Here is a 65,926-nt window from a genome sequence, read left to right as displayed (position 1 = left end):
CAATACTCGCTGCTTTTTAGAAGACCAAGAAATAGGATTTTCGCCGATGAAGACAACATAGCCAGTAGTGGACACATAATCAGAGGAGTCACCTCCCAAATCCGCGTCACAAAAAACATGAAAATTAAGCGGGGCACGTTTGAGGAGATGAATTCCTTGATGAATAGTTCCTCTCAAATATCGTAGCAACCGTTTGAGAGAGGACCAATGACCTGCAGTCGGATGAGTAACAAATTGTACGAGTTTATTTACAGGAAATGCAATGTCGGGTCTCGTCAATGAGAGATATTGTAAGCTTCCAACAATAGCACGATACTTAGACTCATTTTCAGTCGGTAGATGATCTTGTCGAATGAGTGGCGGATGTGATAGCATGGGTGTCGTAGAGGGATTGCAGTCCATCATATTGTAGCGAGTGAGAATGTCGGAGATGTACTTGGACTGGTTGAGGTGTAAACCCGAGGTCGTGGGAGTAACTTCCATCCCGAGAAAATAAGACAAGCAACCGAGATCCTTTAGGGAAAATCGAGAAGAGATAGCTGCAATAAAATTATTAAATTCGGTAGAATTTGAACCTGTAATAATTATATCATCAACATATACGAGGGCATATAATCGTGTTGTAGGACGATCAAAAATAAAGAGTGACAGATCAGAAATTGAATGTCGAAAACCAGAGGAAATAAAATAATTTTTGAGCTCAGTATACCAAGCCCGAGGGGCTTATTTAAGACCATAAATAGCTTTGCGTAATGACCAGCCATGGATAACAACGAGTGAAAGAATAAGGCGAATAGTGGTAGGTTTAATAACGGGACTGTTTCAGCATAATCGAGGCCAGGGCGTTGATGAAAACCCTTGGCTACGAGACGGGCTTTGTGTTGCTTGAGGCTACCGTCGGGGTTATACTTAATGCGGAAAAACCATTTGCAACCAATGGTATTTGGGGCAGATTCGAGTGGGACTAAAGACCAGGTTTGATTTCGGGTTAAGGCATCATATTCGTCTTGCATCGCAGCACGCCACAATGGTTCAACAAGAGCCTGTTTAACAGTGGATGGGGTGATATATTTGGGGGGTACGGTGGAAACAAGGGTTGTGGTGGAGTTTGGTTTAATGTATTTGGGGTTGGGCTTTCGGATATTGTTGGACAGGCGGGTGATGGGGTGAGATGTAATAGGCGGTGGAGGTGGAGGAGGAGGGGGAGTAGAGGTAGGGGAGTTGGAAGGAGCGGTGGTAGAGGTGACAGGAGGTGAAGAGGGAGTTTCGTTTGTAGAGGGGTCATTAGGGGGTGTGTCGATTTGAGGGGAGGCAGAGGGATTCTCTGACGAGGGTGGGGCAGCTGGTGGGAGAACAGGGACGGTAAGAGAGCACCAATCAGATGAGTTAATTGTAGGCGGAGATGATGACAATTGGAGGTGCGAGGAATAGGGAAACTGATAATCAAAGAAGCGAACATGTCTCGATGTGTAGACACGGGATGTGAGGGGATCAAGGCAGAGATAAGCACTTTGAGTCAATGAGTAGCCAACGAAAACACATTGGATTGAGCGAGGTTGTAGTTTATGAGTGGTGTACGGTCGTAACCAAGGAAAACAGAGACAACCAAAATTATGAAGTTTATAATAGTTCGGGAATTGATTGAATAATTTAATGTGTGGAGAGTCGTTTTGGAGGGATGGCGTGGGAAGTCTATTTATGAGATAAACAGTTGTGGAAAACACATATGGCCAAAGTGACGCTGGGAGTTGTGCGTGAGTTAAAAGGGATAGTCCGGTTTCAACAATATGTCGATGTCGTCGTTCGGCAAAACCATTGTGTTCGGGAGTGTGAGGCGGGGACGTTAAATGTGTAATACCATTAATATTCAAATGAGAAGTAAATTTGACGAATTCACCTCCGTTATCTGAATAAAAACGTTTAATTGGCTTATTGAAAAATTTCTCCACAATGGCTTGAAATTTTCGAAAAATAAGCTCAGTTTCGGATTTTCTTTTGAGGGGATAAATCCAAATATAGTGCGTAAAATGGTCGACAAATATTACGTAATATTTGTAAGACTCGTGAGAGATAACGGGAGATGTCCATAAATTAGAAAATATTAAGTCGTGAGGAGCAGTAGAAGAAAGTGTTGAGTGACCAAAAGATAACTTATGACTCTTATTGATTTGGCACGCAATACATGGATCGGAATTTGAAATGTGGAAATTAAACCTAGAATTTAAAACTTGAGTAACTTTATTTGAGGGATGGCCAAGTCGATGATGCCACGAGGCTTGACCATGAGCGACGGCTATGTGTGCTTGAGGCAGAGTGGGCGTCCAAACATACGTCCCATCAATAAGACGCCCTTGAAGAAGGACCGCTCCCGTCGGATTTGCCTTAAAACAAAAGGAAGTTGGTGAGAAAACGGCATACGCATTATTGTCACTACAAAATTGAGAGACGGATAATAATTTGCGAGTAATAGACGGAACGATTAAAACATTTGTAAAATTAAGAGAGGAATTAGATGAGGGAATTTGAAAAGAACCAGTATGAGTTATATTGAGAGCACTGCCATCGCCAATGACGAGGTCATCCGGACCCTCATACGGATGGTGAAGAGATAGGGTGTTGAGGTCATCAGAAATATGATATGAAGCACCGCTATCAACGGTCCAAGAGTTGGGTGGCTGGGTCGAGGGGTGTGTAGCAGTGTGGGATTGCGGGGTAGGACCACGACGCTGTCGAGTGGGAAAGACCACATTGGGATATTTGGTGAGAAAATCTCGACAGTCAGAGACAACGTGGCCAACTTCGTCACAATAGTGACAACGGCCTTTGTATGGTTTGGGGTAGCCGGTTTGGTTGGAGGCGGAATTGGATGATTTAGGTGAGTAGGAATTGCGAGGTTGATAGGCGGAGCGATTGGTGTTGTTGTTGCGGTAATTGGCAGCATTAGCAGAAGGGGCGAAATTGTTGGAGGCAGAGGAGGCGGGTGCATTCTTAAGGCGAAGCTCTTGTTGGATCAATTTCTCATGAAGGGCTTCAAAAGAAATTGATGTATCGCGAGCTGTAACTGCCTCGATGACGGATCGATACTTGTCATAATTGAGACCGTTTAATATGCGAGCAGTAATGTCATCGACATCCATAGAATGTTCGAGTTGGGCTAAATCATCGGTGCAAGCTTTGATAGCGGTCATGTATTCGGTGATGGACATATCATCGGTGTGGGAAATATTCTCGAGGCGATCTTTAATTTGGAGACGATGACCTCGAGAGGAATTAGCAAAGGCTCGGACAAGGTGGACCAGGCAGCGTGAGAGGTTCTATCGTTAACGATGAGGGCAGCGATCGGAGGTGCGAGAGTGCCAGTGACTGCACCAAGGATGAGTTGGTCTTGCCTATACCAAGTAGAATAGGCCGGGTTGGGGGCGATTTTGGTGGCAGTTTCGGGGGGAGTGGGTTCAACAGTGATCGTTTTGGGTGGAGGGGTAGAGGTGCCATCAAGGTAGGAAAAAAGCTCGAGCCCATTCATGATGGCACGAACCTGAAACCTCCATTGACGGAAGGTGATGGTGTCCTTAAGTTGAATACAGTTGGTGAAGTTGACGAGGGTGAGAGGATGGGTCGGGTCAGCCGCGTTAATAAGTTGAAGCTGATTGTTGGCCATGGTAGTCGGATTCGAAAGGTCAAAGAAGAGACACACGAATGAGGCAAGTGATTTTTGATCGTGAGGATCGTATTAGACTCGTGATACCATGAAGAGAATGAGACGATTAATATAATTGTTATTGATAAATAAAAGAGGTTACAAGCTATCATATATATACTAAATATGGAGAACTAATTAGCTACACAAACTCCTAGTTACATGTTTAACAGAAGCTATAAACAAACAAGGGAGAATAAGATAATACAATTGACTTCGAGCTATCATTGACGGAATTGGTGTTTATATCCTTAATAGCTATAATAACACAACTACCCCATCATCGTAAAACGGTAAGTCAGTTACGATCATCATCACACTCATCATGGTCGTGACACAGTCGGACCACCATTGTTGTAACACAAATATATAATTATCGTAGCACATAGCCTATTTTTTATGTTCCAATTTTTCTTTTCCTTCAGATTCCAACTATATCAGGTATCACATTTAATTGTGTTAGAATTAAATATCAAAACGAAATTGCAGTAAGGCGTTAATTATACTTTCCTTAAGGAAATTATCCCCCACTATTAGGGTTATTCCTCTAGGATACAATACTGCTTCTTATAGCCTTTTCTTATTCTGATTTGATGAGATTTTATTTTCTGGTTGTTTGTTATTGAATGAAGGCCTTATATTTATAAGATTGAAGAGGCACAAAATATGAAACAAGAGGTTCTATTCCATGAACCAGTGTCTTGTTTCACGTATGGGACATATTCAATTCATCCGGATTTTCCGTCTTTGTATAATTCCGTATTAATAAACTGCCCAAGTGCCGGTCTTGATTAATTAAGTTTTAGGCCCATACTAATGGATCCATACTAGCCAATCTTACAAACAAACAAACTCTTAACTTGTTCCAACAATCCCCCACTAGTTTGTGAGTTTTGTCGGTAATCACTCATCACTTGTGAAGCATTATGCGTTATGAAAGTATCTCTCGATTTGAACTTCCACTTAGCAACTATGTCAAAGTTTCTAACGAAGTTTTCGGTGTCCGAAGATTGAACCAAGACTTGCAAAGTCAGAATGAGACATAGTGCACATAATACTTTAATAGTTATAGGCTTAAATGTATCAGCGCGTATATGGCCATGCGCACAGTATCCATTTCGTGAACATTTACAACAAAATTCCCGTCATCTTGTTGCTAAAGCGGCACCACTTCTATGTTCATATAGGTGAAGTTATATCAGATGCTGTTACTTTCATCATAACTTCATTAAGAGCATTCTCTCATCCTACTATCGTAACAGTCGTCACCTTTCCACTTTCTTATTATTTTCCGAGGCTTTGTAGGTGACACCTAGAAACATTACAACAACTTGTTATTACCCATTGAACCTGAATTTGTCATTCTAATTCATAGTTGGGTTCCCATTGTTGGTTTCATTAAACGGGTATAAGCCCCATTTCTATAGCGGTTGAACTTACTAAATCTCTTGGTAATGGCTTAGTAAGTGGATCTGCTATATTACTGTTAGTTTTTACGTATACAATTGTGATCACTCCACTAGTAATTAATTCTCATATATAGGCATGCCTTAGACCAATATGTCTAGATTTACCATTGTATACGTTATTATAAGCTTTACACATTGTAGATTGGTATCGCAAAGATAAGGAAATGGTGGCATTGGTTGTGGCCACAACTCTATATCAAGCAATAAATTTCTTAGCCATTCTGCTTCCTTACCAGCTGCCGTCAAGGCTATAAATTTAGCTTCCATGGTTGAATGCGCAATAATTGTTTGCTTCTTGGATGCCCAACTTATGGCACCACCTCCAAGACTAAAAATCCAACCCGTTGTAGATTTATTGTCATTCATACTAGTTATCCAACTAGCATCACAATATCCTTCTAGAGTAGAAGGATGCTTACTATATACTAGACCATAATTCATAGTGCTTTTAAGGTATCCAAGAACTCTAGTAATAGCTTTCCAATGTTCTTTGTCGGGTCTGCAAGTATATCTAGACAATTTTCCAACTGAATATGCTATATCCGGCCTAGTGCAATGCATGGCGTACATCAAGCTGCCAATTGCACTAGCATATTCTAATTGTCCAATTATTCTATCACATTGATCCGGTAGTTTTACACTTGAATCAAACGGAGAGTTTGCTTCCTTTATTCCAAGGTGTCGGAATTTCTCCAACAATTTCTTAATATAATGAGTTTGATTCAAAATATAACCCGTATCATGTCTGATCACCTTTATACCCAATATGGTATCAACTTCATTCAGATCTTTCATTTGGAAAACAGAAGTTAGGTAATTCTTTGTTTCTTGTATACCAATCATATTAGTACCAAATATCAGTAAATCATCAACATAAAGACTAATAATTACTGTATATTTTTTAGTACACTTAGTGTATATACATTTATCGGTATTGTTATGTTTGAACCCATTACTTAAAATGGCCTTATCAAATTTCTCATGCCCACGCTTTGGTGCTTGCTTTAAGCCGTAAGCGATTTTACCAACTTACACACTTTATGTGAATTTCCTTCAAGTACAAACCCTTCTGGTTGTTCCATGTATATCTCTTCATTTAGATCACCATTCAAGAAGGCCATTTTTACATCCATTTGATGTATATGTAAATCGTATATAGATGCGAGAGATACTAAAGTACGTATTGAGGAAAGTCTTGCCACTGGGCGTACGTATCAAAATAATCAATACCTTCTTTTTGCGTAAATCCTTTAGCAACTAATCTTGCTTTAAATGTTTGGATCGTTCCATCTGTATTGTATTTATTTCTAAACACCCATTTGTTCTTGATGGCTTTTGAGCCATGAGGTAAGTCGGATCATTCTCAATATTTAAAACAATTGGAACTAGGTTCAAGACTTTGTCCCTGTTACCCTCAACAAGGTAGGCGACGGAGGTCATTTGAATAAAGTCACTTCCAAATGTTTTTGGCTTCTTCGGACGTTGACTTCTCCGTTGTTCAACTTGTACTTCTACAAGTTTTCTTTTATTGATACGGTCATTTTCTATACCATCATTGTTTTGATTATTATGGACTCCACTAGTTAGACCACTATTGTGATCATTAGAGACATGCTGCTCATTTGAAATTGGATCCTTGACAAATTTATTTTCAAAGAAATCAACGTGAATTGAGTCAATGATAACATTTGTCTCCAAGTCTAAAATCCTATATGCTTTAGAATTTTCTGCATAGCCTACAAAAACACCCCTTTTCCCTCTCGGTCCAAGCTTTTGCAAATTTCGGTCGATAACTTTGTAGTAAGCTATGCATCCCCAAACCCGAAAATAATTTAAGTTGGGTTTTCGACCATACCAAAACTCATAAGGGGCTTTATGAGTCTTTTTAGTTGGAATCCGATTTCCTACATGACAAGCTGTTTTCAGTGCTTCTCCCCATAAGGACGGAGGCAAACTCGCATTTAATAACATAGAATTAACCATATCGATATAAGTTCGATTTTTTCCTTTCGCCACTCCGTTCATTTGAGGGCTATAAGGCGCGGTCCTTTGATGTATCAAACCATTGTCTTCACAATATTTATCAAAGGATGTAGGGAAGTACTCACCTCCTCTATCACTACGAAGAATTTTAATCTTCTTTTCCTTTTGATTCTCAACCAAAGCTTTAAATTCTTTGAATTTTTCGGGTGCTTCATCTTTAGTTCTTAAAAGATACACATAAGTGAAACGAGAAGAATCATCGATGAATGTAATAAAGTAACGTTTTCCTCCTCTAGATAATACACCATTAAATTCACAAATATCACTGTGTATTAAGTCCAAAATTTCAGAATTTCTTTCAACTTTAGTGAAAGGTTTCTTAGTCATTTTTGCTTGAACACAAATTTCACATTTTTGAGGAAAATTTCCATGACAAGCAATATAACCATGTTTTGACATGTACTTTAACATTCTGAAATTTATGTGTGCTAATCTAGAATGCCAAATGGAAGGAGAGTACTCAACAACATAAGCAATCACATTATTTATTTCATTAATAGATAGTTTGAACATGCCATCACAACTATATCCCTTACCTATATACATACCGTTCTTAGTAATAATAACTTTATCAGACTCTAAGACTATCTTAAAGCCTTTCTTGCATAATAGATTGGCAGACAACAAATTTTTTCTTAATTCAGGAACATGAAAAACATTAACTAAAGTTAACTTCTTTCCGGAAGTGAAATTCATTTCAACTGTTCCTTTGCCTTGAACCTTTTCTTTGTAACATGATTTCCCATCAATACTTCTTCATTTCGTTTTGCTCGGCTCATATGTCTTGAACATAGCCTTATTGTTACATACATGAATTGTAGCGCCGGAGTCGAGCCACCAACGGTGTTGTTGTAACGTGACCATGTGCAATTCAGTTATCATGCCAATATGCATTTCCGACACCATTGCAATCAATTCTTGACTTGTAGATTCAACATTATAAGCATTGTTGGTGCCTGAACCAGACGATTTCTTGGAACCATTGTTCCTGTACTTGCAATCTTGATTAATTAAGTCTTGATTAATTAAGTTTTAGGCCCATACTAATGGATCCATACTAGCCAATCTTACAAACAAACAAACTCTTAACTTGTTCCAACAAATTGCCCACCATATTAACAGCAATTCAGTATTGGGCACCTACATTATCATCACAAAACCACGCAATTGCCTAGTTCGTTCAACCAAAGGCAAGTAATGTCCTTACCTAATCACATCAAAATCCATCACTATCCCCAAATTACAAATTAGCCATAAAAGAATGAACATAAGAAACATGGCAATTAATAAAAGAAGCAGACTAATTAAAAAGGCGAGAAAGCATGAACATAAAATCATAGTATATACTGCAACTTTTAAAAAAAATCGAAATAAATTCCATCACCGGGATTATTGATTTTGGAAATAAGGAGATCAGATGAGAGCTAAGCTTACAAGTTTTACAACACCTTAAGGGAATTTATGAGCTGTAGCTCTATTTTAAGGGGGAAGAATGAATTGAAGAGGGTTTGGGGAGATGAAGGGATAGCATCCAAGTCCTTAGGAAGATAAATATTCTTAATTGTACTATTTTCCCGGCTTAATCTCCAATTAATGATTAGTGATGATGATGATATAATCCATATAATAATGGAGTTGGTAATCAAGAAGCAATAATGGATTAATTGAGGCATTTATTTTGAGATTACTGCTTTTTTTTTCCTATGTGAAGCTATACGAAAGATACGCAGGGGTGGGAAGATCATGGGATGGGGAGTTCAACAGTATGGACTGGCTGTTTTGTTTGATTTTTACGGTTGGGCAATTGACAACCTTAGGTGGCAGATAAGTTAAATTTGTGATGTGGCATCAAGAAGTCTTTTTATGTTATTATATAGAGATAGATTTACCATATACAAATAAAAAAAGAGAATAGATATATATGGGTCCGTTGACCGGTACATAAAGACAAATGAAAATTGTTACTTACCAGTTACCACCTAGTATTTACCGTATTTTACAAACTACCACCTTGTATTTCGTTTATTATAAATAACAACGTACATTACACCGTATATACCCGAACTCCCACCATGTTTCATTTCCGACCATCATTTAGCGTAATTCCCGACTCGTTAAGTGAATAAACTATCGGGTGACCATAACGCCTTTACTTTTATCCACTCCAAACCCTCATTACCATCGAATTAAAAGACAAACAAAATCAAACTCCTCAAACCCAAAAATACAATGACAATCAAATTATCTTTGAACAATCAAAATCAACAATCAAAATTGTGAGGACCTTATCTAGCAAAGGATAAACAATCAATAATCCAGAATCTAGCACAATCTCAAAGATTAAATAATTTACCCTGAAATGCAACATTATACAACACGACCATCCTCTTCCTCACCAGTCACCACTAGTCAATCTCCAGCTTGTTGCTACTATCACCCCGAACCCACGAAATCCCACCCCCGCCCACGAAATACCTAGATCTAGGGTTTTTGTGGGTGGTGAAGACGGTTTCATAGGTTGGGTGGGATTTTCGAGAGATTTAATAGAGGTTTTGAAGATAAGGGTGGGGTTTTGATGAGATGGTGGAGTGTTGACTGATGAAATTGGGTGGTTGACGGGCAAGAGAACATAGCTCGTGCTGGTGGTGGTCGATAGTGGGGAAAGGATTGACGTGGCGGTGTTTGTTAGAGTATCCGCAAAGGTGAGGCTCCCCATATTTTCTCTTTCCTTTTCTTATTCGTCCACTTCATTTTCCACTAACTTTTTCCTTTACCCTCCTCATTTCGTAACTACATCTATGCAACAATGGAGTTCTCAAATTCACACACAAAAATTTGGGAACCTCCCCAAAAGTAACACAAATTGCTTTACTTTTTTTGTTGGGGACCTCCCCTAAAAACAGTGGAGCCCCAAATGTTGGGGAGCTTGGTGCAACAATGAGAAGCTCCATATGAGGAAAGAGAGTGTATATGGGGAGGTCAATTTTCAACTTTGCGGATGCTCTTAGGTGGCGGTGTTGAGTGAAGTTTTCGATGAATAGTGAGGTGGTGGCCAGGTAGGGGTGGTGAGTAGATAGTGGGACATGTGGTGAGGTGGCGGTGGCAAGCGATTCTTTGAGTTTGTTGGTGGTAGCAGGGCATAACAATCTGGCAATTTGATGATGATAATTTTTCTGGTGATTAGCACTTTGATGATGATGATGATAAAGGAATTATTGGGGATGTTGGTGTCGAATGGTGTTATTTACTCTTCTAGTTTTAGGTGATTGAATAAGGGTATTTTGATTTTTCTATAGTATATTAACTTAACGAGTCGGGAATTATGCTAAATGACGATCAGAAATGAAATATGGTGGGAGTTCGGATATATACAGCATAATTTAGGTGGTTATTGGTAATAAACGAAATATAAGGTGGTAGTTTGTAAAATACGGTAAATACTAGGTGGTAAGTAACAATTTTCACTAAAGACAACGAAATGCGAATGAAAAAAATCTCTCTTAAAATTGGTATAGTGAACCAAAAAAAATATTAAAATTGGTACGATTTGAAAATATTGTGTGCCCTATACGGTATATGCCTTTTTTTTTCTAAGGTGTACTCTTTAAACCAAAAAGTTTTGATTGACCATAATTTTTAGCCACGAATTTTGAAAACGACGAGTTATTTTTTCAGTCCAAAGATCTCGTAAAGGCTATAAGCACAAAAAGTGTTAATTTTGAACTTTTGAACTTGAGGCCAAGAGATATAGTCAATCAAAGTTTATTAGTTAATTAACACATTTTTTTTTTTGAAAAGGAAAGCTCGAAGGCTTTACTGCATAGATAACGAATCAAAAACATTAACACATTTGACCAACCATGACTCTTACTACGAGTTCAGATAATGGAAATAATATTTTTCAAGTTAAACATCTCGAAAAGACCGTCAATTTGGAAAACAAGATCGTTGCTTTTGGAACTGGTGACCATGTGTTATAAACCATCAATTAACATCATATGGGGGCAAAGGTTCTTTTTTTTTTGGCAACGATAAAGAAAGGTTCCTTACATAGTGCGTAGCCGACTCTCGGAGCCAGACTTTATTATTACATAATTTGAAACAGAAATTAAACTAAGAATGGGGTTAGAAAAAAGAAAAGGCTTCTTGAGGGGACGATCTGAGTTTGCCAAATGAGCGAAATCTTCTTTTCTCTTCTTTGTCAATTGGGCTTCAGGAGAGTACCTGCAACATGACACACTTACGCCTCAAGGACGTGGAGATTTACGGGAGAAAGACCTACTTGTAGAGCAAGTAGATACATTGTGTCTCGGAGATTAATCCCCCTGGCTATGATTCTTTTTGAAATTAATAATTTTCTTAGTCTCATTCACTTGGCGATTAGAAGGATACCTGCAAAATATACCTGAGGGGTACCTGCAAAGCCTACGTGTAGGCGAGGCACGTGACAGTTTACCAAACAAATGAAACTTGCACTTCTTAGGTCTAGCTGAAAAAAGGAAGAATGACTGATGTTCATTTGGATCTTTATGGGCTTGGAAGCTAATAGAGGTGTTGGCCGTGTCATTCGTCAAAGAAACGGATAAGCAGAAATTAGGGGCGACAACTGCAGGGTCTCCTTGGCGGATATGAGTACCCGAAAGAGATAAGATGTCACAAATAGATAATGAACTCGAGTTTACACCACCAATAGAGGACCCCCTCGAATTAATACCATGAATCCCATTGATGGCTCCTGAACAAGAACCCGTGTCTTCATTTCCCACCACCATCTTCGGTTTCCGCTTTTTAGAACGTCTCCTCCTCTTCTTTCTCTTATAATGATCTCTTGTAATTCCTCCCTCCTTTGTGACCTTGGTATTAAGAATCCGAATTGTCATAGTAGACAAGTCTCTTTTATTGTAAAAGCTCACCTTACTACCTTGAAGCATTTTTTGATAAGCTTGTCCGGAGATCCTTAGCCTTGAATTTCCTCCACCCTTTCTTGAGAACTCAAGAACCGAGTTTTTAGGAGTATGCTCATTATCACCCATTTGAGAGTATTTGTGATTGTGTTCCAAATCAAAATTAGGAGAAGAATTTTCTTCGAGATTTATAAGAAGGCCATCATCCGAAATACAAGTATGCATGATAGTGGAGTTAGAAAGTGGAGTAACGCAAGAGCCACAAGAAGACCCCTCCTTATCGTTAACTGTGGTGTCCTCGGTATTATCATTAGGGATAGGTCTTTTACATTCCCTAACCACCTCACATAACAACTGGTCCTCAATACTTCTCTTCCCGTTATGATTAATAGCCAGTAGATTCTTGACAACATTCAGTTCTCTAAGGATATCTTTATTCTTAGGCTCAAGCATTGACGCAGTTTCAAGATCAGTTTGCGCTTCCATGAGCATATTAGTCTTCATACAAGCTACAACTCTACGAAATAGAGCCTTAGCATTTTTAGGGTAGGACGACAAAACCAAAGAGCAGAAGTTTATGGCCGCCTCATACTCATGGAGCTTATTAGCGCAAGCCGCTAAATTCAAATTTAAAGAAATTGCTAATTGCGAGACAGATTCAACGTCATAGTCTTCCATAGATTCCAAAACCAAACATAAGAGTCGACATGCCATTTCATAGCAGCCACCAGCCGAGTCAAACAAATTTTGCTTAAAGAAGTCATTGCCCCTCTCCTTAAGGAATTTAACCTTAATCAAATGGGTTTCTTCCATCGGTAAGAAAGAACTAAACAGTGACCAGTCATCCTCCTTGAACTCCCCATTTCCATGAGCAACAACGAAATGCTTTAGGAAAATTTTATCTTTAGAAATGGTAGCCATAACTTTTCACAAAGGAACCCCAACTCAAAAAGCTAAGATAGAACACCTTTAAGAGGTAATAACTAATTCAAATACTCTTCTAAGAGTATATTATTTTGAGAAATCCAAAAAACAGAGAAAAAACTTAAACAGCAAGAGCACCGGACAAATGTTCTCAGAATACCACAAAAACCACCACACCTGACCCGAACTCTCACCACCGTATAAACCCATCCTGAGTCCACCCAAAAACCTCTCTTCTAAAAAATAACTAGACTACCAATACCCAATCAACCAACAACATCACCCGAAACTCTTCAACACCAACCTCGGACGAGAACAACACCGAAAAAAGACCAAGTTCACCATCAAAACCAGACAGCCACCTCCGTCGAAAAAAGAGTACCCGGACTACTCAAAATCAACACAAAAAGGATCCAAAAAACAATGAAGAACGCGGCAAATTACTCCGATTTTCTTATAGGGTAAGCTCACAGAACATCGCCTAAATAAAACTAGATAGACGAGCAAGAGAACCTTTAGCACCGAGAAAAGAAAATACCTGGGTAATTATAAAAAGATTAAATTGAAGCCATTGACGACTCAACGATGATTTCAAGAAACTTCATTGAAATGAGTCAATCAATGCACCCAAAAATCAAACTCTATCGTCAATTAAAACAATGCCATATTGACGTGTGAAACGTGAGATTGTGATAAAAATTTAGAAATAACAATTTCTGACAGCAACTCGACCTGGATGCAACCAAGACCAACCACAGCCCAAGCTGAGAAGAGGATGGACGAAGAAGAGAATGGTGAGCTGCACCAGCCAACGACCACAATCAAGCGTGAAGACCGATTGAACCACGAAGGGACCAATGGAAGGCATAAAAAAGATAATGGGTGTATGAAAAACCGGGTAATCTAGTTAATTAGAGAAGAGTGAACGATCGCCGGAGATTGGCCTTTGAAAGACGGCCCCATCTCCGGCGATAGGGTGATCCTCAAGATGGACGGTGGGCGGACGGGCGTTGTGGTAGTGTCAAAAACGGATTTTTAGGGTTGTGGATTTGGGGTTTTTTTTCTTTCTCTCTCTTTGCGTTTTGTTTATATGGTGGCAAAGGTGGTGTCGAGCAAGGGCGATGAATTCATGAAGATTGATTTCATGAATCCCCACTCATAAAGAATTTGTATAGTGGAAAAAAAATAAGTAAAAAGCCTTGGTTTAGCGATAAACAAGCACCTGATAAGCTATTTATATCTTTTTACGACTGCCAAAAAAAGAAGAAGAGGGGTTTATCTCGTACTCTCAATTTTTATCTCGTTTTCCTATTTGTATATGTTATTTGTTTTTGGTGGAACCCCATTCTAAAATCCTAAAAATGCCCCTGGCGCCGACTTTAGTAACACGTACTCATATTAGAATACTAGATTTCATGCTCGTGCGTTGCACGGGTAACTAAATAATGTCTTACTTTTAGGTGAGATTATGAGAAAAGTACAAAAATATTCAAGGAATTCTTACATAAGGTTCTAACTTATGGCATAGATGTAAATTAAATTCTTAGTCTAGGTTGGTGGTATTTGTGTGAGATATAAGCCCTATAATTAGGATTTTATCATACATATTCAACAAATTCAAATTATCGAAGAGTTAATTAGTACTCATTAATTAATAGTTTTAAAAGAACTATAAATTTTCCAACTTCTCACTGATTATGAATCGACAGATTTCTACATACACCTGAGCTTCAATTTTGGTGCGGTATAAATCGAGAAGGTCTTTCAATAAGTTATTGAGAGAGCAGTCTTCCGTATCTTTTTTTTTTTTTTTTTTGTATTACGTGACCTTTTGTTGTTGATTGTGAGAATGGTAATTTCGTACCTATTTATATAGTGAAGGTACCCATTTTATCGTGAACCATGATTTGTACCTATTATATTACCTTTAATACCACCTTTTCATTTGTACCTATTTTATTATCTTTAGTACCACTTTTTCTTAAAATTGCAAATTAGTTTCTCAATAAACTTATTGAAAGACCGTCTCTCAGGAGACCTACTGGTGGCTTAATGCTTATAAGAACTCAAAATATGATTTTTATTTCAAAAACCAGTGTTCAAATACACTATTACATTCGATTAAATAATACTTCGTATACTACAATGTTTTTGGTACATTCGTCTACTACATTGTGTATAAGCAAATTTCGTCACGTGTCTTCGTACAATCCGAGTTTATGTCTTCTCTTAGCTACTTGTTATATGATTATTTCTCTTTCTTATAAATAAGGCAAATATATTTATTAAATATTGAATGTAAGACATTGTGTACTAATGTATATATATGCATTAGTACGTCGTAGATCGAACTAAATAACCTTTTTACTAAAACATGTTACGATTAATATCATTATTATTATTATTGACAATGTTATAATGACTTTGCCATTGAAGGGCCAAAATATTAATATCTTCCTGCAATAATTGAAAAAAAGATTGTTATGGAAAAATCAAAATTATATAATTATGCTATAATAAGGGATTCAAAATAAGAAAGGTAAGCATAAATATGAAGTGAAATAATGCGAGTCTAACCAATTCATCTATAAAATTTATTTATATAATTATAAATTCACCAATTTTTTTTAAAAAGAAACACTTAAATCTATTTGGGATAATTTCGCTTTACATAAATGGAACCCAAACACTGTATTTATTTTTTTACGATGCTCGTATATGTTAAGTGCTCCATAACATAGATATTGTAGCAAAGTAGCAATACCTGTCTAGAAACCCTTATTAATTCACACATACGTAAAAGAAAAACTTGTTCTTACCTCTTGTGAGATCCCTGAAAAAATCTCCTTTTTCGAAAATAGATAAATAGTATGGAGTTGCCAGTAAGTTTTATAAAAAAAACATACAAAAATAAAGTTAACGGAAAAGGCCCCTTTTGATCCCTGGAATGGGGACTGATCCATTACTCCGGTCTGAACCAAAGATTGCGGATTCGGGGGTAAAGGTACGATCAGGGAAGGTGTTAGGCGCTCAGATCGCCTGAAGGAAAAATAGATCTATATACTAACATATTCATATATGTTCCATTTTAATTTGTCATAAAATTAACAAGTGATCTTATGCATGCAAACTATTTAACAAAGTAAAGAAGAATTAATCCTTACATTGGACTTTCGGTTCATGTGGGCACAAAAGAGATCTCCTTCTCTTTTGTTCTTGAGCTTTCCTTTTGGATGAACAAAGACCCAAGTGTAGGATCTCTCCCAAGTATTTATACCCAAGACACACTCTTAATAAAATTAATATAATGTATACTAGATAATATTAATTTTGTAAAGAAAAATTGACCCAAAAAATATTTGGTTATCTCACCCAAAACCGGTTCAGAGAGGAATGATAGAGGAAATTTTTCTCTTTCTAAAACTCTTGTTTTTAGATAATATGAATGAATAATATCACTAGTTATTTTTAAGTGAATATTAGGCAAAAATAAGAAGAAAAATCTCATGGATTTCTCTTCCCAAAACCGGTGGGAGTGGAGGAAAAATAGAGCCAATGCATGCTCATGGTTACCTTCACAAGAATATGTAGGTGTGCATGGCTAGCAATAGGTTTACATAATCATGTTTTCCATTAACTTTAATCAACATAAAATATATGTTAAATCCTCCCACTATTTCGGCCAAATGGAGATAAAATGGATTCCATTTTATCTTTGTCAATTGTCAATATGTCACATGTCATATGTTGCATAAATTTGTTGTGCATTTTTAACATATTAAAAATCAACGTATTATTATTAAAAATACGTCACATACAAAAATCGACTTAGTAATTCATAATTACTTGTACCAAAATATTTTACCAATTATAAATCACAACAATTTGTATTTATAATAATTCATTCAAATTTAATTGTTTCCTTAAACAATAATTTCATCTGAGTAATGATACAATTCGGTTACTCAGACCGTATCTCATTTTAATCAATTTCAATGTGATACGTAAATTTTACTTCCAAAATCGTCCGTCAATTTTCAAGTAATTTAATTAACTCGTAACATTATACGATTAACTAAATGATCAATTAAGAGTGTTATCCTTTAGGTATGACCTAGGGGATCAACTGATCACCACCGTCACACGACAGTAATGTCAAACTCTAGTTAGCCAATCATTACCGATATATGTTGATCAGTTGACAGTAAAAATATTACTTCCCAATTGTATTCTTTATAATGAGATTTAAACATGTGATCATGATGATCAACAGTCGTGATCGCATTATTGTCGGAGGACACATATTCCAACAATCTCCCACTTGTCCTCGACAAGTGTGCGTCACCAATTCTCTTGTCCTATTACTATCTCCCACTCAATGCAAGGTGTCTTTCAGGTCGTACTTGCAAGTGATCATATCGAGAGTGGTTTCCTCGATCTGGAGAATAACTGATTGACCGGACTTATCTATCATAGATACTTTCCGAGCGTGGCCACGCATTTCCAGTTCATTACTCCTCGAGTGGCCCTAAGATATTGTTATAACCCTGACTAGGGGTGGACAATTCCTATCGCACCCATTCCCTTCAACTAGCCAAAGCCATCATAACCCAAAATGTGCCCATTTGACCCCATTTACGAAGGTCGTAGTAACACAAATCAAAGTTAATCTGAAACTGTGCCATCTTAGGCGAATAGTCTTTAGTCAAAAGAATCGACTCATTAGAATACTATAGTAGCTCTCGCCACGACCAGGCTATATAAATTGCCAGAACTCTATAAGCGGTCATAAGGCCCGACAAAATGTTCTAACTTGATCTGCCTATGTGATCAACTAGTCATCTCACATGACTCTATGGCATTTGAACTTGCCATCAATCGCATCACACTCTAGTCACTTCGAGACGTCACCTCATACAAGTGACTATGGGCAAATACTATGTTAATCCGTGTTCACTTTAACGGGGTTCAATTGTCATTACAACCCGTTTGGATGTAACAATGTATAAATTGAAGATAAAAGACAAATGTGATTGTGAACATGAACAAAAACAACACTTTTATTTCATTTCAAAATCTAACAAAAACTTGGTACACGTTTAAGTCCCATGGACGTAACATGTCCATCATGCTTAGCCTGCGATAAAGGTTTGGTGAGCGGATCGGCTATGTTGTCATCCGTCCCAACCTTACAAATCGCAATTTCCTTTCTCTCAATGAAATCTCTTATTACATGATATTTTCTAAGTACATGTCTAGATCTATTACTAGACTTCGGCTCCTTAGCTTGGAAGATCGTCCCACTATTATCACAATAGAGAGTGATGGGATCATTGGCGGTAGGCACTACTTTTAGACCTTCCGTAAATTGCCTCGATCCAAACGACTTCCTTAGTGAGCCTTCCACGATCCGCAATGTACTCACCTCCGTTGTAGAATCATGATTCTGACTTCCTTGAAGCTTCTCCACTACGGCACCACCATTGAGTATAAAAACGAAACCAGCTTGTGATTTCAAGTCATCTCTATCTGTTTGAAAACTTGAGTCCGTGTATCCATTAACACGTAACTCAGTATCTCCTCCAAACACTAGGATAGAATCCTTAGTTCTTCTCAAGTACTTAAGGATGTTATTGACGGCTATCCAGTGACTCTCACCTGGATTTCCTTGATATCTACTCATCATGCTCAAGGCATACGAGACATCAGGACGTGTGCATATCATAGCATACATGATTGATCCAACAGCGAAAGCATAAGGGATCAACTTCATGCGTTCAACATCATGGGGTTCGGAGGGAGATTAAGTCTTTCTCAATATCGTCCCGGTTACCATAGATACCAAACCCCTTTTGGATTTGTCCATGCTGAACCGTCGAAGAATCTTATCAACATAAGACTCTTGACTTAGTGCCAATATCCTCTTGGATCTATCTCTATGGATCCGGATACCTAATATGCGTTGTGCCTCTCCTAAATCCTTCATTTGGAAGTGGTTACCTAACCACTTCTTAACAGAAGCACTACTACAAATACACGCTATAACAACGGTCAAAAACCGTTGTATAAAAAAGCGGACGTTGTTAAAGCGTCCGTTGTAAAAGGTTTTAACAACGGTTGGTTTTTTTAAGGAAACCGTTGTTAAAAATATTAACAACGGTTTTAAGTATAAAAACCCGTTGTGGAAAGTGTGACTCAATTTTGGAGGGAAATTTATAACAACGGGTTTTAATATACAAAACCGTTGTTATAACTAAAGACAACGGGTTGTTTGTAAATAACCGTTGTTGTTTGTTCTTAAAAAATAAAAAATAAAAATTAATTATTACTAGATGCATGCATAATTACGGCCCGTTAGAATTCCGATGCATGCATTATTACTGACATCACTGTACATATGAACGGATAATATAGAATGAGAAGGGTTAGTAATAAGATTTGAAGCAGCATTATTGAGAGATATGATGATGATTATGGCACAACTTCCTAACATATATATTAATTAAAAAACAACTCAACCCACACATTGCTTAGTATAAATACATTGCATTATCTCAACTAACATTTCCATTATCTCAATATATTCATCTCCAAACCCTAACTGCTAAAACAAACTCTACTTAATCTTTCAAAACAAACTCCAAAAACTCCAACAAAATGAATGATTTCATCCTTAAGACTCTTACCATGGTCGAGAACAACAACAACATCATCCGCCGGTTCCTCCATATTGAGGAAAGTTTCAGGAGCTACCTTGCGGATGCTCGATCCGCACTGAAGCACGCCAAAGAAGATGGCTTGACGGAGCAGCAGCAGTTAGCGATTGCGGCTATATGACGATATAACAATCTGCTGAACGGAACCTCCAAATAGCCAAGGAGGAGAGGACGGATACGATAAAGCAGAATAAGATCCTCTATGAAAATATAAGAATTGCATTTTTATATATGTAATTTTTTTTTTAATTTATGTATTTATAAATATATATATATATATATATATATATATATATATATATAAATATATTAATTATGTTTATCTTGCTTCTTCATCTTGCTTCTTCATTGTTTTACTAACTAATTATGCGAACAATACTTAAACAAATAACATAATGGTCGATAAAAACACATACATGCAAAAGAAATAAATAGAAAAAGAAAATAATGACGATGAAACTAATAAAGTGGCGATATTTACCGATAAATACAGAACGTAATAGACGATGAAATCAAAGTGTGTGGCGAGAAGATAAAGCGCGATGAGAAAGAGAGAAAGTGAGAAAGAGAGAAAGAGAGAAAAAGAGTGTGTGTTTTGTGTTTGTTTTGTCTCTTGTGTTTGTGTTTGTGTATTAAGGGTTGTGTTTTGTGGCTGCAGAGACTTGTTTGTGTGGTTTATAGTATGGAAGGTATTGACAACGGTTATTAAACAACAACCGTTGTGAAATATGTTTTAACAACGGTTGTAAAAAACACCCGTTGTTAAATAAGTTTTAACAACGGGTTTCAAAAATAACCGTTGTGATTACTTTTCACTAACTTTGCGCCAATTTTGCGCCAAATTATTAACAACGGTTGTGCATGAGTGACCCGTTGTTAAAACTAATAACAACGGTTTTTATAACCATACCCGTTGTAATTGATTTTAGTAAAATTCGCGCCATACATTTTACAACGTCTATTGTGATTTTCGTGAATAATCGTTGTTAAAGGGGCGTTGTAGTTGCCTGGATTTGTAGTAGTGAAGACAACATTGGAATATCATTTCCAATGAGTAGTATGTCATCGACATACAAGATTAGGAACATAACATTGCTCCCACTAAATTTCATGTATAAACATGGTTCCTCAATACTTCGAGTGAAACCATTTTCCTTTATAACATGATTGAATCGATGATTCCAACTTCTAGATGCTTGCTTAAGACCATAAATGGATCTCTTAAGCTTGCACACTTTGTTAGGATTTTTAGAATCAACAAAACCTTCGGGTTGTATCATGTACACCTCCTCTTCTAAATGCCCATTTAGAAAAGCGGTTTTGACATCCATTTGCCATATTTCATAATCATGAAATGCGGCAATCGCTGACAAAATCCGTATGGATCTTAGCATGGCTACGGGGGCGAAGGTCTCATCATAATGGAGACCTTGGACTTGGGTAAATCCTTTTGACACTAGCCTAGCTTTGTAGACATCATCATGTCCTTCTATGCCATTTTTGACTTTGAATATCCATTTGCATTGAAGGGGTCTTGCCCCTTTAGGCAAATCTACCAAGTCCCAAACTTGGTTTTCATGCATAGAATCCATTTCGGACTTCATGGCTTCAAGCCATAAGGAGGAATTTGGACTAGAGATTGCGGCCTTGTAGGTGGCGGGCTCGTCACTTTTCATAAGCAACACATCGAGTGTTCCATCTTCCTCGATAAGTCCCACATATCGATCGGGATGGCGAATTACTCGACCCGTCCTTCTTAGTGGAGGAGGTACAACCGCGTTAGACGACGAAGGAACTTCTTCTTGCGTCTCTACCTCGGTTTGTGGCTCTTGAACTTCGTCAAGTTCAAAATTTCTCCCACTCTGTCTCTTAGAAATAAATTCTCTTTCTAAGAAGACAGCCTCGCAAGACACAAACACTTTGTTATCTTGAGGTTTGTAGAAGTAGTATCCTCGAGAGGTCGAGGGGTAACCTACAAAGATGCATTTTTCGGATCTTGGGGCAAGCTTGTTGTCGTTCTTAGTCTTGACGTAAGCATCACATCCCCAAATCTTCATATAGGATATATTGGGGATCCTTCCCGTCCACATCTCACATGGAGTCTTTTCGGTGGACTTTGTGGGACTATTGTTCAAAGATCGGGTGCGGTTTGAATCGCAAATCCCCAAAACGAGTTCGGTAACTCGGTTTGACTCATCATGGATCGAACCATATCAAGTAGGGTTCGATTCCTCCTTTCGGCAACACCATTGAGTTGTGGTGTTCTGGGTGGAGTAAGTTGTGATATAATACCACAACCTTTCAAGTGTGAATCAATTCAAGGCTAAGATATTCTCCACCACGATCGGATCGTAGTGCCTTAATCCTTTTGTTCAATTGGTTCTCTACTTCGTTTTGAAATTCTTTGAATTTCTCAAACGCTTCACTCTTATGCTTCATTAAATAGACATACCCATGTCTACTCAAGTCGTCGGTGAAAGTTATAAAGTAGTCATAATTTCCACGAGCGGTGATACTCATTGGTTCACATACATCGGTGTGTATGAGTCCTAATAGTTCACTAGCTCATGTCCCTTTACCACTAAAAGGATTACGAGTCATTTTGCCAAGTAGGCAATATTCGCATGTACCATATGATTGATAATCAAATGGTGTAATCACATTAGTCGAAATTAATCTTTTGATGCGATTCTCGTTTATGTGACCTAATCGACAATGCCAAATGAACGCTTCACTTGGGTCACTTGATTTGAGTTTCTTTGATTGAATGTTATAGATATCATTAGTCGGATTTGAGGTCTCTAAAATGTAAATGCCATTGATAGAGGAAGCTTGGCCTATAACCAAGTCGTTCCTAGAAATAGTACAACGATTGTTCTTAATGACAAAACAAAAACCGTCCATGTCTAACATGGCGATTGAAATAATGTTTTTAGAGAGTGTAGGCACATAAAAACAATTATGTAAATACAACTCAAATCCATTAGGCAAAGCTAAAACATAAGTTCCTTTGGATTCGGCCGCTACCCGAGCTCCATTTCCAAGGCGTAGATCCACATCTCCCTTGTTAAGCCTCTTCACGTCTCTTAAACCCTGTAAATGATTACAAAGGTGAGAACCACAACCGGTATCTAGTACCCATGTCGTAGTGGAAGTATAATTTATATCAATAACATAAATTTCCTTAGGAATTTTACCTTTTGGAGTGATGATTCCTTCCCTTATATTTCGCAAATATACGGGACAATTCCTAAGCCAATGTCCCATGCCATAGCAATAATGTCACTCATCATTAACTTGCTTGAAGTTTTTGATTTTCTTTCCCTTCTTCTTGAACCTTTTGCCCTTTGAAGCAAGAACTTGATTGCTTGAGCTCCCACTAGTTTTGGCATCTTTATCTTCCAGAGACAAAGACCCTATAGATTGTATGAGGTAGTCTTCCTGAGACGGACTCACACGAGGTCTAGTAGTAGTAGGTGGTTTAGAAGAAGTGATGAAGTTAAGGTTTCCATCCGAACCTATCCCAAAATGAAGTTCTCTAGTAGTGTCGAAATCATTGTTGGAGCAAACGTCGTCAAAAACATTGTGGTAAGACTCAATAGTTATCGGTGCGGTAGCATTTGATGGATTCATTGTAATGAACTACAAATATGGAGGAAAAGGAAATATTAACATTTGTCTTTTTAAATCATACTTGCAAATTAACAAGATATAAACATTTATATAGTGACCTCTACCCAACTATAATAAATGATTCCAAGACCCAAATTCATATCGACTTAGGCACGGTAGGGCCGATACATCCTTTATCAATATAACTCGGTGGATTAACGTTTAATCAATTATACTTTTAGAACTCTTGGTCGATAATATTACATTAACAATTATCTTTAGCCCAAAACACATCCGACAAGGGCACGGTGTGGCCGATACATTGCTTATCAAAAACTTTTGTTGAGTTCAATCCAAATTTCGAATAAATGTGTCCATGATCCAAATCCACATCAACTTGGGCACGGTAGGGCCGATTCATCCCTTATCAACATGAATTCGGTGGATAGACATTTATCACCCACTTTCCCTACGTAACAAGTTTTGTACCCCGGTAGGGCCGAGTGCACTCCCTCTCGAAATAGGTTTTCATGGTTTCTACTATTTGGTAAGGCTATGTCTCAATTAATTGTTTTAGCGAGAGGTCATGTCAATTTATTATCTATCACGTTTTAAGTGAACTAAAGCGGTGAACTACGATAATTTTAATTGACACGGTCGATAAACTCGATGAAAGAAGATGCATGTTTTAGTTATGGCGATTTAGCGATGCATGTGACATAAAATAAAATGCAAGCATAAAATAAATCCTAGTATGGCCTTTCCTAAAATAGAAAAACTATTTAACTATTACATATTCGGAAACCAACTCCATTGGTCCCTTGAACTTTGATTTTTGGCACGCATCTCGAGGTAACACCGTCTTTATGTATCGCCATCTTGAAGAAATCCGTCTTTGGGAACTCCGAGATAAATTAAATTACATAGCAAATTACATAATTTCCTATTATACATTTGTAACTAAGATAAAATAAAATAAATTTATTAAATTACAAGACGGTGATAAAAGATCACAATAAAAATTACAACCGAATCGATATTCCCATACATTTCGGGAAATACCAATTAAAAACTAAGGCCATACTAAGTAAAATTACATAATTCAAAAATTACATAAATTAAATTATGACAATCATAAAGAAAATGCAGCATTATAATATGTATGAACATGCCCAATTTTAATGCTAAATCGCCTTTAATTAGCCAATATCGTATATTACTCGGTTTTTACGGATTTGCGTGATTTCAACATTTTATAATCACAAAAATTACATAAATTCATATTTATGCATAAATTAATTACCCTAACCTCTTAGGACTCAAAATTTAGTCTTCACTAATAATTTGACTATAATTAACTCATATTTATAAAAATTGTTCATTAATGGACTTAAAATTATAAAAATAAGCTATAAACTTCAAATAAATCACAAAAATTTCAAATAAATTTGAAATTTGAAATTTAAACTCATGAACATTCTGAAAAAATACCATGACACTCATAATGTTCAAAAAACTTAGGTTAAAAATTTCGAAATTTATCCGGAAAAACAATGTTGCGGTTTATCGGTTTTAACCAAAATAATCATAAAAACATGTGAAAAATTATACACATTAACTTTTCAATTTTAGATCTGAAAAAGATAATAAAATGCAACATATGATGTTTTTCTTTAGTCATAGAGTATGTTTTATTAATTTTTTCATTAATTAAGTCACTATTCATGCCATTTTTCTTCAAAAATCCATAAATCATGCAAAAAGACTTCACTATAGCCCATTATTTTACACACATCTTGTAAAATTGCATGTCACAACATACTAAATTTCTATGACCAGATTCAAAATTTATCTAATATTAACCTATTTTTCACCTAAATCCGAATTTAATAATAAAAAATCCATTTTTCGAGCATAACATATCCAAAAATTATGAAAATTTACAGGTTATCTCAAAATAATATATGTGACAACATATCCAAAAATCACTGGAAAATTCGAAGTATAGCTAATTTTAGACCGAAAATGACATTTTTACTCATAAAATCATATTTAAATGCCATTATTGTATAATATGAACAATAAAAATCCGTAAATTAACCAAAATATCCTAAAACATTTTAGGACAAGAAATTTTAACATGCATGAATTAATTTCATGATATATCATAATAACACAAATTTTACAAGTTTTATATGTTAATCTTTATAACTCGGAAAAACTTTTAACCGATTTGCATGCAAACAACCATGGCTCTGATACCAATTGAAGGAAAAGTAGATCTATATACTAACATATTCATATATGTTCCATTTTAATTTGTCATAAAATTAAAAAGTGATCTTATGCATGCAAACTATTTAACAAAGTAAAGAAGAATTAATCCTTACATTGGAATTTCGGTTCATGTGGGCACAAAAGAGATCTCTTTCTCTTTTGTTCTTGAGCTTTCCTTTTGGATGAACAAAGACCCGAGTGTAGGATCTCTCCCAAGGATTTATACCCAAGACACACTCTTAATAAAATTAATATAATGTATACTAGATAATATTAATTTTGTAAAGAAAAATTGACCCAAAAAATATTTGGTTATCTCACCCAAAACCGGTTGAGAGAGGAATGATAGAGGAAATTTTTCTCTTTCTAAAACTCTTGTTTTTAGATAATATGAATGAATAATATCACTAGTTATTTTTAAGTGAATATTAGGCAAAAATAAGAAGAAAAATCTCATGGATTTTCTTCCCAAAACCGGTGGGAGTGGAGGAAAAATAGAGCCAATGCATGCTCATGGTTACCTTCACAAGAATATGTAGGTGTGCATGGCTAGCAATAGGTTTACATAATCATGTTTTCCATTAACTTTAATCAACATAAAATATATGTTAAATCCTCCCACTATTTCGGCCAAATGGAGATAAAATGGATTCCATTTTATCTTTGTCAATTGTCAATATGTCACATGTCATATGTTGCATAAATTTGTTGTGCATTTTTAACATATTAAAAATCAACGTATTATTATTAAAAATACGTCACATACAAAAATCGACTTAGTAATTCATAATTACTTGTGCCAAAATATTTTACCAATTATAAATCACAACAATTTGTATTTATAATAATTCATTCAAATTTAATTGTTTCCTTAAACAATAATTTCATCTGAGTAATGATACAATTCGATTACTCAGACCGTATCTCATTTTAATCAATTTCAATGTGATACGTAAATTTTACTTCCAAAATCGTCCGTCAATTTTCAAGTAATTTAATTAACTCGTAACATTATACGATTAATTAAATGATCAATTAAGAGTGTTATCCTTTAGGTATGACCTAGGGGATCAACTGATCACCACCGTCACACGACAGTAATGTCAAACTCTAGTTAGCCAATCATTACCGATATATGTTGATCAGTTGACAGTAAAAATATTACTTCCCAATTGTATTCTTTATAATGAGATTTAAACATGTGATCATCATGATCAACAGTCGTGATCGCATTATTGTCGGAGGACACATATTCCAACATCGCCCATCAAACTGACGGCCTCTACTATTTATTTGTAATATTATATATTTGACGAAAATAAGACAGAGAAAAAAAAAGTTAGTAACAAACTTTATACAATTATTTACACTTACAAATTAATAGGTTAGTTAAGACAATAAAATAGAGAAAATAAATAAAAGGTAAAATAAAGATTTAAATAAAAACAAAGAGTAAAGAAAAACTTATTTGATGTTAAATGCACTTCTCGTGGCTATGTGGATGTTGACTATTAATGAATTTCGACTTTGTCGTTAATTTACGGCTCTTATGCGCTTATATGAACTGGGACAATTTATGTGAATGGTTTGATTTGAACTGGGGTGAAATATTTGAGACGGTTTATCTGAGTATAATTTATGGGATCTGGGGTCTGGTATTGTGCCTCACGGCTTTTTGTATTTCTGTTGTGCTCTCTCTATAATTGTCCGTCCTCCGTTTTGATTCAAGCACCGCACTATTTATAGTGTACGTCTTTGTACCCCTCAACAACCCTTAATGATCATGATAAACATAAGAAATTTTATCTCTTAGGCTCTTCGACGTTGACTTGTCTTCCCTCTTAAGAGTGGCAGTGTGGCACTAGACTTCTACATTTGTTTATTCCTTGTTGACTATTGTTTTGATAATATGGACTTGATTTTCTTCAATATTGTCGACTATTGCCTGAATTGGGCTTTTTATCACAAGTTCTAGCCTAATTAAGACCGGGCTCTACTTAAAAAATAGAGGGCTCTTATTTGTTTTTATTGGTTTTGGGCCAATAGTACATAACTCAAATGATTTCCATAAAATAACACTCCCGACATTATCAAATGACTAATAATATAAAATGGGAAAAAATGAATTTTTGGTGGTTCCGCGACATTTTGAGCAATTTCTGGGGAAATAAGCGTAAAGAGCTGTTAATTATAACGTTGTCAATTTCCATTTAGTCATGTAATTTTAGCCTCATCATCGGGCACCCGTAAGACTAGGTAGACCTTTTGAGGTGTCTTCAGAAGCCCCCACTTTGACCGAGTCTGAGTAAGACGAAGATCAAAGTAGTCCGGTCGGGACAGATAAAGGATAAGAAACATACCTGGGCCTCTTATATTACCTGTTTGGAGTAGCTGAAATCTGGAATTGGCTTAGCAAAACATGCTAATCTGAAATGAAATTGGAAGTGGTGCAACGAAACTTTGTTTCGTTGGTTTGAAACTGGCATAGTGAAACTTTGTTTCACCAGTCTGGAACTGGTATAGCCAAACTTTGTTTAGCTTGTCTGAAACTGGCATGACAAAACTTTGTTTTGTCAATCTGGAATGGAGCTGGTAAAACTTTGTTTCACCAATCCGGAAACTGGTATGGCAAAACTTTGTTTCGCCGGTCTGGAATCTGGTAAAGCAAAACTTTGTTTTGCTGTCTGGAATTTGGAGTAGCCAAACTTTGTTTAGCTAATCTGGAATCTGGTATAGCTAAACTTTGTTTAGCTGGTCTGGATCTGGTAGAGCGAAACTTTGTTCCGCTGGTCTGGAATCTGGTTAAGTAAAACTTTGTTTCACTTGAGATTAACCTGCAAAATTTAATTTCACAAGCTCGCATGCGTGTCAGGGCCCGCCGACCGAGGATTCAAAATTTTATTTTGAAAAGGGATTAGAATGTAAAATTTGATTTTACAAAATAGGATTTGCAAAATTTTATTTCGCAAAAGGCTAAGTTCAGAAATTTTATTTTAAGAACTCAAATGCATGTCAGCGCCTGCCGACCAAGGAATTCAAAATTTTATTTTGAAAAAGGATGGGTAAGATCGTAAAATTTTATTTTACAAACTTAGATGTGTGTCAAGGCCCGCCGACCGATAAGTTTGAAAATTGCAAAATTTTATTTCGCAAAACGAACAAGTTCAGAAAATTTTATTTTAAGAACTCAAATGCATGTCAGGGCCTGCCGACCAAGGAATTCAAAATTTTATTTTGAAAGAAGGAATAGAATGTAAAATTTTATTTTACAAACTAAGATGCGTGTCAGGGCCCGCCGACCGATTGATTTAGAAATTGCGAAATTTTATTTCGCAAAAAAGGCAAGTTCAGAAAATTTTATTTTAAGAACTCGGAATGCATGTCAGGGCCTGCCGACCAAGTGATTTGAAAATTGCAAAATTTTATTTCGCAAAAAGATAAGTTCAGAAAATTTTATTTTAAGAACTTAAAATGCATGTCAGGGCCTACAGACCAAAGGATTTCAAAATTTTATTTTGAAAAAGAAGCTGATTTGAAGATCGTAAAATTTTATTTCACGAAAAGAGCTGGAGAATTGGTTGATTTTGAAACTGGCAAAATTTTATTACGAGAAAAATGAGACTTTATGAGAAGCCCCCACTTTGGACGAATCTGGAAGATGAATGACAAAGTAGTCGACTGGAGCAGTTAGCGACAAATATATGACAACTAAAATGCAAATGCATGTCCTAGACACTTAGATATGATGCACTGATGAATGCAAAAATGGAGTATTCTCGAAAATAGTTAAATGGCCTTTTTTTTTAAAAAAAAAAAAAGTTTTTTTCAAAAAGATGGGGTCTGACCCAAATGTGATCCAAGTAGTAGGACTGGACACTACTACTCTTGAAAATATCTCTGGTGTGGAGAATGTGTTTCATTTTTATTTGACCTGTTAATTTGAGTTATACTTTGACGAGTTCTGCCCTCTTTAAAGTAATAAGCTCTACTAATTAAGCAAAACTAATACCATAGAAACAAAATACTTATATGACCGTATAAACTTAGTGTACATCCCCCGAATTCTTAGATGCTGAACGAGGGTGATAAATGGAATGGAGTAGAAGGTTCTATGGTGTTAGAAGACACTGGAGATCTGTGTGCCTCTCTCACTCACCTAAATGAATGAAAGGATCGTCCCAAGAGGAATGAAGACAATGTAACTGTGGATTGATTCGTCTAAGAAAGGGAAAATGATTATTTTGGAATTTGAATTGCAACTTGACTGGAATTGTTTTGTCTTGTGAAATTTTGAAAGCTTTGAGACTTTTGATATTGTATCTATTTGAGGTCATAATTTTTTGTCTTTGACTTTTTTTTTTTTGAGACTTTTATCCCTGGAGTTGAATCTATTAGAGATCATATTTTTTTTGTCTTTGACTTTTCGAGAATTTTGACATTGGATTTGATTGCAAATTTGACTGGAATTTTTGTTGACTTGTGAGAGTCTTTGGTGGGAGTATTTTTGAGCTTGTATTGGTACTTGGACTCACATTTTAAATTCCTTCTAAGGGACTAGTGGTCACCTCTCTTGTTTTAATAGTATGGAATATTCCCGTGTTTTGTTTGATATGTTTGGACACGGGTGTACTGAGAATATGGTTTGAATATTTTTGAGCTAGTTTTCTAGCACCAATGGGAATGGATGACAATATTTGCTAAAATGGTCGATCATATGAGTTTATGCTCAACTAGTAATCATTTGAGATATGAGAAGTTATGAATCCGGTAGATAGAGTGTTGTGCTCATTTGGGAAATTGACGAATCTAGTAGTCATTTGAAATATGGAAATTTGACGAATCAGGTAAAAAGATGTAGTCTCCAAACCTAGAGGTCACCTAGAGACACGGCGATCAAGGAATTATCATACCACAAGAGATGGAAAAGGTGGTAAAATGCACGCCCTCGTTCAGGCTGATTCTAAGAGGTCGATTGATCTACACTAAAGAGATACGACCTAAAGTATTTCAAGTCTATTTTACTAGTTAAGGGTGAAAAGTAGAACAAGTGACTAATAAGAATGACATATGCTCTTTTTTTCATTTATATGACTCAAAAGGACTTGAATGGTCCTATCACTATCAAATGTATATGTACTCCCTCCATTCAACTCCACTTTGCATGTTTCTCTTTTGCACACTATTCACAAGCGGACATTCAACTTCAATTTTCTCTCGATACATAAGTTAAAATATATTCATGTGAGATCTTATTTGATTCGTCTTTAAATGTACATTAAAAATATCCAACTTTTATAATTTTTGCAAATACGTAACTAAAGATATTTACCGCGCAAAAGTCGCGTTGGCAAACGTGATAAAGCAAACATGTAAAGTGGAGTTGAATGGAGGGAGTATAAGTTATGCCGATAGTTAATAGAGTAAGATGCGATCCAACTTTGATAGCAGTGACCACTTGTACTTGTAAATTTTATCTTGTATCATGGACTGTTGCCAGTAGGCTATCGAATGCCCATTGCTGCCATTTGCTAAAAAGAAGACCGAATAATCATTGCTTCGTCTACCACTCTACAAATTTTGTCTTTCATTTGCTAAATTACTGGTATAATCGACATGAATTACTTATTCACCAACGCAAAGACACGTGAGATGCTAGGCTTTTGAGAGAGTTACACTATATTTTTAGTTGGGAATAACGAGTAATTTGCAAGGAGAAATTTGGGAGACTTGTTGGACTCATGTCTACTAATTAAGACTCATAACGGATCACATTTGAGTTAAAAAAAATTGGAAAATGGAACATTGTTAAAATAAAAAGTCTTTTTTTTTGTTTTTTTTTAAATAGATTGAAAATAAAAATAAGACCCCTTTTTTTGAAAAAAGAAAATATTATATTTTTTTAAAAAAAAAAAAATATACGATGACCAATGAAAATGATAGCTAATTAAGATGAATGCAAGCATCTAGTGGTTAATTGGACCAAATGACACGTGAGGCTTAAACGTACGCATATATCAATAGAACGACGTGCATGAGAATTACTGAGGAGTACGACCACGAGATAGAGAACATAATGCAGTGGACAAATTCTATTATGGGGGGCTATAAACGTGTAATTGCAAGGTGATTCTACAAAGCTGACAAATCTATGCATGCAAGACATGGAAGCTTATGAATTTCGTAGATGACTAACAAGAAATACCTCAAGCACAATTGCCAACAATAAACGATAAGCATGTATAAAATTACCCTAATCAAAGGTTCTACGGGATCTATGATTAGGTTTGCGAGTTGGAAATTGGGTACTCACAACATTAAAACACCCGAGGGTATCTCTCGCTTTTGTGCTCACCCAGTCATATGGACCAGACGAGTTGCCAAAACGCGACGTCATGAGGTGGAAAATACGTGTAAGGCCCAGTCTGTCGAATGAACCTTCTAAGTATACAGCGTACTTACCGAGGGTGAATTAGGGTAGCTTAAATGGCATAATATTGGCTTACGAAGAGCCTATACCTTTTTTTGTCAGACTATAAAATAATACTTTGTACATTAAAAGATCTGGACAAACAATTGAGATAATTAAAAAAAACTAACAACAGGAAATGGTGATAAAATCAACTCATAACAAGCATAGTACATAGTAAACACTACGTAGATTCTCTTAAACAGGTCATGCAAAATTTGATGAATTGCTATGAAAATCAAGACGATGATTGATTTTTACCTTGCGCCACATATAAGCCGCGCGTCTAAAATAACACATGCGCCAAAAACAGAGTTAGTCAAATAAATAATATCACAATTAAATTTCAAGTCTTATCCTCTTATTAAGTCCCCAGCGGAGTCGCCACTGTGAGATCCTTGAAAAAAATCTCCTTTTTCGAAAATAGATAAATAGTATGGAGTCGCCAGTAAGTTTTATAAAAAAACATACAAAAATAAAGTTAACGGAAAAGGCCCCTTTTGATCCTTGGAATGGGGACTGATCCGTCACTCCGGTCTAAACCAAAAATTGCGGATTCGGGGGTAAAGGTACGATCAGGGAAGGTGTTAGGCACCCGGATCGCCCATCAAACTGACGGCCTCTACTATTTATTTGTAATATTATATATTTGACGAAAATAAGACAGATAAAAAATAATTTAGTAACAAACTTTATACAATTATTTACACTGACAAATTAATAGGTTAGTTAAAACAATAAAATAGAATATGTAGGTGTGCATGGCTAGCAATAGGTTTACATAATCATGCTCATGGTTACCTTCACAAGAATATGTAGGTGTGCATGGCTAGCAATAGGTTTACATAATCATGTTTTCCATTAACTTTAATCAACATAAAATATATGTTAAATCCTCCCACTATTTCGGCCAAATGGAGATAAAATGGATTCCATTTTATCTTTTTCAATTGTCAATATGTCACATGTCATATATTGCATAAATTTGTTGTGCATTTTTAACATATTAAAAATCAACGTATTATTATTAAAAATACGTCACATACAAAAATCGACTTAGTAATTCATAATTACTTGTGCCAAAATATTTTACCAATTATAAATCACAACAATTTGTATTTATAATAATTCATTCAAATTTAATTGTTTCCTTAAACAATAATTTCATCTGAGTAATGATACAAATCGATTACTCAGACCGTATCTCATTTTAATCAATTTCAATGTGATACGTAAATTTTACTTCCAAAATCGTCCGTCAATTTTCAAGTAATTTAATTAACTCGTAACATTATACGATTAATTAAATGATCAATTAAGAGTGTTATCCTTTAGGTATGACCTAGGGGATCAACTGATCACCACCGCCACACGACTAATAATGTCAAACTCTAGTCACCCAATCATTACCGATATATGTTGATCAGTTGTGGAAAATATTACTTCCCAATTGTATTCTTTATAATGAGATTTAAACATGTGATCATCATGATTGATCGTGATCGCATTATTGTCGGAGGACACATATTCCAACATCGCCCATCAAACTGATTACTCTACTATTTATTTGTAATATTATATATTTGACGAAAATAAGACAGAGAAAAAAAAAGTTAGTAACAAACTTTATACAATTATTTACACTGACAAATTAATAGGTTAGTTAAGACAATAAAATAGAGAAAATAAATAAAAGGTAAAATAAAGATTTAAATAAAAACAAAAGAGTAAAGAAAAACTTATTTGATGTCATTCTCTCGGCCATGCATGTGATGTTATTATTAATGAATTTGATTTTGTCGTTAATTACTACTCTTATCGCGCTTTATATAACTGGACAATTTATGTGAATGGTTTAATTTGAACTGGGGTGAAATATTTGAGACGGTTTATCTGAGTATAATTTATGGGATCTGGGGTCTGGTATTATGCCTCACGGCTTTTTGTATTTCGGTTGTGCTCTCTCTATAATTGTCCGTCCTCCATTTTGATTCAAGCACCGCACTATTTATAGTGTACGTCTTTGTACCCCTCAACAACCCTTAATGATCATGATAAACATAAGAAATTTTATCTCTTAGGCTCTTCGACGTTGACTTGTCTTCCCTCTTAAGAGTGGCAGTGTGGCACTAGACTTCTACATTTGTTTATTCCTTGTTGACTATTGTTTTGATAATATGGACTTGATTTTCTTCAATATTGTCGACTATTGCCTGAATTGGGCTTTTTATCACAAGTTCCAGCCTAATTAAGACCGGGCGCTACTTAAAAAATAGAGGGCTCTCTTTTGTTTTTATTGGTTTTGGGCCAATAGTACATAACTCAAATGATTTCCATAAAATAACACTCCCGACATTATCAAATGACTAATAATATAAAATGGGAAAAAATGGATTTTTGGTGGTTCCGCGACATTTTGAGCAATTTTTGGGGAAATAAGCGTAAAGAGCTGTTAATTATAACGTTGTCAATTTCCATTTAGTCATGTAATTTTAGCCTTATCATCGGGTACCCGTAAGGCTAGGTAGACCTTTTGAGGTGTCTACACCTCTTCACACCAATTGCCTATATTCATAAATCTAATACCTTTCTTGTTACAATCCTTCTTTAGATTTGTCCTTGTCCAGTAACTTATCGCAACCTTTGTTTATAAGGGTGAATAGGAAAGACTTAGGTACTTACAACCACAATAATAATAATAGAGATATTTAGTAAACTATAAATCACACAATTATAATGGATTAAAAGCATGGGTATTGAACATGTGAAAAAAAAAAAAACCCACGACAGAGGAAAAAGGATATGGGGAGTGATTTTTTGGGGTGGTTTTATGCAGTGAGGATCCTCTGTCCCATTTGGTGTTCCATTCCGTGTCCCACTCCATAGACATTTTGACACCTCAACACATTAGCATATTTCTGGTATATTTTTTATTTGCAGCAAGTGATGTGTCAAAAGATAAGTGGAGTGACACGCAGAATGAGACACAAAAATGGGACAGAGGATCCTTACTGGGTTTTATGCAGGTGGATGAATACATATATTGCTAATGAATACTTATATAATTGTAATACTACGGTTTTATGAGTCTCTGGGTACTCTATCGAGTAGGCCTTACTCTGTCGAGTAAGGGTGTGTTGCGTCTTAAAAATAGTTTCTGACCTGTTGGGTACTCGATCGAGTAACGTTAATACTCGATCGAGTAAGGGGGCACTCGATCGAGTACCTAAGGTACTCGATCGAGTAGCCCGGTTTACGGGTAATGTTTTGACGGGTTTTATTAATAATGCGGGAATGATATGTAAGGCTTTCGTTACTTTTCTCAAAACACTTTTACAATCTAAAAACCTTCAAGAGAAGATTAGAAATTACGTTGAACCATTCTCGCCGCATTATTAGCAAATCCCGGAGTTCGAGAGGTCGGATTGCACCATTCTTTACATCTTTGTGATCCTTGCGTCGAGGGTAAGATCTATGTACCGAATTTGTTATATTTAATTAAGTTTCGTTAAACTCTAATTTTGGAAATTGGGGATTTGTGGTAGTTTTGTGTAATTAGTTATATATGTGATATTGTGTTAGGCGGAGAATTCGTAGAAGAAGCTTTTTGATATCAGCTGTTGAGATCGTCTGACTGTTTTTGCTTTCCGGTAGGGTTTCCCTACTCAGTATTAGTCCCATAATAATGTATTGCTGGTGTTGTGTAATTCTTTGATTATTATCGTATTGCCTTTATGACGGTTGTTGATTGATTGTTGTTGATGGTTGTGATTGTTTGTCTCTGGTTCTCGAGATGCGTTCTCGGCTGAGTGGAGTCACTTGCGGGAGTGGCTTCACGCCCTAGTTTCGCCCTTCGTGGAACCCGCCACGGAAGGGGATGTGCACATTAATGGGACAGGGTTATCGCTCGGTATGATGAGCGGGGATTTGGTGGGTACGGCTGCGGTCCCCCAGCATCGTCGGGGTTGGTCAGTGGACGGTCGGTGACGGAGATTGATTGGAGTGGGTGATTGTGTGTGATTTGTTTGAGTGTGTTGTTTTCTTGTGTTGTTGGTTATATAAATTGTGTGATTAATCTTGACCCGTTTAATGTTTTAAAAATCGTGGTGATTCATTCGGGGGTGGTGGCGATTATTGAGCGGTATGTTATGACGCGTATGGGATAGCAGGATGAGTCATCACGTGGCGATTAGAAGTCTTCCATTTGTGTCGAGACGATGTTTTATAGCTTTGATAGTTTTAGCGATGAAGAAATCCGAAAATCTTGTAATTCGATTTCTGATTTTGGTTTTGATCATGTAATCACTTAAAATATATTTACTTTTAAAGTACGTTTCTTTATTGTCTCATGATTATCATTGCCTCGGGTAACCGAGATGGTAGCACTTCCAAGCCTTAAGTGGTCCTGGTAAGGCACTTGGAGTATGGGGTGTTACAAAATGGTATCAGAGCGACGATCCTGAAACCTGTAACCAATGAATCCAATGAACATAGGGAGTCAATTAAAATGAACCCGGGGTAGAAGTTGTAGGAGATAATGCAAAGACTTGGGAGACGTCCTAAAGTCGCGAACTCGCCCTACAATTTTGAACCGGTCACTATGGGATATGAGTCGGGATCGCTATGTGTTTACCTTGTGCATTGTGTACCTATGTAGTGATGTGTGGCATGAATCAGTGGATGTATGTATGTGGAGAATGGGGAATGTGTAGAAAAGATGGTAATGATGTGATTTCGTAAGTTATTGATTGAAAGCATGATAGTTGTTTTACAATATGGCATTATAGAAATACGGAAAGAAAATTTGTTTGATTTGAGTTATACATAGAGTTATGTATACATATATGTTGTTGGTAGTGTTGTACGAGTTTATATAGCTGAAAGTTTGAGTAAGAGCATGAATAATTGGTGGAAAAAGATGATAATTGTTGCATGATAATATGATATTTTTTTTTATAAAGCATGTTGTATGATGGAAGAGATTTTATAAGGTTGTTATGCTAGTAACATGTGAATATGATACTTGATGTCATATAATTTTGATTTTGTTTACGTAAAGTTATATAATAAAAACATGTGGGTAATGTGTGATTGGTAAGTTGAATGATATATGTGCATCGAGTTATTTGTTGCTTGACTTTTGAAGTTAGTAACATGTGGTTAGGGATACTGGTTTTATGAGCATCGAGTTGTTTTTATTTATCATGTTGTCGTTGAAGTGGTTGGGAAGTAAAATCAAGTAGTTGTGTTTTCGATTATAAAGAGGTTGTCTTTAAACTGTTGTAACTTGAAATGTATAAATGATTTTAATGTGATTCTAATTGGAGGTGATAGCTTGTTCTTTTACGATTCTAACTATAGGTCACACGCCCAAAACGACCAAGAAATGAGTGAGTTATGACCGTTTTACGAAAACTGGACAATGCTGAGAATTGCGTAGGGTACTCGATCGAGTAGCCTTGGTACTCGATCGAGTAGGCGGCACTCGATCGAGTACGTTAGTTACTCGATCGATTAGCCCTGGTGATTTGTTTTACGTGCTTCTGACCTTCACCTACTCGATCGAGTAAGTACCTTACTCGATCGAGTGGCCTGTACTCGATCTAGTGACCCATATTTTGGGTCATATGCTTATCTTTTGACTTTGTTGCATATCATGTTTAATTCAAAAGTGTTATTTTGCTTCTTTATGCATTGTTTTACATGTATGTTGGTCTTGATACGTAAGTTAGCCAATATTGTGATGTAAGGAGTGGCACCTGTGGTGAGTATGAGTTCGGTGGGAGGATATGAGTTATATGTGGTTATGATAGATAGTGGAAAAAGAAAAGGAAGATCGTTATGGCTTAATTGAGACATAGAGCATGTTCTCTAAGATGAGATGAGTGATATGATTGTGTGTTGAGTAACGTAAAAGCAAGTGAATATGGGCAAGGGATGATGTGAGTATAAGGAACGTGAGAATGAAAGGGTTGAGAGTAAGGATGTGGATAATGGCAACATGAGATGTGTAAAGAATTATGGAGGGAGATGGTTACGAGTCGTGTTGGTTAGGAGTATGCATAGTGAAAGTTCGTTTAAAGGGGTTGAGAAGAGTAGTATATAGTGAACTTTGTGGAGACATGTCGCGAGGTGGATTTGTAGACAGTGAGTGAGTTTGGGAGATTTGGTTTATTAAGAGATGAAACTACTGTGTGATTTCCTTGGGCAATTAACGGTACGAAAGGAATTCTGATTTCTAGAGAGGTACAAAGGAGATGCAATTGTTTGAACAGTGAACGTTGATTTTATGGATAGATTAGTGGCAAGTGTGAGTGATAGCATAGTAAGAGCAGATCCACGGTAAGAAAGAGTGAGATGATATCGGTATAAAATAATGGAATTTGAGTTTTGGAGCAACGAAAGGGTAACTGGACTACTAAAGAGTTAGCGAGAAGGAATAAGGAGTTGAACTATTAATTGGTTTTGTTGAGTGTAAAGAGAAAAGAAGGATAAAAGTAAGCTGAGAAAAAAAATTGTTGACCAGAGTTATGTGATATAGAAGTAAGGAATCGTCGAGATTTATGATATTATCATGAGGATATTAGTTAAGGGTTATGTAGGAGTTTCAGGACAACATGATTAGTCGTGAGTTTCGGGGAATTAAGGAAGGTAAGAGGCCGGGTAAAGAATTTACACGATATGAGTTTTTTTTTGGTGGAAAGTTAGATGACGATACGATTAAGGATAGTATTGGGAATAATGTTGAGGAAATTTTGTTGATGGATCCGATGTTCGTTATTTGGGATGTTAACCAAATATAGGAAATAAATCGTGATGTTTAGAGATGAGTGTAAGAGGTTTGATGCCCGGACAACGGTAGTGTTATGGTTTGTGACTAGTGGTTAAGGGTGATGGTATATTAGAAAGGTAGCAATTCTAATGAGGTTGATTTTATAGAAGCCGGATTGATATGTATGGTTGTAAGGAAGTATAAGATGTGGTTAGATGAGGCGGGTGCTAATAGTTGAATAGTAATGGTATGGTTATACTTGGCATGAGGTGATGGTTATGCGAATGGGGGAATATGTTATGATGGGCATATGAGCTAAGCTCGGGCGATAGGTAACCTTTATCGAGTGGTAACTTACGTGATCAGGACTGACCAGTTGGATGTGATTACGGGTCTATGATGTGTATAAATGTTTGCGTGAGGTTCCGACCTCACGGGAAGTGGCACGGTGTGATAGTTATAAAGTTGTTATCTGAATGTTCTGTAATATATGTTGGACACGGTAATTTAATTGAATGATATTCAAAAAGGTAATAATTTGGTTGATCTGGTATGACCGGTTATACTTGTATGTATTCATGATATATGTTATTCCGTGATGTGGTAAGGGGATGATATTCATGAGGTTATTATCTGTTTAATTCATATAGTATGTTGCTTGGTGATTTAGTAAAGTGGATTTGAGTAAGTTTTCTTATCCAAGAAGTTATGTTGAGTCAGTGCTTATGGGATTGTGTAAGTTGTGATGACTATCGATGTGGTTGTGGTGCCTCGGGTGGTGATCCGGGCACGGTATTTAGTGTTGTGATGCGGGTATTTTCGCACTGCGGTGTGGCTGTTGGTGGCGGTGTTGTGATGCCGTCACCGGTTGTGGTGGAGTAGGCGGGATGATTATGATTCGAGTTTCGAATGTACATACCAGTCATACATAGATTGTTGTTTTGTTTGATGTTGCTTCCTGTGAGTTTCAGTTTGTGCAGATAGACAGTTGTTTTGTTATTGATGTTTCTTACCAATTTCAGTTTGGGAATGAGGGTAGAGTATGGTAGGAAAGAGAGTTGTATATGTTTTCGTTGTTGTCATGATATAGTGATATTCTGTTGATGGGACATAGTTGTGAGAAGTTGTTACAGTAATTTTGATCTTGTTTTAAGATGAGGCATCGGTAGTCATAGTCATGGCAAGTGATTCGTGGAACATGTGTTGTAATGATCTGAAAGTGGCAGGTGGTTCATAATCTTGTGTCGAGATAGTGAGTGCAGGGTGTTGGGAATTGGTGTTATGTTAAGTTAAGTATGAGTTTTGCGGTAATGAAAGAAAAGAACTTGAGAATCTAGGGTGAGTGTATGTAACAAGTGTGGATCGTGAGTTATGCTTTTGACGATGGGAGTTTTATATAGTTTATATAGAGAGGTATGTCCTGTTGCGGCAATGTGGAAGAGTTGAAGTTTTGGGTTAAGCTAAAGATTTTGAGGTATGGGTTAGGTGGTGTGGCGAGTGAATTGAAGTATGAGAATTGTTTAAGTAAGAGAGCCTTGGATATATGCATGACGAGTGTTTAGAGTATAGGTGGTTATTTATGACATGCGGTGGTGATGAGGATAATGAGAAGATATAACTAGGATTTAGTATTAGTGAGTTGCGAGGACGTAACATTTATCTTAAGAGAAGTAGGAAGCGATAAAAGAGATTTTGATGGTTGTGCATATGGTGGTATATTCGCAGTAGAGTGTTGGTGTAGCATAAAGAAGGAAGTTGTATATTTTGTGGTTGATGTTGTTAAAAGGCCATGGTCGTGCTAGTAGTAGTGTGATGTTTACGAGTGTGAGAATATTTCACTAGTGTTGACAGTTGGATGATGAGGTTATGAGTGTGAGTAAACTTCGAGGACGAAGTTCCTTTTAAGGGTGGTAGAATGTAACATTCCGTTTAAGGTCTATGAGTGTCTTGATATTGGATTTGGTAGTGGATGATATTATGGAGCTAGCAGCGTTAGAGGATGGTAGTTGGTAGTGTATGGAATTGGTGTCGGGAGAGTTTATGATGTAGTTGATACGACATCGTGAGCGATGTGTGGAGGTAGGAATAGTTGGTGGAGTTGGTGTTAAGAGTTCATGAGTTATAGGGTGAGGTTTTGTTTTGAGTCTTAGTTGCGTTGTTGTGTCTTAGTCAAGTTGGTAGGTTTGTTTTTATGTATGGGTAGAACTTCGGGGACGAAGTTCTTTTTAAGGAGAGAAGACTGTAATACTACGGTTTTATGAGTCTCTGGGTACTCTATCGAGTAGGCCTTACTCTGTCGAGTAAGGGTGTGTTGCGTCTTAAAAATAGTTTCTGACCTGTTGGGTACTCGATCGAGTAACGTTAATACTCGATCGAGTAAGGGGGCACTCGATCGAGTACCTAAGGTACTCGATCGAGTAGCCCGGTTTACGGGTAATGTTTTGACGGGTTTTATTAATAATGCGGGAATGATATGTAAGGCTTTCGTTACTTTTCTCAAAACACTTTTACAATCTAAAAACCTTCAAGAGAAGATTAGAAATTACGTTGAACCATTCTCGCCGCATTATTAGCAAATCCCGGAGTTCGAGAGGTCGGATTGCACCATTCTTTACATCTTTGTGATCCTTGCGTCGAGGGTAAGATCTACGTACCGAATTTGTTATATTTAATTAAGTTTCGTTAAACTCTAATTTTGGAAATTGGGGATTTGTGGTAGTTTTGTGTAATTAGTTATATATGTGATATTGTGTTAGGCGGAGAATTCGTAGAAGAAGCTTTTTGATATCAGCTGTTGAGATCGTCTGACTGTTTTGCTTTTCAGGTAGGGTTTCCCTACTCAGTATTAGTCCCATAATGTATTGCTGGTGTTGTGTAATTGCTGATTATTATCGTATTGCCTTTATGACGGTTGTTGATTGATTGTTGCTGATGGTTGTGATTGTTTGTCTCTGGTTCTCGAGATGCGTTCTCGAGATGCGTTCTCGGCTGAGTGGAGTCACTTGCGGGAGTGGCTTCACGCCCTAGTTTCGCCCTTCGTGGAACCCGCCACGGAAGGGGATGTACACATTAATGGGACAGGGTTATCGCTCGGTATGATGAGCGGGGATTTGGTGGGTACGGCCGCGGTCCCCCACTGTTAGGGCTGGTCCAGTGGACAGTCGGTGACGGAGATTGATTGGAGTGGGTGATTGTGTGTGACTGTTTGAGCTGTGTTGTTTACTGTGTTGTTGGTTATATAAATTGTGTGATTAGTACTGACCCCGTTTAATGTTTTAAAAATTGTGGTGATTCATTCGGGGGTGGTGAGCAGTTATTGAGCAGGTATGTTATGACGCGTATGGGATAGCTGGGATGAGTCATCACGTGGCAGTTAGAAGTCTTCCGCTGTGTCAGACGATGTTTTATAGCTTTGATAGTTTTAGCAGTAGACCGTCTGAGAATCTTGTAATTCAGTTTTACAGTTTTGGTTTTGATCATGTAATCACTTAAACTATATTTACTTTTAAAGTACGTTTCTTTATTGTCTCATGATTATCATTGCCTCGGGTAACCGAGATGGTAGCACTTCCAAGCCTTAAGTGGTCCTGGTAAGGCACTTGGAGTATGGGGGTGTTACAATAATCTTTTGTCTTTATTAAGAAATTTTAGAGATTGGGATGTGCACATACTCTATTATTTTATACAACATAATATAATATATATTCTTTAATGTTTATCTTATTTCATATCTTTAATGTTTTTTTTTGTTTTTTTATTCTTTTAATGTTTTGAAATATCTTATCTTATATCCTTAATGTTTTTTTTTTGTTTTTTTTATTCTTTTAGTATTTTGAAATAGTTGGAGACTCTAAGAGTGTCCGAAAAAAAAGCCTCTTTTTATATATATATATATATATATATATATATATATATATATATATATATATATATATATATATATATATATATATATATATATATATATATACTAGATTTAATGCCCGGGCCATTTGGTAGAGTCTATATAATCAATTGTTACATCTTCAAAATCAACTATGACGATATCTTGTCCAAAATGATTAAGATGAAGCATAAATACTTAGCAGAGATGATATCTCATTCTAACTTTTTTCTTGATCATCTTATTGTTATCAAGGGGGCAAAGTGACTCTTTATACTTATTTTCATAATAAGTGTACGATATAATGGCTTTAGGTCTTGTTCTTTTTGCCTTAAAGGGCTAAAAGGAGCTGAATTGAACTAAATGTAGCTGAAATAAGAGTTAATTTTTGAAGAAATGAGTTGAACTGAACTTAATGTAGCTGAAGTAAGAGTTAGGCCTTGCTCTTTTTCATTTGAAGAAAGTTGAGATGAACTGAATGAAACTGAGTTGAACTGAACAGAACTAAATGAAGTTGAGCTGAACGAAACTAAACGAAATTGAGTTGAACTGAATTTAGCTGAAATAAAAGTTAATTTGTGAAATAATGAGCTGGATTGAAACTGAAATTAAACCAGAAAGAACAGATACTAATTTACGAAAATATGAGCTGAACTGAATAGAGTTGAACTAAACTGGAATGAACTGAAATTAAACCAGAAAGAACAGATACTAATTAATTTACGAAAAGATGAGCTGAACTGTATTGAAGCGAGCAAAATGAGAACGGAGTGCTATTGTGCATGCTATCTCGTATATAAATAATACATAATGATAATATTACGTAAAGTTAGTGATAGATAAGGAACATAAATATATAGCGAAACCCGATAAAATACTATAGTTGATAAAAAAAATTAGGAAGGATAAGATGGTAGTCTACTCATTTGCAAATCTCGTATGTTGTAGGACCCGTGACACAGTTGTATGAAAATAGAGGTTGTGGATTACCATTATATGAAGTTGTTATTACCTTTTTGTTCACTACTCAAATTCTTGTCATAGGGAAAATGATCTTATTATGAGGTTTTTAATTTTCTCTTTTTGTTATCTTTTTATTTATTTATAATTACAACTTCAAATAGTAATAAAAACGTATAGCTGCATGTTAGTAATTTTTGCAATCATGGACTCTATTTCGACATTAAATTCATTACTATAGATAATAGTATTATAAACAATCCATCACTCACCAAACTCATGCAAATTAGATTTTTTTTTTTTTATAAAACTACATACTAAAATCCTTATACTTACCCAAATTCAAGTTAATTATATTATTATAGTTGGTAAAAAAAATTGACGCATATTCTATTTTTTAGCTCACAAATTCTACACGGAGAGTCATCATCTTATTAACTATGTAACTAACCCTTATTATGTCACAAAATCCGGATTCTTGATGTTGTTTGAAAATCATTCAAAAAAGTTGGACTCCATGATGTAGTATCTAATCTAATAGTTAATAATCAAATAAAAAATTATATCTTTTCATTATCATACTAATAACCTACTATAATACTATTGTTATTATATGAGTATAACACCATTTTTTGGTCTATACCTCTAGGCTCTAGCTCCACAAATATCCTTTGTGAATATAACAAAATTATTTATTACGTTTACAATTTTTAATCTAGTAGTCTTCAATTTGACGGAACTACTACATACTCCCTATATTGCTAAAAACTGGGAAGAAGAAGTTGTGATGAGTAGTTTACCGGGCTAAGTTGATGATAAGTTGGAGTAATAGAATACCAATATTCATATTCACATTAAGGCTGCCAAAAAAAATATTCATATTAAGATACTAAACAAAATCCACATGTTTGTAGTCAAATTTCATCCTCATAAACTTGTAGATATAATGAACTTTTCACGATCATGTAAATAAGACCAATATTAGCTTCCATTCCTTTGAACTAAAAGATAAGACTTGATAAATCCTTCTTCATTAATATCCAACTTCAGCTTTTCTCATGGCAGATTGGCACCCTTGTTTTGCCTTGTTGCCTTTTGAGTAACTGATTATACGATTTTATGATACGGTATGAAATAATGATATACTGGATTAAAAAGACATTTTAATTCAATAATGAATAAGGGAAAGAAAATTTAAGGAACCATGGATTAGTCTCCAAGACTTGCATCTCTTTCTCCTCCAAGAACAACCACGCTTCAATTCCGTCATCATTTAAATCATCATAATAATCAGTAAAGAAGATGTAATTCCTAAACACCGGAAGTTTTCCATTATATGTTGAGACGATCCAATTCGGTTTCCCCTACCTGAAATCTGCCTCACTAAATCCAAGCTTACACCAACTACTAACATGGCACACACTCGGATTTGATTGGCAAAAGGTTTGTTCCACAATCCTTCAATCTTTAAGTATCTCCTCTACTCCATTTACGTCTTGATACACTTCGATTCTCGATTTGGCCTTCAAAATGGTACTATGGATTTCCCCAACAAGCTCTGGGAATGTCCCTCGTATGTTGCATTGCTAATCATATCAGCTACAAAATTTCCCATTGAGTTCCTAGGAAATGGCGGGTTGGTTCGCGTCCTAATGTTAATGCTCATTAGTCATTACCATATCCGTCGTCTCTGAATCTAAAGTTAATAACACAACGTAGTTATATGCAAATATTACTCCATATATAATAAAATCAATCAATGACAATATTAAACCTTGAAGCCAATACTTTTTATATAGGTTAGTGGTGTTTCCATCCTAGTTGAATTCTCGTACCCTCAAAGTCAATCTCTTCGTTTAGTTATTTCTAGCCAAGTGACAAAGTCCTACTGAGACTCAACTAATTTGACTTTAAACGTTAGTTACAAATATAAATGAGAGTATATCTTAATCTCATAATTATTTAATATATCAAATAGGTAGTCGGTAAAAGTTGGAGTCTCTATAATCGCTCGAAAAAAGCTTTCTTTAATAATATAGATAGATAGATAAGTAGATACTAGATTTATTGCCCGTGCGATGTATAAGATTATAGAATGTGCGGTTAATGTTATTGATAATTAATCAGAGGAAATGTACAAGTATATATAACAACAAGAAGTATAGAGCTAGCCTAAGACCTAGTTTACAGCTAAATAAAATGCTTGACAATAGGTAACAAATAACAAAAAGATATGATAAGTTGTTGCTAAGGGGGAGGTGGTGGCGGTGGTGATGGTGATGGGGATGGGGAGGACGTGGGGGTATTGGGAATGGGATTTGCAGTAGCCGTGGGTGAGGGGGTGGAGTTGGGAGGGTCGGGGGCCGTGGTTGGAGAAGAAGGTGTTTGCGGGGAAGCAGGATGGCGAGGAGAGGTGGGAGGGGAGGTGGGGTCAGTGGGTGGGGGTGTGGTTTGCGGAATAGTGAGGTCAAGAATGGGAAGGGAAAGAGTGCACCACTCATCAATGGTTGGAGTGGTGGTTCGTGTGGTTTTGGAGAGGGTAAGGTACGGGAATTCGGTTTCGACAAAGCGGACATGGCGTGACGTAAATAATTTGGCAGAGGATGGGTCATAGCAAAGATAGGCACTCTGAGTAGTCGAATAGCCCACGAAAATACATGGTTTGAAGCGGGATTCGAGTTTGTGAGCTGTGTATGGTCGAAGCCATGGAAAACAAAGGCAACCAAAGGGTCGTAGCTTTAGATAGTTGGGGGGTTTATGATGAAGTATTTCATAGGGTGATTTATTTTTGAGAGTAGGGGTGGGTAGTCTATTTATAAGGTAAGCAACAGTAGAAAAAGCGTAGGGCCAAAATGCGGTTGGGAGGTGGGCGTGAGTTAGAAGAGCGAGGCCGGTCTCGACAATGTGTCGATGACGTCGCTCCGCAAACCCGTTGTGTTCGGGTGTATGGGGAGGTGAGGTTAAGTGAGTGATACCATCATTGAGGAGGGCCGGGTTTAACTTTTTATACTCACCACCGTTGTCGGAGTAGAATTGTCTAATTGGTTTATTAAAAAATTTTTCAACAATGGACTTAAATTGATGAAATGTAGTGAAGGTGTCGGATTTGTTTTTAATGGGATATAACCAAAAATAGTGACTATAATGATCAACGAAAATAATATAATACTTGAAGTTGTCGTGGGAGAGGACAGGGGCCGTCCAGACATCGGAGTATATGATGTCGAGAGGGGAGGTCGAAGTGAGGGTCGAAACGGAAAACGGTAGTTTTTGACTTTTATTCATTAAGCATGGGGTACAATGAGAAAAACTGGAAATGCGTAAATTAAATTGAGAGTTGAGGAGCTTGAGGGTTGCATTTGATGGGTGGCCAAGTCGGTGATGCCAAGAACTGGAAGTTGCGGTGTAGGCGTGGGTGAAGGAGGATGGTTGCCACTCGTAGGTGCCTTCACGGAATTGTCCCTGAAGAAGTATTGCTCCCGTCGAGATGGCCTTAAAACAAAAGGAAGTGGGTGAGAATAAGGCAATAGCATTATTATCTTTACAGAATTGAGATACGGAAATTAATTTGCGAGAAATGGTTGGGACAACTAAAACATTATTAAAGATAAGGGAATGAAGAGAGAAAGAACCATGGTGAGTGATTGGGAGAGACGACCCATCACCAATTACGAGGTCATCGGGTCCATCATAAGGAGCATGGAGGGAGAGGGTGTTGAGGTCATTGACAACGTGGTGTGAGGCACCGCTGTCAATGAGAAAGGAGGAGGTGGATGGGTTCGAAGAGGCAGTGGCGGTGTTGGCGTATGGGCGGGGTTGTCTCGGTGTTGGTGGAGGAAAAACAACAGTGGGATAGTCACGCTTAAAGTCCGAGCAATCACTGATAACGTGGCCCCTGCTGCGGCAGTATTGGCAGCGGCCTAAAAAGGGTTTTGGGTCATTGTTGGAGGGTTGGTTTTGGGATGGATAGCGGGGTTGAGGAGGGTTTTGGTATTGGTTACGGGACTGGTTGGGGTTGGGTTGATAACGGGCAGTGGTGGGTGTGTAATTACGGGCAGAGGCGGCGTGGGCAGAGGGTGTAAACGGGGTGGCAGTGGGTTGGGTACTGACGAGGAGCTCATGATTAATGAGCTTCTCATGTAAATCCTCAAAAGTAATGGGTACGTCACGAGCACGGACGGCATCGATGACGGGTTGGTATAATTTTTGGTCGAGGCCGTCAAGGATTTGACTCGTGATGTCCTCATTATCAACGGGTTTTCCTAATTGGGCAAGGTTAGCGGCACAAGTTTTAATGGCTAACATGTAATCCGTGATGGATTTGTCGCCAAGGGTGATGTGTTTGAGACGGTTCTTTAGTTGGAGAATGTGACCGCGAGAGGGGTTAGCATAGGTTGTAGCAAGAAGGTTCCAAGCGGCTTGTGAGGTGGTGCAGTCGAGGATGAGTGGGGCAACGGTGTCAGTGAGGGTACCGGCAAGAGCGCCGAGGATAAGTTGGTCTTGTTTGAACCATGTGTTGTAGGCTGGGTTCGGGATTGGGTCAGGGTGAGGTTTGGCCTCAGTGGCTGCGGGTGTGATGGTTTGTGGTGGAGGAGTTGACGAGCCATCAAGAAAGCAGAACAGCCCGAATCCTTGAAGGAGACGGGTGATCTGGAAGCGCCAAGATCGATACGATGTCGGGGTTAGTTTGGTGCATGTGGGAAAGGAGATCGAGAGCAAGGGTTTTGTTGGTTCGTCGACATTGGGAATGAGGTTGTTGGAGGTGTGTGCCATGGTTGTTCGATTCTTTGAGAAGAAGGATTAGGAGTAGGGTTAGGATCGATATAGGGAATGATACCATATAAGATTATAGAATGTGTGGTTAATGTTATTGATAATTAATCAGAGGAAATGTACAAGTATATATAACATTAAGAAGTATAGAGCTAGCCTAAGACCTAGTTTACAGCTAAATAAAATGCTTGACAATAGGTAACAAATAACAAAAAGATATGATAAGTTGTTGCTAACAACCGAGAGATTCAAGGGAAGATTTTAGTTGACTAGGTGAGGAAGCTTTATCTTCAATACGATGCACAGGCCTGTTAGTAATGACTTTCAATCTATTATACTTGTTATTTAGTGTTTGTGCCCAATTATACTCGTATGGAATCACATCATATCATATTAGTAGTTATTGTTTGACAAAATATCTTATGTTTTTTTAGTAATTTAAGTGGAACTCTAATATTAACTAATAACTTATTTTTTTTATATATAAGTAGTTAGAATCTCATTTTTATGTTATTTTAACTTCTCTATACATGGGGTCTTAATAATGTTTTAGGACTCTATGTAAACATAATAATATACTTCGTAATTCTTTTCAATTAAGCTACCTACTAACTTTTGCACGTCGATTGATTGACTTTGATTTGTCATAAATATAGTCTTTACCTTTTAATCCAATGTATATTGTCTAACACTCCATCCCAGATAAGTTGGTTTTTAGAAATTGGTATCGTATAAATATATGTATACATATATTGTTATGGTTTATGGGTGTAATTATTCCATGGTTAGGCCGCCTTATATTATACTTGTGTATTACAAATTTTTTAATCCAATTACCATGACTTATTTGAGTGAAAAGTTAGTCATTGAAAACTTGTTTTACGAATTTGTTGTGTAAGACCGTCTTACACAAGAATTTGTGGATTATTTATAATTTCTCTTTTAAGTACCTAAAAAATCACAATAGGCTCCCAAGTCCCAAGTTAAGAGAACAACATTGCAAATACGAAAATGTTTGATGCGTTTTCTTATATTGTAGAATTTTTAATTTTATTCAAGAATTGTATTAGGTTAGAATCATAATAATTTTTAACAAATCCTTCCATTTTAAATGCTATTATACTTGTTATTTAGATGTTTTTGCCCTTTAATCTATTATCGCTCTCGAAACTTCATCCTCCATCTCCGTGAAACTTACAACTGGAAATAATGAACAAAAGAACTTAATCATTAATGTGTAAACAACCCAATATAATGCAATCAATCCATTGTTTATCAACACAATAATTGTGCCGCATAGAAAATTATGTCTCAATAGCTAAGTTAAACAAAGCAAAATTGAATGAACTAAGGCTTTGTACAATTGTACGTAAATGGAGTGTGCATATACAATAAGCTCGCTAACTTGCCCAATACACATACACTTTTGATTCTTTCAAACACTAAACAACCATATGCCCTAACATGAACCACCAACGCTTTGTCACCATTGCGCTCTCTGCCATTGTCCATCGTTCTCCTTCATTCTCCTTTGTAGCTGCTCGTACATGGTGCCCTCTGCAGTCCTTTCTGCCTAAAACATTCACCATCGCTATTAGCGTTGCTCCATCACGCCAGCCCTGGTTGTCCTTGTTAGTTGTCACTCGTCCTTGCCTATGTCTCCCGGCCTCTGGTTGTGCTCGCCTCTGTCCAGCCAGCTACCACAACTCGAATTCAAGACTTTAAGCACTTCCGAATAATGCTTGTGCCAGCATAGTTATTCAACTTTATGAGCACTAAAACATTACACGAAGCCGGCTTAACATTGAAATCAATAAACATAATGAAATTGGGAGATTTTTTTTAGTTGGATCGTATGAATTATTACATGACGAATGAACCTCTATAATCAAGCTAACTTATGTAGTACTCTATAAGTACTAAGTAGTAACCCTTTAAATTATACCATGTCGTTAGTTGAGGCTTATTCAAAGTTAATTATTGTAGGACTTTTATGCCTTGAAAAGATCTGCTATGAATAAAAGGAGTACGTGAGATGTTATGGGTAGAATAATTGATTCTTCATCAAACAACGGAGAGATGAAAAGCAGATAGGTGATCGATCGTATTGCTTACGAATCTAAAAATCTAAAAGCTAAAAAGTAGAATAAAATTAAGAGTATAAAATACCATATACAGTTTGCACAACAACAAATTAAAAATATGGAATGAAACAAATACTAACACTTATCGGAAGATCAACCTATTAATTTTGCTTCACTGATAATCCTAAAGTATACGATATATCTATCCTAAATTGAAAAGAAAACACAGGTTAAATAAATTAACGATAAAACAAAAGGAAACATATTGATGAGATAAACTACCCATGAAGAAAAATAAATCAGCCGTCAATGCATATCTCAAAACCCAGCAAATTAAACAAAATAATAGATTAGTTCTTAAATTAGAGGCTAAAAAAACAATCACACAATCAAATTGATGAAAAAAAAAAAGCATTATTTTACGTATATCACGCTTATGCTAGGAAAACATTGAAATTTGATGTAGGGTTTTTGGTAACCGTAATGATTTAAATAGGTTAGATGTTAGGCAAATAGTTGATTACCACTAAACTTCTACGATGAAATATAATTTCCGTTCATTTATCATTGTAATATTTATTTGATTATTTAATTATTTATTATTTGTAAGTATTTCATTAATGTTGGAGACTCTGTAATCGCTCAAAAAAAATTTCCTTTAATAATATAGATAGATATATTGATTATATATATATACTTTGTATGATTATATTAATGAAACACCTTATGTATACATATGTAAGTATAAGGTAGTGTATAAAATCGTTAGCACCCGGTAATATTATGCTCCCTCCGTTCTGAATCCCGATTAATAGTTTATATATTCCTTCTTTGATGTTTCATTCAATAGTTTACGTTTCTATTTTGGATATTTTTTACTTTTTTTCTGAAACCCCAACAGGGACTTCATCGATTAAACGTAAATCAGCCAACACAATACAATCAATGTTACGAGGGAGACCCATGGGCCACTCTCGATCGACATTCAATAATATTAAAAACAATTTCATTATCTTGGTCGTTGTGTATAAAGCATATGTAAATTTTATTGAACGGAGAGAGTAGCACCCTTTCACTAAAAACACTTCTCTTAAAAATGTAATAAACATTGAGCAAGATTTGAGATAGTACACATGATTGATTAATAAGACTGGGATGCGACGAATAAAAGGTTACAGGTTTAAATCCCTCCTATAGTCTTAGCCGTTTATTTATTTGCTCAAGTCTTTTTATAAATACATCTAGGAGGGCTTGCACATTGCACAGAGAAGTTTCCCACGAAAAGAATTTGACATTACATAATTGTTGTTGTAGTAGTGTTCCTCCTGTCCAAGTCCATCCTCATTGACCTCCAAAGGCGGCATAACTTAGCCGTGTCGGCTGGTTGAACCACAGTCGCTGCTGCCTCGGCTGACATGCCGGACACAAGAATGATGTAGATGAAGATGGCCACAACCACAACTACACTGATTTTCATCTTTTGGAAAGTAAATGATTTTGATGCATGGTATTGTATTGAATAATAGAAAATCATGCAAGGACGGACAATTCAGAAAACCTCTCTCTAAAAAAATATTCTCCTCCTTTTCTCTAAAAAAACTAAAACCCTAATCTAATCTTGCTTCGCCGCCTCCACCTCCCACACGCTGCCCCTCTTCGTCCCCTACCCTCGCCGGAGATAGGTCTATCTCAAGGCACTTCTCCGGCGATCTTTCGCATCTCTTCCCTCGTTTGACCCGTCTTCTTGACCTCGCCTTTTTTAACCTCCTTTCTGGTGGATCTTGGTTCGTTGTTCGACTAGGTCGGGCTGTTTTGGTGGGTGTCGCTTCAACGACGAGGTTCCTGTCCCTCTGATTCCTTGTCCTGTCACCGAATCTCTTGCATGCAACCCAAGGGCGATCCCGTTTTGCCCCCACCCCTAGTAGTCTCTTGTTCTCCGGCTGTCAATCAGTTTCTTTGATGTTTAATCGGTCATTCGGATTTTCGTTTCATTTCTTCACGACTTTTAGGGTCGGTTGCCCTTGTTTCTTGTTCGGGCTTCGATCGGTTCTTGGTTTTTTGTCGGTTTTTTGTTTCTGACGGCTTTGTTTTAGGTCGGTTTTGTGCGGTTGGTTGATAAGGTTATTTTCAGTCGTTTGCCTTAATCAAAATATTCCTATGATACTACTAGCAATAGCTAGTGGTAAGTACGGTATCGTATCCACAGGGAGGCGGTAATAGACTATTTGCTAATGTCTAAGTCCGTCATAAAGTAACCAATTTTTGGGGGTTTTGAATGTTTGATTTCTAACAACTAAAAGCAAGTGTAATAAAAGATGAATAACAATAATATTAAAAATTCTAGGGATTAGGTTCACTAGGTAGTTATTCGGGGGTGAGATTTAACTTATTGATAGAGTAGTTTATATTGTTTAAGGTCATAAGATCGATCGATTCTAATATGTCCTTTAGATCTAATCTAACATGTAATCGCTATAATTAAATTAATTCTATTCAGTTGTCGTAGCCTTTACTAGTCTTAACCCGATCGGTGAAAATCCTAGTTTATGCAATACTAATTAATTAACCCTGTAGAAGCTAATCAACTAGATTCAAACCAACAAATTGAACAACAATAAAGAGCAATTTAACTATCAATTCATCAATATAATCCCCCTTCTAACAACCTAGATCCCCATTCACCATAGATAAGAGAATTAGCTACTCATATTGAAAGGAAGAACAACAACAATAATAGGAAGAAACATGATGAACAATAATAAAAGATGAATAAAGCTTGAATAATACTATTGAAGAAAGATTAGAACAATACCGTAAAATAACTTAGATCCGAAAGTAAGAACAATAAATTAAACTAAACTAAGTATTTGAAATTTTTCTAGGGTAAATTCTACTGTAGCTACGGAAAATAAAGCGTAAATAAATTAGGGTACGATTTTGGGTATTTATAATAAAACATAACCGACATAAGGAAAATTGCGGAAATTATAGAATAAAGTGGTTCCTCGATCGAGCCCCATTGTACTCGATCGAGTCACCAAGTTCCTCGATCGAACCCAGCTCCAGTTGATCGAGGCATCACTTGTTTCTGCTCATTTCTTCGTGTTGTCTTCTTAACTTCTCTTCCTTCGTTCTTATGGATTCCCATGCCATGCTTCGTGTATTCCTTCATGCTTACTCCGCGATGCACATTTCATTCCTTTGCTCCTCAAATGCATCATTCCTGTATTAAACATCAAATAGCGGAAGTATCGACATTCTAACATAAAAGGCATGTATATGATATAAACTAGCACGAAAACCGTGTCAAAAGCAATTAAGGAGAGGCATAAATATGTATATACTTATGACTCATCAAACTCCCCCAAACCATCTCTTTTCTTGTCCTCAAGCAAAGCATCACACAATTACAAAAGGCAAACATACAAATGGCGAATAAACAACTCAGAGCTAATGTTTAATGCATACAAATCCCAAGCTATCCATATCTGTAACAAAACAATGACCAAAGTGTACCAATAAAATAAGTTCAAGGGTACGAAAAATAGAAAACGTAGCTCAAGTCTCAAGTCACCATACTATAGACAAATGCCAAATACCTTTTTACCTTGCAAGACAAATTAGTCGGTTCTCGCGGATTCACTCATACAGTATGTAAGGGTGAGTTATATGTGAAGATAGAAAGAAGTAGAAATACTCACTCGACTTATGAAACATGCATGCAATCTAATGTGATAGAGATTTCCCCAACTAATATGCAATCACAATATGTAGACAAAAGTATATGTATCAAGGACAATAAGGGTGGCAAATGGGTTAAAGGGATAGAAATGGTTTGTGCCAAAGCACGTTATGGATATGTGGAGCTAAGACGGTAGTCGCAGCGCTAAAAAAATACCAAAACCAAATCTATGATAATACAAATGAACCCAACTTAGAGAAATGATCTCAACTTTACAACACATAAGAGCTAACAAACTACTCTCCAAATATGCATTAGACTCTAACAACCATCCTTCTGATCCTTGACAAAACCAAATGAAGCAAGTATTTTTTTTCTTTTCTTTTCCTTTTCAATTCTTTTTTTTTTTTTCTCTTTTTCGATTTTCTCTTTCTTTTTTCTTTCTTTTTCTTTGCTTCATATTTTTCTTTTTCCAACACAAGGATACAACACAATTGCTAAATAATTCTACTACACCCACAATTGACAAAAATTGTCCCAATCTCAACCATAGTAGTAAAATAGACATGATAAACAAGCAACTGCGACTATCCCGAAAAGGTAGGCAAATTCTTGGATTGTAGCTAATAAATGCAGGATATAGAATGGCTACAAGGGTTCAAACGGGCTAACAAAAAGGATAATGTATGACTTATTTGACAAATGAAAGCAATATAAGTATCAAAAAATCAATGTCACACTTATGCAGTTTGATATTACATATTCCACAAGGAGAAACCACACTCAAGCCTAATTGACAAATGAGACCAATTTATTGATGTTCTTGGCCTAGGAAGCTCTATAGACCTCAGAATCTTAAGTAGTTTACCAACATAATTGTGTCAAATCTAATCAATATAAGGCATGTCAATACGGTAAAGACTCGAATTATGAGCTTTGTTTTCGTGAATAACGGGTCAAAACAATGTACATGTGTTGGAAATATCGGTATACTTCATCAAGAAATTCGGATTATAACGAAATTATAATAATGAAATTGCGAGTCATAAACGAAATTGCATAAACAATAAGAGTATAGATTAGAATCAACCTATGGTCCTAGAAATTAGGCCTAAGAACAAATATCGAGATCGATATTCTCCTAATCGTTGCACCCAAAATGCTTCAAGAAATGCCTCTCCTTTTGCTAGAATGAGATCCTTAATTTCTAATGATTTTAGGTTTTTTTGTGATAAGAGAATTAGGTCAAAAGGAAGTGAGAAAAATGATTCCTTCCTCTCCTCTTAAAACCGTCCAAGGGAGTGAATTAGGGGAAGATATTTTTCTTCCTCTTTTTCTCCTTTTTCGGTTTGACCAACCACCAAAAATAAGGAGAAAATCTTCTTATTTTTGGTTGTTATCAAAATGTATAAAATGTGTATTATTTATCAATTGTCATTTATGTCGTCCCGTATTAATAAGTCCACACACAACAGTTTGTAGTCGATTTATTAATACCGGTCTGTCATCATTTATTATGACAATTTCGTATAATATATACATTAACTATAAATATCGCATATTTATAATTTGCTCCGTTTACGTTTAATTACGAATTAACATCTTAATTCGTTTAAGCTAACATTATATACATTAATTAAATATAAAAGTTTATATTCAATTTACGAATTAACAATTAATTCATCTCAGCTAATATTATTTAATTGTATTAAATAACCGTCTCATCATCACATTGACTAATCTTTTAGTCAAATACATGGACTAACCGTTTAGTCATATAAGACATCAATGTGATTATATTTACATATAATCACATCTCTCAAACACATCTTTTAGGTGTGACTTTTAGGGACCAGTTGATCACCGCCATCAGTATGATAATAACGTCAAACTTCTAGCAAGCCAACCGTTATTAATAAACGTTAATCAACTGATAAAATACTAAGTATACCTTGTGAACCTATAAGATATTTATATATGTTATCACACTAACTGTGGAGGACACTAGCTCCAACAATCTACCACTTGTCCTCACAAGTGTATGTGCGATAACCGATTCTCATATCCTTAAATTTCTCTCACTCAATGTAAAACAATTTGCAAAATCCGTATTCACAAAGGTCGTATTTTACAAGTGATCAATATTAAGAGTGGTTTTTCCGACTAGAGAGTAACTTAACTGATAAACGAATCATCATTCGAGCATGGCCATGCATTTCAGTTACAACTCCTCGAGTGGCCCTGAGAAATGACTAAACCTGATAAAGGTTGGATATTTTCTTCAACTCGAATCCTGCAGATATAAGCACAGTATGAAATGACCCAGTAAAAATCTGCTTAGCCTCCTGTTACGGTCGACCATGAGAAAGAAACCAAAGTCACCCAAAAACTGCCTTAATCTCAAGAGACAGTCGATAGTCAAAAGAATCGACTCTAGGAACACAATGGATGTCCAATTCACGACCTGGCACCAAATGTTTTTAAACATTTAGGACTCCATTACGTTGTCACAATTTCCTACGAGGTATCGTTATAACTCGCATCTGTGATCGATCAGCCAACTGTTTGACTTATGGCTCGTTGAACCCACCATCAATCAACTTCATAATATAATAGCTAGAGTTATTAGCTCATGTAGGCGATTATGGACCAAAACAAATATAATGTAATTAAGTTCACTTTGTGGCGTTCAATGTTGTCGTACAATCCACATGAAAAACAAAATATGAAATAATACGATGAAGTTATAAATAGCATATGAAAAAGAAAATGTATCGAATCCATAAGTAACTAGTACAACTCAGGAAAACGTTTAATTCCCATGGAAATAACGTGCCCTTCATGCTTATCATATTTCAATGGTTTAGTGAGAGGATCCGCGAGGTTGTCATCCGAAGCAATCTTGTCAATCACTATCTCCTCTTGCTCCACGTAATCACGGATCAGGTGAGCCTTCCGATGTACATGTCTAGACTTGTTGCTAGACTTAGGCTCCTTGGCCTGGAAGATGGCACCTCTATTGTCACAATAGATGGTGATTGGGTCATTCGAACTAGGAACTATGATTAGTCCTTGTAAGAATTGACGCATCCATATAGCTTCCTTTGCTGCTTCTGAAGCGGCATAATACTCGGATTCAGTAGTAGAATCTGCTACAACTTCTTCTTTGGAACTCTTCCAGCTGACCTCAGCACCATTAAGAGTAAAGACGAATCCAGACTGAGATTTCGAATCATCTCGATCTGTTTGGAAGCTAGCATCTGCGTAACCGATTGCACGTAGCTTAGTATCTCCTCCATAAGTCAATACCTAATCCTTAGTCCTCCGTAGGTACTTAAGGATGTTTTTAACAGCCATCCAGTGCGTTTCACCTGGATTGCCTTGGTACCGACTCGTCATACTCAATGCATATGCCACGTCTGGACGTGTGCATATCATGGCATACATGATTGATCCTATGGCTGATGCATAAGGAATACGACTCATGCGTTCAACCCCTTCAGGGGTCTTGGGTGAGTGAGACTTGCTCAAATGCATCCCAGACGTCATTGGAAGGTTCCTCTTCTTGGAGTTGGTCATGTTGAACCTTTCAAGAATCTTATCTAAATAAGACTCCTGACTCAGTGATAACATCCGTCGTGATCTATCTCGATAGACACGGATTCCCAATATGCATTGTGCCTCACCCAGATCTTTCATCTGGAAATGGTTCTTCAACCATCCTTTTACCGAACATAAGAGATGAATGTCATTCCCAATCAAGAGTATGTCATCGACATACAATATCAAGAAAACAATCTTGCTCCCACTCGACTTGATATATAAGCATGGTTTCTCGACCGATTGAGTGAAACCATACTCTTTTATCACCTAGTCGAAACGATGATTCCAACTCCAAGAAGCTTGCTTAAGTCCATAAATGGAAAGTTTAAGCTTGCACACTTTCTTAGGATTTTCAGGATCTATGAAACCTTCGGGTTGTACCATGTACAACTCCTCCTCCAAATAACCGTTTAAGAAGGCGGTTTTCACATCCATTTGCCAAATTTCATAGTCATGAAAAGCGGCAATCGCTAAGATTATCCAAATGGAACGCAGCATAAATACGGGTGCAAAAATTTCATCATAATGCAATCCGTGCACTTGAGTGAAACCTTTTGCCACTAGTCGTGCTTTATAGGTATCTGGTTGCCCGTCTACAGAATGCTTTATTTTGTAAAGCCATTTGCGCTGAAGAGGTCTTACCTTGTTAGGTAAATCAACAAGATCCCATACGTCATTCTCATACATGGAGTCCATCTCGGATTGCATGGCTTCAAGCCATAGCTTAGAGTCGGAACAGGTCATGGCACCTTTATAGGTAGCGGGTTCATTACTCTCTAGGAGTAAAACGTCATTTTCCTCGACCATACCAATGTATCTGTCTGGAGGATTAGAGACTCTACCCGACCTCCTAGGTTCCTGAGGAATGTTAACCGTATCATTAGTTGAAGGAACATCTTCCTCCATCTGTTCCTCGGTTGTTGGTTCTTGAATCTCCGACAGCTCGAAGGTTCTATTACTTGACTTGTTCTCGAGAAATTATTCCTCTAAGAACTTCGCACTAGCCGCAACAAAAACTCGATGTTCGGTAAGCGAATAGAAGTAATGACCAAACATTCCTTTTGGATAACCAATAAAGTATCTCTTGACCGATCACGGGCCGAGCTTATCCTCGTGTCTCCACTTGACATAAGCCTCGCAGCCCCCAACCCGAATAAAGGACAAGTTATGGACCGTTCCCTTCCACATTTCATATGGAGTCTTGTCGACAGCTTTAGACGGACTTCGGTTAAGTATAAGAGCAGCTGACAAAAGAGCAAAACCCCATAATGAATCAGGTACTACCGTGTGACTCATCATGGATCGAGCCATATCAAGTAGTGTTCGATTTCTCCGTTCGGACACACCATTTAATTGAGGTGTTCCTGGTGGAATTAACTGTAAAACTATTCCACAGTCTTTAAGGTGTTGATCAAACTCATTTGAAAGATATTCACCACCCCGATCTGAACGGAGTGCTTTAACCTTTCTTCCCAGTTGGTTCTCAACCTTATTCTGGTATTCCTTGAATTTTTCAAAAGACTCACTTTTATGCTTCATTAAGTAAATATATCCGTATCTACTCAAATCATCCGTGAAAGTGATGAAATATCTATATCCGTCTCTTGCGGTAATTGACATAGGTCCACATACATCAGTATGTATGAGTCCTAATAGGTCATTAGCGCGCATTCCAACACCTTTGAAGGAAATTCGAGTCATTTTGCCGATAAGACATGATTCACACGTGCCAAACGATGAGAAATCAAATGTGGGGATAGTCCCATTCTCAATGAGTTTCTTTACACGTTTTTCATTTATGTGTCCCATTCGACAATGCCATAGATAAGTTTGATCTTTGTCACCAACCTTTAATTTCTTATTATTCACATGTAATATATCTGTGGTTTGATCTAAGATATATATTCCATTCATGGAAACTGCTTTGCCATAAACCATTTCATTAAAAGAGAAAATACAGCGATTGTCCTTTATAGAAAATGAAAAACCGTCTTTATCAAGTACGGAAACAGAAATAATATTCTTAGATAAACTGGGTACATAGTAACAGTTATACAAATATAACTCAAAACCACTAGGGAGCTGGATTACGTATGTTCCCATTGAGACTGCAGCAACTCTTGCTCCATTCCCGACTCGCAGGTCCACATCACCCTTTGCGAGGGGTGTGATGTTTTTTAGGCCCTGCAAATGATAACACAGATGAGAACCAAAACCAGTATCTAGTACCCAAGTTCCGAAACTTGCATGGTTAATCTCAATCATATGAATATAAGATGACATACCAACAGGAGTGACGCGGCCTGCTTTTATGTCTTCGCGGTACATGGGACAGTTCCTCCTCCAATGCCCAGTCTTGTGACAATGGTGGCACTCAACGTTACCGCCCTTGCTCTTTTCCTTGCCTTGTGAGCCACTAGTCTCACCAGGCCCACTCTTACCGTTTCCTGACTTCTTAAACTTTGGCTTTCCTACAGTTAGGTCGCCGTGAGCTTTGCCCTTACCCTTATTCTTGTTGGAAATCATGATAACATCTTGCTTCATGCTCCCACTCAATTTCATATCCTTCTCGGTCTATACGATAAGTGAGTGTAGCTCATGAGGACTTTTCTTCATGTCATTCATGTAGTAATTTGCCCTGAAGAGGGCAAAACCATCATAAAGTGAATGAAGCATACAGTCAATGACTATGCTCTCACTGATTTTGCAATCAAGTGCCTCCAGTTTCTCGACATTCTCAATCATGTTAAGAATATGTGGGCTAACCGGTTGGCCCTTCTGGAGTTTCGCATCAAAGAAGCGACAGGTATGCTCATAAGTAACGATTCTTGGTGCTTTTGAGAACTCATTAGTGAGCGTGGTGAAAATCTTGTTTGCACCTTGGGCAATGAAGCGTCTTTGCAAATTGGCTTTCATTACAAAAATGAGTACGTTCTTTATCGCACCCGCTTCTATGACGAAGTCACTATAAGCAAGTGACTCGTTAGCTCTTGCATTGGGGCCTGGGTTTGGCGGTATTGGCTCAGTTAAGTACTTGAGTTTACCTTCAGCAATGACAGCATTCCGTAATGATGCCTCCCAGTCCGCAAAGTTGGACCCATCATTCTTCAGTCGTGTGGACTGATTCATGTGGTCCATGAAAGTTTTGAGCCAGGACTCGCGTGCAAGTGTGACACTTGGCATAGGGATTTCGTTATTTTCAGCCATTTGTTGTAAGCAGTATTATCAATATAAAACGAATTCTACACTGCGAAAAGAAGAAGAAAAATATAATAAGCATACTCATCGTTATGATTTAAGTTTAATGCAAAACTATTATAAGCGAAGACTCAAGCATTTATACAATTGACCTCCCTAAATAATTATATAAATGATCCCAAGACTCAATTATCTGTAAATTGATAAGCCAACCTCTTGGCTAATTCTACTGTTAGAATTCTTGGTTGATAAATTTCTGTAAATTCTATCTATAGTCCATCATAATCACGAGAAACTCTTCGGATTATAATGTTGAGGTAAAATAAGTCAACACAAACTACTTACCCAACGTAGAAGGGGTCACATGGAGAGTAAGGTCCTATATGCCTACCGGCGAAGAAGGAATTCATAGTTGTTTGCCCTTATAAAGACTAGTCTCAATTTTAGTTATAGAGGAAGATCCCTTCAACTTTATTTTAATTCATTTTAAGTGGACTAATATCTAGCATGCGAGGATGAATAAACTAAGATGATGGCTTAAAGTAGTGTGACATCTTTATGTCCATGATAACTAACATTCAATCTATATGAGTCAATTTTCATGCATATTAGTAGGTGGTTTGGTTTAGGCGGAATATGATGCACTAAATATCATGTGAAGAAAAGCAACGAGAATGGAAAAACGTAAAACAAAAACAAAGTCCTAGTGTGGCCTATCTACCAAAAAGAACATAAATACAACTTTGGAATCCTTCCTAGGACCCGAGAAGCTTGTCTTGATGTTCCCTCTTGGTCCATGTAGCGGGAGTGAGCAATCCAATCTCCATCTTTAGTCTATTCAAAATTACAATAAAATTACAAAATAAACCTATTTACATTCTAATTTCAAAAACATAATACTTAAAGAAAACCAAAGAAGATTCGAGATCTCAAAATTACATTAAGACTATGTTTCCATCATTACGAAAACATAATCAACTAAGGCCACACTAGGTAATACAAAATTACAACCGATTGCAAAAATACGTAAATTAAACCATTCAACAATTCATACAACTAAATAAAAATGCATCAACTATAAATTATCCATTCAAGACATAATTCCTTAATTATGTAGAGTAATTTATCCAAACCACCTATTTTATAATTATCAAAAATATGTGACAATTCCTCAATTACTCACAATAATTCCAATCTTAATTCACATTAGCTAGTGATATGAATTAATCCAACATTATTTTAAATCTCTTTAAAATAATTGGGTATCTTTAATTTGTGAACTTTTTCACAACAAATAATCATACATTATAAATTTAATGTATAATAATTATTGGTCAAAACAAACATAAAATTTTTTTTTTTTTAATAAAAGCTCTCGGCATTTTCAAAAACAAAAAAAAAAACAGTTTCTTTTTTATTTTAAGTGCCCTCGGCATTCTGCCCTAAATACAAAAAAAAAAAACAGATTTTTTTTTTTTTTGAAACTCACGGCATTCAGCCGTTTTTTTTTCTTTTCTCGGAAAAAACTTTTTATGTGAACAAAATGTTTAATGTTGCTAATATAACAAGATTCGCATAATCATCATCTTTTAATTTAAACATAGATTCAAACTAGATGATTCAATTTAACCTCTTAAAATGAATATCTAAATTATGATTAAATCGATTATCCGAATATTTGATTCATCACAATTGATTTGAACATTATTAAATTAACTTGTATGCTAATACTATATAGCAAAAACAAATCATCAACAATTAAAAACAATTTCCATTTACATTTTAATTTAATTCTTATTAAATCAAAACATCTACAAATTTATCATATTATCATCTTAACTTATTAAAACAACAATATCAATAAATTAAAATGGAAACAAGGCATAAAAAAAAACAAAAATCATCTCGGCATAAAAAAAAAGTTTCGGCCGAAATTATTTTTTTTTTCCCAAATTTTTTTCTTTAAATCCATTTATGAAAATCATATAAAATAATTTCGTGGCCTATGCTCTGATACCACTTGTTGGAAATATCGGTATACTTCATCAAGAAATTCGGATTATAACGAAATTATAATAATGAAATTGCGAGTCATAAACGAAATTGCATAAACAAAAAGAGTAGAGATTAGAATCAACCTATGGTCCTAGCAATTAGGCCTAATAACAAATATCGAGATCGATATTCTCCTAATCGTTGCACCCAAAATGCTTCAAGAAATGCCTCTCCTTTTGCTAGAATGAGATCCCTAATTTCTAATGATTTTAGGGTTTTTTGTGATGAGAGAATTAGGTCAAAAGGAAGTGAGAAAAATGATTCCCTCCTCTCCTCTTAAAACCGTCCAAGGGAGTGAATTAGGGGAAGATATTTTTTTCTTCCTCTTTTTCTCCTTTTTCGGTTTGACCAACCACCAAAAATAAGGAGAAAATCTTCTTATTTTTGGTTGTTATCAAAATGTATAAAATGCGTATTATTTATCAATTGTCATTTATGTCGTCCCGTATTAATAAGTCCACACACAACAATTTGTAGTCGATTTATTAATACCGGTCTGTCATCATTTATTATGACAATTTCGTATAATATATACATTAACTATAAATATTGCATATTTATAATTTGCTTATTAAATATAACCGTTTACGTTTAATTACGAATTAACATCTTAATTCGTTTAAGCTAACATTATATACATTAATTAAATATAACAGTTTATATTCAATTTACGAATTAACAATTAATTCGTCTCAGCTAATATTATTTAATTGTATTAAATAACCGTCTCATCATCACATTGACTAACCTTTTAGTTAAATACATGGACTAACCGTTTAGTCATATAAGGCATCAATGTGATTATATTTACATATAATCACATCTCTCAAACACATCCTTTAGGTGTGACTTTTAGGGACCAGTTGATCACCGCCATCAGTATGATAATAACGTCAAACTTCTAGCAAGCCAACCGTTATTAATAAACGTTAATCAACTGATAAAATACTAAGTATACCCTGTGAACCTATAAGAGATTTATATACGTTATCACACTAACTGTGGAGGACACTAGCTCCAACAACATGGACAACTATTTTGGGATTCAATTGCAAAAAAAATGCAATTTAACATCATTGTTATTACATTCACCAAGAGTTGACCTAAAACAAAGGAAAAACATGTTTTTGGATTGTGAAATTTTTTAATTTTTATGGATTTTTGATATAAAAGCACACAACAGAAATAAGTGACACAACATAATTAAAGACTCCTCCCCCAAACATAAATGTCACAGTGTCCTCATTGTGACGCCTACAGCATAGCAATCAAATAAAATTTTCCAGCAACCTAAGGACACATCTAACAAGAGAAATGGAAAATAAATAGATAGTACAATAAAAGAAGATACAATGGAAGAGAATACCGGGTAAGAGCGTATGAATTCCCCCAAACTAGCTGCAAAAATAGGGGAGAAAGATTAACCACGCAATTCCCATCATCGTCTGGCTATGAATCAAACCCAACGAGCAAGGTTACTCGATCGAGCCTGCCAGCACTCGATCGAGGAACCATCTAGCGAGCAAAATTTTCTGCATTTAGAACAAATGCGCACACAAATCACAATCAATACAACTTTAAGCGCGTAATAGTAAATAAAAAAGTAGCGCATGTGCTACACACAAGCATAAGTAGCACCAATAAATAGTCCAAGAGAAAATAAATGACAAATAAAGTTCTTGCTCATCAAACTCAAATTCTAATGTAAAATATGAGCAATGTTCATCGTTCTTCAAGTCATCATCACTTGGTAGGAGATAGGGCATATCATCCGTCATGGGAGCTTCATCAAAAACTTTGACTGACTCCTCTCTGAAAACCATCTCAGGAGGAGGCTCATCTCCATAAATCAACTTCTCTATCTCATCAACTTCCTTGCTCCATGGATATGTCGCAACATCAGGGGCGTCAGGTGGATTCCTGTCCACCTGTCAAAATATAAAGCAAGGGAATCATCAAAAGTAGGATCAAGAGCATTAATCATATGACAAGAAGCTTTTAAATCAGGAGGACGTGTTGCTTTGTCAAGACCAAAAGTGATAGTATCATCTCCAATGTTAAACGTAAGACTCTCATGTCCAACATCTATAACCGCCCCTGCAGTATGCAAGAATGGTCGTCCTATAATAATAGGAACACGAGAATCTTCAGCTATATCTATCACTACAAAGTCGACTGGAAAGAAAAATTTCCCTATCTTAACTGGCACATCTTCTAAGATACCCATAGGGTGCTTAATAAACCTGTCAGCCAATTGAATAGTCATATTAGTACATTTAAGCTTAGTCATGTTTAACTGGTTGCAAATTTAATACGGCATGACACTGACGCTTGCTCCTAAATCATATAAAGCATTGTCAATAGTTAAAGGGCCTATAGTACAAGGAATAGAAAAATTCCCTGGATTCTTAAGCTTAGGTAGAGAATTGGCTTGTAATGCGGCGTAGCATTCATGAGTGAACGCGACAGTCTCCACTTCATCAAAAGACCGCTTCTTTGACAAAATTTATCTCAAAACATAGCATAAGCCGACACTTGAGTTACCAATTCAGTAAATGTCATTGTCACTTGAAGATTCTTTACTACCTTCATGAACCTTCCAAATTGTTGTTCAAGCTTGGATTTCTGCAATCTTTGAGGAAAAGGTAGTTGAATTTTTATCGGCTCGGCTTCTTTTGCTTTGATAGACGGTTTGGAAATATTATCGTCAGTTACAGAGTGTCCTCGATCGAGTCCAGTGGTCACTCGATCAAGAAACCTATTTTTTTCCAATGCCGTAGCTGAAACACGCGAAATTTCATCAACAAG

At 36.4% G+C, this 65,926-nt stretch overlaps 1 protein-coding gene across 1 annotated transcript; it reads right to left on the bottom strand.

The window, feature by feature from the left end:
• Window positions 1-11,095: 11,095 nt before the first annotated feature.
• Window positions 11,096-13,126, bottom strand: LOC141626551 (uncharacterized). Its single transcript, XM_074440295.1, has 2 exons — window positions 11,615-13,126; window positions 11,096-11,433 (listed from the first exon to the last, which is right to left on the bottom strand). The coding sequence occupies exons 1-2, from the start codon at window positions 13,032-13,034 to the stop codon at window positions 11,411-11,413; spliced, it is 1,443 nt and encodes a 480-aa protein (XP_074296396.1). The 5' UTR covers window positions 13,035-13,126; the 3' UTR covers window positions 11,096-11,410.
• Between the last annotated feature and the right edge of the window lie 52,800 nt (window positions 13,127-65,926).

This window comes from Silene latifolia, chromosome Y (genome assembly GCF_048544455.1).
Source record: "Silene latifolia isolate original U9 population chromosome Y, ASM4854445v1, whole genome shotgun sequence".
Taxonomy (NCBI): domain Eukaryota; kingdom Viridiplantae; phylum Streptophyta; class Magnoliopsida; order Caryophyllales; family Caryophyllaceae; genus Silene; species Silene latifolia.
Note: the sequence above shows the minus strand (reverse complement) of the source record. Positions and strands in the feature narration are given on the sequence as shown.

Bases quoted from the DNA above. Each gene is read 5' to 3' on its own strand.
- LOC141626551 (XM_074440295.1), bottom strand. From the start codon at position 13,034: ATGGCTACCATTTCTAAAGATAAAATTTTCCTAAAGCATTTCGTTGTT. The intron at 11,434-11,614 runs GTATATTTTGCA...GTCATGTTGCAG, and splicing joins GCTTTGCAGGTACCCCTCAG to GTACTCTCCTGAAGCCCAAT.